The sequence below is a fragment of the Triticum dicoccoides genome, chromosome 4A (genome assembly GCF_002162155.2).
Source record: "Triticum dicoccoides isolate Atlit2015 ecotype Zavitan chromosome 4A, WEW_v2.0, whole genome shotgun sequence".
Lineage (NCBI taxonomy): Eukaryota > Viridiplantae > Streptophyta > Magnoliopsida > Poales > Poaceae > Triticum > Triticum dicoccoides.
The window spans coordinates 38255707-38327795 of NC_041386.1; the positions used below are offsets into that span (position 1 = coordinate 38255707).

Below are 72089 nucleotides of genomic sequence, written 5' to 3' on the forward strand. Positions count from 1 at the left end.
GGGAGGCGGCGGCGGAGGACACATGGCGGGCGGCGGTTGGCTGGGGCGCGGCGGCGGACGCGTCCGGCCTGAATCGGACACGTCTGGCGGCGAGGAGAGCGGTTTTTAGGGTTTGAGGACGAGGGGGATCCGGAATTTCGGAGGAGGGGCTAGTTTTATATGTAGAGGGAGCTAGGAGAGTCCAAATGAGGTGCGGTTTTCGGCCACGCGATCGTGATCGAACGCTCTAGATGATGGAGCAGAGTTAGGTGGGTTTTGGGCAAATTGGAGGGGTGTTGGGCTGCAACACACATGAGGCCTTTTCGGTCCCTCGGTTAACCATTGGAGTATCAAACGAAGTCCAAATGATACGAAACTTGACAGGCGGTCTACCGGTAGCAAACCAAGGGCGCTTGGCAAGTCTCGGTCCAATCCGGAAATGTTTAATCCCCACACACAAAAGAAAGCTAGAAATGACCACCGGAGGAGAACGAAGCGCCGGAATGCAAAACGGACAACGGGGAAAATGCTCGAATGCATGAGACGAACACGTATGCAGATGCAATGCACATGATGACATGATATGAGATGCATGACAATGACAACAACACACGGAGACCAAACCCGAACCCGAGGAAATAAATATAACTTAACGCCGGAAACGGCAAGAGTTGGAGTACAAATTGAAAAGTTACATCCGGGGTGTTACAGTTGACTACGATGAGACTTTCTCACCGGTAGCGAAGCTGAAGTCCGTCCGAATCATGTTAGCAATTGCCGCATTCTATGATTATGAGATATGGCAAATGGACGTCAAAACGACATTCCTTAATGGTTTCCTTAAGGAAGAATTGTATATGATGCAGCCGGAAGGTTTTGTCGATCCTAAGAATGCTGACAAGGTGTGCAAGCTCCAACGCTCGATTTATGGGCTGGTGCAAGCATCTCGGAGTTGGAACATTCGCTTTGATGAGATGATCAAAGCGTTTGGGTTTATGCATACTTATGGAGAAGCCTGCGTTTACAAGAAAGTGAGTGGGAGCTCTGTAGCATTTCTCATATTATATGTAGATGACATACTTTTGATGGGAAATGATATAGAGCTTTTGGACAACATTAAGGCCTACTTGAATAAGAGTTTTTCAATGAAGGACCTTGGAGAAGCTGCTTATATATTAGGCATCAAGATCTATAGAGATAGATCAAGATGCCTCATAGGTCTTTCACAAAGCACATACCTTGATAAGATATTGAAGAAGTTCAATATGGATCAGTCTAAGAAGGGGTTCTTGCCTGTGTTGCAAGGTGTGAAATTGAGCTCAGCTCAATGTCCGACCACGGCAGAAGATATAGAAGAGATGAGTGTCATCCCCTATGCCTCAGCCACAAGTTCTATTATGTATGCCATGCTGTGTACCAGACCTGATGTAAACCTTGACGTAAGTTTGGTAGGTAGGTACCAAAGTAATCCCGGCAAGGAACACTGGACAACGGTCAAGAATATCCTGAAGTACCTGAAAAGGACTAAGGAAATGTTTCTCGTTTATGGAGGTGACGAAGAGCTCGTCGTAAAGGGTTACGTCGACGCTAGCTTTGACACAGATCTGGATGACTCTAAGTCACAAACCGGATATGTGTATATTTTGAATGGTGGGGCAGTAAGCTGGTGCAGTTGCAAGCAGAGCGTCGTGGCGGGATCTACATGTGAAGCGGAGTACATGGCAGCCTCGGAGGCAGCACATGAAGCAATTTGGGTGAAGGAGTTCATCACCGACCTAGGAGTCATACCCAATGCGTCAGGGCCGATCAAACTCTTCTGTGACAACACTGGAGCTATTGCACTTGCCAAGGAGCCCAGGTTTCACAAGAAGACCAGGCACATCAAGCATCGCTTCAACTCCATTCGTGAAAATGTTCAAGATGGAGACATAGATATTTGTAAAGTACATACGGACCTGAATGTAGCAGATTCGTGGACTAAACCTCTCCCTAGAGCAAAACATGATCAACACCAGAATTCCATGGGTGTTCGATTCATCACAATGTAACTAGATTATTGACTCTAGTGCAAGTGGGAGACTGTTGGAAATATGCCCTCGAGGCAATAATAAAAGGATTATTATTATATTTCCTTGTTCATGATAATTGTCTTTTATTCATGCTATAATTGTGTTATCCGGAAATCGTAATACATGTGTGAATACATAGACACCAACATGTCCCTAGTAAGCCTCTAGTTGACTAGCTCATTGATCAACAGATAGTCATGGTTTCCTGACTATGGACATTGGATGTCATTGATAACGAGATCACATCATTAGGAGAATGATGTGATGGACAAGACCCAATCCTAAACATAGCACAAAATCGTATAGTTCGTTTGCTAGAGTTTTTCCAATGTCAAGTATCTTTTCCTTAGACCATGAGATCGTGTAACTCCCGGATACCGTAGGAGTGCTTTGGGTGTACCAAACGTCACAACGTAACTGGGTGACTATAAAGGTATACTACGGGTATCTCCAAAAGTGTCTGTTGGGTTGACACGGATCAAGACTGGGATTTGTCACTCCGTATGACGGAGAGGTATCTCTGGGCCCACTCGGTAATGCATCATCATAATGAGCTCAAAGTGACCAAGTGTCTGGTCACGGGATCATGCATTACGGTACGAGTAAAGTGACTTGCCGGTAATGAGATTGAACGAGGTATTGGGATACCGACGATCGAATCTCGGGCAAGTAATGTACCGATTGACAAAGGGAATTGTATACGGGGTTGCTTGAATCCTCGACATCGTGGTTCATCCAATGAGATCATCGAGGAGCATGCGGGAGCCAACATGGGTATCCAGATCCTGCTGTTGGTTATTGACCGGAGAGCCATCTCGGTCATGTCAACATGTCTCCCGAACCCGTAGGGTCTACACACTTAAGGTTCGGTGACGCTAGGGTTGTAGAGATATGAATATGCAGTAACCCGAAAGTTGTCCGAAGTCCCGAATGAGATTCTGGACGTCATGAGGAGTTCCGGAATGGTCCGGAGGTGAAGAATTATATATAAGAAGTGCAGTTTCGGCCATCGGGAGAGTTTCGGGGGTCACCGGTATTGTACCGGGACCACCGGAAGGGTCCCGGGGGTCCACCGGGTGGGGCCACCCATCCCGGAGGGCCCCATGGGCTAAGTGGGGAGGGGAACCAGCCCATAGTGGGATGGTGCGCCCCCCTTGGCCCACCCCATGCGCCTAGGGTTGGGAACCCTAGGGTGGGGGGCGCCCCACCTGGCTTGGGGGGCACTCCACCCCTTGGCCGCCCCCCCCTAGAAGATCCCATCTCCTAGGGCCGGCGCACCCCCTAGGGGTCCTATATAAAGGGGGGAGGGAGGGGCAGCCGCACCCTTGAGTCTTGGCGCCTCCCTCTCGTCTGTTACACCTCTCCCTCTCGCAGTAGAACGGCGAAGCCCTGCTGCGGTGACCCCTGCATCCACCACCACGCCGTCGTGCTGCTGGATCTTCATCAACCTCTCCTTCCCCTTGCTAGATTAAGAAGGAGGAGACGTCACGCTGACCGTACGTGTGTTGAACGCAGAGGTGCCGTCCGTTCGGCGCTAGGATCTCCGGTGATTTTGATCACGTCGAGTACGACTTCCTCATTCCCGTTCTTTGAACGCTTCCGCGCATGATCTACAAAGTTATGTAGATGCAATCCGATCACTCGTTGCTAGATGAACTCATAGATGGATCTTGGTGAAACCGTAGGAAAATTTTTGTTTTCTGCAACGTTCCCCAACATGAGAAGGCAAGTATTATAGATTTTTTTGTGCAGGCAAATGTTCAAGAGCTCAGAAGATAGAACAATGTTAGCACTCAAAAGCTCAGAGATATGAAATATTAGAACATAAGCATTCAAAGAAAGTGGCTCACCTGGCATAAAATTCACAAACATCTGCTATGAAGCCTGCATATTGTACCTACTTCCTGTGTAGAAGAAATAGAATAGTTTGATATGAGGGAAACTTTCTATGAAAATATTCACATGATATGTTTACAAAAATCACGTGGCCACAATAAATCTCAGCTTTCTTACATGACCAAGAATAGTGTTAAATCAATGCTTCAGTAGTAATTCACTGAAAAATAACATATCAAGAAATAACATGAGGGAGAGGAGTTTATCCTTCACTACGTCATATAGATCACCTTGATTCACCTCACCTGCAACCTGCTTGGATTTCATATCAAACACCCTTGTCAACATGACACATAAAAGATCTTCAGAAACAACATGAGAGAGAGAGAGGTGGTTAAGTTAGCAAATGGTAATAAGAAGGGTAAATCATGAACCAAAAATCAATGTAGAAAAAAAAACTGCAGCAACACCAATCGTTTAGTCAACTTTGTATCCAATTAGGAGCCATACTAAACAATAGAATAAACAAAAAAGGAACTCAGGAATCCTATTTACCTCCATATTGGGAGAGTTGAGGGTGAAGCATGAGGGGGAGACCCTGTGATGGCGAGTGGCGGGGCAGCGAGGAGGCGAACGGGGCAGAGGGATCGTCACGTCGACGCAGCTCTCGCCGCGGTCGTCGCGAAGACGCTCACCGGCAGCCATCGGGTAGGCTAGCGAGACGATGAGCGCGTGAGGGCGGATGTCTTCCGGGTCGTTCCGCGTCCCCTGCCGGCTGCCTTCTGCCGCCCCTCCCAAAGAATCCTCGGCCGTCAGTGCCTTTGGGAGGAGGCCATCGACGGACGGCGACAGAGTGGACCAGCGGGCGGAGGATCAGCGGCGACAAAGGCCGAGTTGTGCGGCGGCAGCGGCGGAGGCCAAGCGGAGCGGGCGGTGGTGGGCTATTGGTCCGGCGGGGGAGTGGAGGAGCGTGCGTGCGGGGGTTGGTTGACTGGGGGCGTGCGTAGGCGAGCGGGCGATTTTTTGGGATCGATCACGGCAGGCGTGGGAGGAAAGGCTTAGGAAGCGTGTGGTGGGGATTGTGTGATTATAGTGATAGTAGATTAACTCAATGGTATGATGGGTAATTAAAGCATAAAACATGTTTAGTAGGCTGGAGGGATGTAGACTAGTAGATAGATAGACGAAAAAGACCAGCACCACAGGCCCAACACACGGGGCCGTGGCAGAGCCGGAACTGGGCGGGAGAGAGCCCCATCAAGCAACCAGGAGGGGCCGCGCAAAAGGTCATCCCAGGATGCCGGCTTTGAAGATGGAGATGATACAGATGCTGATGTTACTAGCCCTCTGAAACCCACAACTGGCCTTAGCTCGTCTGAGGAGCCAGCGGCACGGCGTAACTTGAATGTTGTTCTTAACGCTAGTAGCAACATGCCTGAAGTTTCAAGCACTACGGGGACAAACGCAAACATCACTGATCAAAACCAAGCGCTAGGGCTGACACAGAAGGGAGCTGCAAGTGTTGTACATGCTAGTACGTCTGATACACCACCGCCTCCACTGGTGTATGTGTCCCCAAGGGAGTCAAAGAAAGCTAAGAAAGGTTCCTCACCGAAGAAGGATAATAAGATGGCGTTATTGGCGGGCTCCGAGCCGGGGCGCCGCCAGGCCCAATGAAAATATTATGCTGGAACTGTCGCGGGATTGGCGACCCTGCGACGGTCAGAGAACTCCGCGATCTCGTGGAGAGGAGTTCGCCGATGATTCTTTGCTTAGTTGAAACTCAACTGCCGAAGAATCGTGTTGAAGGTCTTCGTTTTTCGTTAGGTTTTGATTTCAGTTTTGGAGTTGGTAGTTCAGGCCGCAGTGGCGGCATATGTATCCTTTGGAAAAATTCTCTGGATGTTTCAATAAAAAACTTTTCTCGGTATCATGTGGATGCATGGGTTAAGGAACCATTGAAGGAACAATGGCGGCTCTCGTGTTTTTATGGGGAAGCAAATAGAAGCCTACGCTATAAGACGTGGGATATGATGACGCGTTTGCGAGGCGAAAGCACTCTGCCGTGGCTGTGTATAGGGGACTTCAATGAAATTCTCAGGAAAGAAGAGCAGATGGGAGTACATGAGAGAGATAGTGCGCAGATGGAGGCTTTCCGCGAGGCAACTGATTTATGTGCCCTTGCGGACTTGGGCTATAAGGGCCTGGACTGGACATGGGAGAAGAAAGTTTCTGGTGGTCATTACTGTAGAGTTCGTCTCGACAGGGCACTTGCGTCTGCTTCTTGGTCCACCCTTTTCCCTCTTGCCAGTGTAGAGCATCTTACGGCGGCCAAGTCCGACCACTCCCCAATCCTGTTGGCGACTGATCTAGTCAGTGAGAGTGTCCGGGCAGCCCAGCGGCCCTTCCGGTATGAATGCATGTGGGAACGAGATGGTCAGTTCGGGTCTGTTTTGGAGAATGCATGGAAATCCAAAGCCGTGGCTCAGTCAGTTTTTGATTTTTCAGAGAAGCTAGCCAATTTAGCGACAGATCTACAACAGTGGGGGCGCCACACTTTTGGTTCAGTTCGACATGAACTCAGACAACTACGCAAGAAACTTGAGGAATTGCGAGCGGCACCCATGCGCGTCGGACCAAGTACGGAAGAGGAGGAAGTTGAAGCTCGCATGGTCGAGCTGTGTTGTCGGGAAGAGATCATGTGGCGTCAAAGGGCCCGCATACAATGGCTCGCTGAAGGGGACAGCAATACGAAATTTTTTCACAAAAAGCTAGTGCAAGGAAAGCCAAAAATCACATTATGGAGCTTCAGAGAGCTGATGGATCAATGACGTCCGATCAGGAGGAGATGGCAGCAATGGCAACTAGCTTTTACGAGAACTTATATGCTTCGCAAAATACCATTGGATTGGAAGAGGTTCTCTCTCACATACCGGTTAAAGTAAATGGCCAAATGAACACTATGTTGAACGCCCCTTATACCAAGGAAGAGGTGAAGTCTGCACTCTTCCAAATGTTCCCGACAAAGGCCCCCGGGCCCGATGGTTTTCCCGCTCACTTTTTCCAACGTCACTGGGATTTATGTGGTGAGGAGGTAACCGATATGGTGCTGCGTGTTCTGAGTGGTGATGATTCACCGGAGGAGATAAACAAAACTTTCATCGTTCTTATTCCCAAGATTGCTAGTCCAAAAAATTTAGCACAGTTCCGACCGATAAGCCTATGCAATGTGATCTTCAAGATTGCTTCCAAGGTATTGGCTAACCGGCTCAAACTCATTCTCCCCGAAATCATTTCAGAGGAACAATCTGCATTTGTACCTGGTCGTCTAATCACCGACAATTTCATCTCTGCTTATGAGTGTCTACACTATATGAAAACAAGGAAGTTGAAGGGAAACAGATTCTGTGCTCTAAAACTCGATATGATGAAGGCCTATGACAGAATCGAGTGGGCATATTTGAAGGCAGTAATGTTGAAACTAGGTTTCAGCCCTCGGTTCACCGAAACTATCATGAGGTGTGTTACTTCTGTTTCTTTTTCAGTTATGTTTAATGGAGGCAAGTTAGAGGAATTCAAGCCAACCCGAGGCTTACGACAGGGGGACCCCAATTCGCCCTATCTGTTTCTGTTGGCGGCAGAAGGCCTCTCATCTTTGTTGAAATCTTCGGTACCAGGGGAGAGTATCCATGGCATCCAGGTAGCTCCCGATGCTCCAATTGTTAATCACCTCCTCTTTGCTGATGACAGCTTGCTCTTTTTTGACGCTACACCCGAGATGGCAACACGGGTCAATGTTTTACTCCAGAGATATTGTGATGCGTTGGGACAACGGATTAACAAAGATAAGTCATCAATCTTTTTCAGTAAGGGGTGCTCTGGGGACTTGAGGAAAGATGTTATGCGAGTCCTGGATGTCAATAATGAACAATTATCAGAGAAATACTTAGGGCTCCCCTCGGATGTTGGTAGAGCTAAAGAGGGATCCTTTAAGTACCTAAAGGACAGGATTTGGAAGCATGTCCAAGGGTGGATGGAAAAGGCCCTTTCGGTGGGGGGCAAAGAAGTTCTCATAAAATCTGTGGCGCAAGCGATTCCCACATATTCAATGGCGTGCTTCAAACTACCGAGGGGCCTATGCCTTCATATTAACGGCATGCTTCGGAAGTTTTGGTGGGGATCTAAGAAGGGAGAAAGGAAAACTGCATGGGTCTCGTGGGAAGTCATGACGCAACCGAAGTTTATGGGAGGCATGGGCTTTCGCGACATCGAGCTTTTTAACTTAGCCTTGCTTGCCCGTCAAGCCTGGCGCCTACTGCAAGAGCCTGATTCGCTAAGTGCGCGCATATTAAAGGCTGTATATTATCCTAACTGCACCGTTCTGGAAGCTGGGCTGGGAAGTAATCCGTCTCAAGTGTGGTGCTCCATTCATGAGGGGTGTGACACCCTGAAATTGGGAATCATCAAAAGGATCGGCACCGGAAGTGAGACGAGCATTTGGCAGGACAACTGGATACCGCGAGATCACAAGCTACGGCCAGTGTGCCCAAAGACCCCAAACCCACCGCAACTTGTGTCAGAGCTGCTTGACCATACTACTGCGGATTGGAATATTGATGTCCTCGATGAGCACTTTTATGCAATGGACAAGGAAGCGATCCTGAATATACCTTTGAGTACACGAGTACAATCTGACTTTTGGGCCTGGCATTATGACAGAAGAGGCACTTTTTCGGTAAGGTCTGCCTACCGTTTATTGGCGACTACAAAGCAACAGAGAACGGAATGGCTGGAGCATGTTCCAGGGCATTCAGATACGGATGCAGATAAGAAGTCTTGGGGCAAACTTTGGAATTTGAGCATCCCACCCAAAATCAAAATTTTTGCTTGGCGGCTAGCCAAGACATCGATCCCCACAGGCGAGGTGAGGAAGGAGAGGAAGATGACGGACTCGGCGGCTTGCCCACTTTGCCAAGCGACAGTGGATACGTGGAGACACTCTCTGTTTGATTGCCATATGTCACGTTGTGTCTGGGCTCTGGCTGATGAGGAACTGATAGAAGTAATGATCTCAAACCAAATAGAGGATGCTCGTTTGTGGATGTTCTGGCTACTGGATACTCTAAAAGAGCAAGAAGTTGTTCAGATTTTGATCACAATGTGGGCCATATGGTGGGCGCGGCGCCGTGCTATCCATGATGAGCAGTACCAAAGCCCCTTGAGCACTTCGGTTTTCATCAACAAATTTCTGTCCGATCTTGATTGCATGGCTGTGCACAAGACACGCATGAGGGACTTGCATGCAAAGCCAAAGGACCTGCATGTAACAGCGGGAAACTCGAGGACCAGAGCGACATCACCTGGTTGGCTTCCTCCAACCGATGCAGAAGCGAAGCTAAACATTGATGGAGGCGTGTCCAGATCAGGTAGAAGGGGTGCAGCAGCTGTGGTCTGTCGTGACAGGGCGGGAGCTTTTCTTGGAGCCTCAGCCAGAGTTTTTGAGGGTCTCACGGATCCGCCCTCGTTGGAAGCACAATCATGCAATGAAGCCCTTGCTTTGGCGATGGATCTCAACCTCAACTCTATATGCGTGGCCTCGGATTGTGCTGTTGTTATTTCCATGATAGGCTCAGATGTCCCCTGCCAGTTTGCCTCAGTTTTGAGTGAGATAAACCATAGGGCTAGTTTTTTTCCTACTATCCATTTTATTCATGAGAATAGGAAGCATAATTCGAAGCGCACGCTCTTGCAAAAGCTGCGGCTTCTTTGTCTCCCGGGCGCCACCTGTGGCTTCTAAATACGCCCGACATCATCTGTATCCCTATGAACATCCAGATTTAATAAAGGTTACAGATGCTCAAAAAAAAAGGCCCAGCACACGGGTGGCGGAATGGGACGCTATGAACCTGTGCCAAAAGGAAAATTAAAAGATCTTCACAGATAGACAGGGCCCACAGAGCAGAGAGTCTTAGCGGCGATGGAGCGGCCAGGCGGTCCCACCTGTCGGCTACACGCGTAATTTTTACTAGGAAACCCGGCCTCCTTCAAAGTTGAAGACTGAAGGGTCGGGGGGCGGCGGCGGCGTGATCGCAAGAGGTTCCGCCCGCTTCCACAACTACGCAAGAGAAGAGGGTGGTTCGTCGGGACCCCAGGCCGAGAAAGAAGATGAGCTCCCACATGGAGAAATCCAAGAACAAAAGGGCCATGGCGGCCGTTCCGGAGGAAGTCGAGGCGAAGAAGAGGAATCCGGGGATGGAGGAAGAAGAGAAGAAGGACTCGCCTGCACTAGCACTACTTCCCATGCCCGGAGGGAGGCGTGGCTGCTTCATCGATCCCAGGTGGCTCACTGCCAAGATTGCAAAGGAGAAACTGGATGCCGCAAAATCAGGTCCGAATGGTTCCCCTCCCCATCCTCAGAATCCAATCAATTGCTAATTGTGTGTGATCGTCTGATAGATGCATATCATGTTCTTGTAGCAGCTCCCCCTCCCCCGGTGAAGATTCCTACGCTTGAGCACTTTAAACCCCCGACCAGGTTTCACACCCAAGCGCTTCTCCCCTTGCGTGAATCTGGAAGCAAGGCGGCGCTCTCCGCCGCTAAATCTCTTGTGGGATTTCATCATCTCTTGGTATGTATATGCTGCCCTCTGGGTTCAAGATTAGCTAGCTGGCTGACCAAATGCGTGGATAGTTTTACTACTGTATATAGCATTATAGCACTACCTCTGACTGTGAACACGTATCTTCAAAGAAATCGTGTGATGTTGTTTGATACTGTTGGGAACATGTGAGTGAATTGCAAGAAACCACCACATTTGGGGCTTATCTTGCAGAAAACAACGTGGTCGCTAATCATTTGCAAAAGCCACCGCGGATTCAGTAACAGTTTTGCAGATTGCACTGAACATGTCATTTGGCTCGGTTGAGGGCGTTTCCGACATGTGGGGCCCAATATGCGTGACATGGCGTAACGGACACGCTGACGGTGCCGTTTGAGCGTACATCTTGTCGAGCCGGACCGACCGACCGACGGCGCCCGACCAGACCAGATCTGCTCCGTCCTCTCCCTCCAGCTCCAATCCATGGCGACGACGAAACCTAGTGGCGTGGATGGCGGTGGGGGAGTTGCTGCCGGTGGGGATGCTCCGGGATCCACCGGAGTTCTGCGGGAGCTCCAATCCGTCGAGCGCGCTGCCTCTTCCCCAACCGCCGTCGCCGCCGAAGTCGTTGGAATACGCGGCGGCTACTGCGTTCGCCCAGGCGGTGAAGGCCAATCCGACGGGCAGCCACCATTTTGCCTCCTCCTTCGGCGGTGTGGAGTAAGTCATCCTCCTCCTCCTTTGTCATTTCCCTGATTGGTATTCTAGGGTTAGGGTTGTAGTGTTAGGGTTCTATGGTTGGTGTTCTTGGGTAGTTGTAGTACGGCTAAGGTTGTAGTGTTAGGGTTCTAGCATTAAGGTTAGTGTTAGCTGTTAACTGAATTTTCAGTAAACTGTTAACTGTCTACTGAATTTATTGAACACTGTATATTGTTAACTGAATTTTATGAAGACTGTTAAGTGGATTTTAACACTGTTAACTGAATTTTTGTTGCCAACAATTTTAACTCTGTTAACTGAATATTGTGAACACTGTTAACTGTTAACTGAATTTATTGATAATTGTATGCTGTTAACTGAATTTTGTTTACACTGTTAACTGGATTTTAACACTCTAAACTGAATTTCCGTTGTCACCAATGAGACCTCTTAACAATAATTGTGAACATTGTTAAATGCATTTTATCTGAATTTGTAGCTTGGATGATGAAGAATGGGAAGTGAGGTTCCATTTCCTAGACAGAGATAACTTAGAAAGAACAATCTGTTTATCAGACATAACCTTCTGGAATCTCATTGCCCTAATAGAGGTAGAAGGCTATAGTTCAAGGGATTTTATATATTATGTTAGAGATCCAGGAGCTGGGGTGTCAGGAATGGAAGAATTAACTGATGATGACAAGGTGGAAGAAATGTTGGATCACATAGCTAGTAAAGGAAAGAATGTTGTTAACATTACAGTTATGAGAAGTGATGCACCTAGACCAGTTGATTTGAACATTGGTCATGCTTATGAAGAGCAAGTTCCTTTGTCAGAAATAGGTGTACCAGTTGTCTATGAGGTAGACAATTCAGGAGTTCTTTTCCCCAGTCCAGTGAAACCCCAACCACAGCCAGTCCAAGTAATGAACACACAGGAGAGCTCTTGTTTGTTGAAGCAAAAGGGCCCAAGTGAACCTGAGTTTGCTTTGGACAATGGTAATGAGAGGCATGAGTATTTCATGGAGACAGACCAAGAGCAAGAGCACATTGAGCAGATGATGGAGCAGAAAAGAAATGAAGAAATTTAGAGGTATAGGAGTAATATGATACAAAGAGAGAAGTACAAGGCAGCAAAAAGAAAACTCCCACAGCTGCTTACTGAGGAGTTCACTGATAGTGAAAGTGAGGATGAAGATCTTGAAGATGAGGACATATTGGCTAGGTTGGAGGCAATGAAGAGGCATAGGGATGATCCACTACATCACTTTGAAGGAGACACTGATGTAGAAGAGCTATATGGGCCAGATGAGGAGGAGGAGAATGAAGGAAGAGATGAAGAGGAAGGACAAGAGGAGCCACTAGATGAGGGCTTGAGAGGAGGAAGCAGTGTAGGAGGAAGCAGCAGCACATGAGGAAGTAAGAGGAGGGGGAAGGGGCCAACAACAAGATCCCATGCAAGTTTGGATCAAATCATATAGCAATACTAGGCACCTTCACCTGATGAGGAGAGCAACCCAGGTGACTTAAGTCAGGAAGAGAATGATTGTGCTCAGCTTCCACCATTTAAGCTACCAAATGGTAGGAAGAGCAGGGCCAAAAAGAATAAAGTTAGGGTTTGGTATGATGAGGAGAGGGAAAACCCACAAGAACAATTTGTCAAGCAACTTTGTTTCCTAGATGTCCAGCAGTTCAGGAGGGCACTCCTTACATTTCACATCTCACAAAACAGGAACTACTCATTTCATAGGAATTTCTCAGATAAAGTTATTGTAGTTTGCAGTACAGATGACTGTCCTTTTTTCATTGCTGCTTCCAAAATTGCACATGAGAAGACATTTTGCATGAAGAAAATGAACTTGTACCACAACTATCCTGCTGTTGGAGAGAGCACCAAAGTCACTGCAAGATGGTTGGCACATGAGTGTGAGCAACAGTTAAGGTCTGACAACACACCAGTCCAGGCAATAATTGACAATTTGAAGAAAAAACATGGAATTGAAGTGTCCATTCACATGGCCTACAGGGCAAGGAAAGCAGCTAAGGAAGTTGTCCAAGGAGATCAGAGGGCACAATACACTAGGATAAGGGATTACCTCCAAGCTGTGCTGGATACCAATCCTGGAAGTAGATGCATTGTGACAACAAAGCATTTAAAGCTTCATCCTAGCAAAAACCCTAGATTTCATGGCTTGTTCATGTGCCTCAATGCTTGCAAAGAGGGCTTCCTAAATGGTTGCAGACCCTTCATAGGTACTTGCATAATTATTTTCCCAACATATTTGCCATTGCTTTTGTTTATGTTTGGTGCTAATGTGTTATGTTTGGTTGTAGGTGTTGATGGTTGCTTTGTTAAGTTGACAACAGGGCAACAAATATTGGCTGCAACTGGAAGAGCTCGCCGGCAACAACCGCAAGCTGCGCGCGCAGTACAGGGAGATCGCGCGCTGGTTCCCCAGCGCGGCGATGCTGAGGAACCATGCCCGCGGCCTGGTGAAGGTGATGACACCTGCCGAAAGGCAGCGTGCATTCCCTGCCGGCTGCACCGTCCCGCCGGCGACCATTCTCCTGTGGGCGATGCGCGAGGTGCAGCGCTCCCCCGACCCTAGGCAGCGCGCCCGTTGGTGGATGTACCGCTCATCCACCACGCCGCCGACCGCCGCGGATGACATCACCGATGCCGTCCTCGCTCTCCCAGCCCCCATCAACAACGCCTACTGGGAAAGGCGCAATCCATGGGTGCTCGGGCCAGACGACGACTCTGACGCCGAGTCGGAGTCCTCTGACGACTACGACTCTGACGAATCTGACGGCTACTCCTCTGACGACGAGGTGGACGAGGTCGTCGTACTCTCCTCCGACTCCTTTGACGACGAGCCTGATGTGCAGCTCCTGGCGCCCGTCCTCCACGCCGTCGAGGGGCAGAAGAATAGCCCAATTGATGTGGATAAGCCGCCGGAGGTCGCCGACAACCCAGAGCTCATCGTCGTGAAGCAAGAAGAGGAGGGCGGCGGTGAAGATGTGGTGGAGCCAGCGCCGGCCAAGAAGAAGAGGGCGGCGGTGAACAACAATGACGTGCGGCGCTCCCTACGCCTGAAGATGCTGAAGAAGGAGGAGTGACATGCTGTCTTCAGTTTCGTCAGAAGAAGAAAAAGTTCAGTTTCGTCAGTATGTTAGTTTGCCAGTTCTATCTATGTCAGTTGTATCTATGCAGCTACTATCTAATTAGTATGCCACTATCTATGTAAGACTATCTATGCAGCTACTATCTATGTTAGTATGCCACTATCTATGTCAGACTATCTATGCAGCTATTATCTATGTTAGTATGCCACTATCTATGTCAGACTATCTATGCACTATGAATTTGCTATCTATGTTCACTATCTACTTGCTATAATCCAAGCTATTAATTCATCACAAACTGAACTTAATAAAAGCTGATAATTCATCACAAACATAGTACACTCACAAACAACATACAATCCAAGGTTCATTGCTACAGACATAATAGAGTTCACCACAATAAAGCTTAACACATTACAAGCTTTCCTCCATAGCTACTACAAAAGACATCATTGACACACATGGTCAGACAGCAACACAAATTAGTCCTCATCACAAATAGCCTTAATCTGGTGAAGCTTCCTCTTGTTGCTATCACCTGCTGTCTTGAGCTCAACAATGCAGGAAGCAAGAGTACTCTTCTCCATGGTCAACTTCTCCTTCACTTTCATCAGCTCAGCAATGCAACAATCCAGCTTATCCTTCTCTTTCTTTAGGTCATCCTTCTCTTTCTTCAGGTCAGCATAGCAAATCTCCAAAGTCCTCTTATCAGAGCTCAACTTTTCCTTCTCCTTAAGATGGTTGAACTTCAAATTCCTAATGACAGTGGCTTGAGCTACATGAATTTGCTTTAACTGGTCAACAACAGCCTTTAATTTTTTTATCTCAGCATCCTTTGTCATGCTGCTTTCCACACTAACTGAAATGTTGTCAGCATCATTCTTCTGGTTTACCTCAGGCTGGCTATTCTTATAATCCAAGAGGTTGTTCACATCTTCAACAAGCTTCTCATATGTCTCCTGCAACTCTTTTTTCTGCTGTGTGAGATTGTGTACAGTGCTTGCATGCTCCATACATGTCATCCTGTTTTCATGCTGGCTATGCTCATACATAAGCCAGAGCTTATGAATAGCATTCTGCAGATGCTCTGGCCAATGCTCATCTACCCACTACACTAATCCACAATTTGCAACACCCTACAATAGAAAAAATCAGTTCAAAAATACAGATATTACTTACAGATTCAGTTAAATAGCTGATTCTGTTAATGTACCAGAATCACATTCATTTAATGATGAATAATTATGAAAACTACAACTAAGAACACTACCTATGAATCCTAGAACTAAATTCAGTAACTATAAACCCTAGAACATGAGCAGTAACTATGAACCCTAGAACATGAACAGTAACTATGAACCCTAGAACAGGAACATTTACTACAAACCCTAGAACAAGAATTGGAATGCTGCAAACACAACTTAAAACTTACTTCAGTGGCACAAGCAATGAACCTCCTACCAGTGCTTATCCCCTCAAATGCAACATACTTCCTCCCTGGATTCCCATGCTCATAAATCACATTCAAGTCGTCAGCAAGACCCTCGAACGACGGCTCATCAATTGTAGCTGGGATCTGAGAAATCCAACAAAAACGTGTTCAAATCGAGCAAATGTTCAACCCTACAAACCCTAGAACAGAAATGAGGAATAGAATGTTCTGACGTTGACAGGGGAGTCGTCGGAGGAGATGTACTGCGCGGCAGAGCCGTCTGTGCTCTCACTGTCGGTCCAGGACACCATGGCGGACGGCGGCCGGCGGTGACCGGAGAGGAGAGGAGCAAATGGGAGGGGAGCGAGCGAGCGTGAGAGCAGAGAAATCGAGCGAGATGTAGTCGGGCGCGGGCGGTCTGTCTCTGGCGACCCGACCGCGTCTGTCTTAAGCAAACGGCGCCGTCAGCGCGTCCGTTACGCCATGTCACGCATATTGGGCCCCACATGTCGGAAACGCCCTCAACCGAGCCAAATGACATGTTCAGTGCAATCTGCAAAACTGTTACTGAATCCGCGGTGGCTTTTGCAAATGATTAGCGACCACGTTGTTTTCTGCAAGATAAGTCCCAAATGTGGTGGTTTCTTGCAATTCACTCGGAACATGTTGACGATTCTGATTAGCAGAGCCAGGCAAAAGAGATTGTCAAACCAAAATAAAATAAAAATATGAAGATAGGCGTAATGTTCTTTTTTATAAATATTTTTACCAACATATAATATGAAAATCCAACTTGTTTGGGACTGATAGTCGTCGTCGTTGTTGTATATACATACATGTGAAAATCAAACATCTGTTGGAGGCCATGCAAATGTCCAAAACAATATGCATTTATAAATGGGGTGACTATTAGTTTTTTTGCTTACCCCGTGTGCAACTGTTGTCCATTTAATTTACCGCTACATTAACAGTGTTATGTCAATTGAATAGAACATAAAATAAACACTAGGTCTTAAGAAAAGATTATTATGACGTATTAAAGTTTCCGCAAGTCCTTCGGCATTCCATCTTCTGACCAATATCCTTTTTTCAGAGATGATTTGCCAACTGGTACTAAAATGTGAACATCGATGGGTCAGGCATAAACCTTGTGTTCTCTATTTGTGTTCCATGATCGGCCACATTATGGTTGTACGGCAACTGTATTTTTCGTTAGTGCCATATCATGAGTCTAGTTCCTTCCACACGCTCATCTAAGTATAGTTATCTTTCGTTGAAAGATGCTAAAACTAAAACATCATTTGACCATTCTACTTTCTATTTCCTCCTGTTTTTAACTTCTTATCAAACATGAAGTGGTTTGCTAATTTAATTAAATATAGTTTTATTCCACATCTCTTTTTTGTTGCATTTCATATATAAATCCGACCGTCTTTTATAAGTTGATTCCGAAAGTTAGTATTGTAATAAATTTTGTGTGGAGTATGTATGAAAAATCAAATTTGCTGATTTTCTTATGCCTCTTATTCCAATTTGTTTCATGTCAAGGACCTCGGTGCCCAAGACAGCAGGACCTCGACTACGTAGTTCGTAGTCTCGGTTGATAGGAGCGCTAGGGTTTTTGCCTAACTGCTCAATGGTGCAGGAGAATAGATTAGGAGTAGAGGAGGAGGTAGGAGATAATGATTTATTGCCTGCGTCCAAGGGTGCAGATTACAGGATATATAAAGGCCTTATGGGCTTCTAACAAACTAGGAAACTAACTACTCCTCGACTCCTAACAAACTAGGAAACTAACTATTCCTGGACTCTAGGAACCAACGTAGGATCAGGACTCCTTGTCCCGATCATGCCTCGCCAGCTGTGGCCGTCGGCTGCTGCCCCTGGGCGCGCGACCCGCGCCTGTCCGCAGCGCCCCACATGACATCTCTCCCCCCCTCGACGAGCAGCTCGTCCTCGAGCTGAAAAGCGGGGTAGCGCTCGACAAAACTGTGAAGATCCTCCCATGTAGCTGATGATGCTGCTTCACCCTTCCAGTGGACGAGCAGCTGGCGAACGCCGCGTGCTAGTCGTGCACGAGTCACGCGCTCCGGTTCTGGAACAGCCGCCCCGTTGTGGATCGGAGGCAATCCCGGTGGTGCAGTTGGAGGCGTGCCGAAGAACTTCTTGAGGAGGCCCACGTGGAACACGTCATGGAGGCGCGAGCGTGCCGGAAGCTCAAGGCGGTAGGCCACGTCGTTGACGACCTCTGAAATGCGGTACGACCCATAGAAGCGTGGCTTGAGCTTGCCCCTGGTTGGCAGGTTGGGAGAGGACGCGGCACGCTGGCGAAGACGAAGCCAGACCCAATCGCCCACGTCATGCCGAATGTCCCGATGGCGTCTGTCGTAGTAGGACTTGTAGACCGCTTGTGCCTGCTGTAGACGATAGCGGACGTCTGCGAGTAACTCGTCGCGCTCCGCCATGCTCCTGGCCACTGCGGCCACCCGTGTATCGCCCGGCTCGTAAGAGCGAATAGTGGGAGGGTCACGGCCATACACAAGCTTGAACGGAGTTTCTTGGGTTGATGTCTGGTAGGCGGTGTTGTATATGTACTTGGCCCAGGGAAGCCATCGGAGCCCCCGTGTATCGCCCGGCCGTGTGAAATCGGGCAATGCGAGCACGGGAGCCGTGGTGACCGCCGTCTTGAGGGCGGTAAAAGCTGTTGCCGCCTCCGGCGACCATGAGAAGCCGTCCTTGCGAAACAGGGCCGTCAGGGGCGCGGCGACCACGCCAAACTCCTTGACAAACTTGCGGTAGTACCCTGCAAGACCGAGAAACCCCCGGACCGCGCGCGCCGAGCGAGGCTGCGGCCAGTCGGCCACGGCCTGCACTTTTTCCGGATCCATGGCCACTCCGGCCGCGGAGATGGTGTGACCCAGGTAGGAGATCGACTCGACGGCGAACGAGCATTTGGACCTCTTGACGAAGAGCCGGTGCTGGCGCAGTACGGTAAAGATGGTGCGCACATGGCGAAGATGATCGGCCCACGACTCGCTGAATATGAGGATGTCGTCGAAGAAGACGAGAACGAAACGATGCAGGTACGGCCGCAGCAGATCGTTCATGAGTGCCTGGAACGTCGCCGGCGCGTTGCAGAGGCCGAACGACATCACCAGGAACTCGTAGAGGCCGTCGTGGGTACGGAAGGCAGTCTTTGGGATGTCCTCCGCACGCATCCGCACCTGGTGGTAGCCGGAGCGTAAGTCGAGCTTGGTGAAGAAACGAGCGTGCCAGAGCTCGTCGAGGAGTTCGTCCACCACCGGAATTGGAAACGCATCCTTGATGGTGATGGCGTTCAGGGCGCGGTAGTCGATGCAGAAGCGCCAGGACCCGTCGGGCTTGCGGACCAGCAGTACCGGCGATGAGAATGCGGAACGACTTGCTCGGATGATGCCCTGGGCGAGCATGGCGGCGCACTGACGCTCCAGCTCGTCCTTGTGCGCGGCCGGGTAGCGATACGGACGGACGGCCACCGGGGCGGAGCCTGGCAGCAGGGTGATGCCGTGGTCGCGGCTGCGGAGTGGTGGTACGCCGGAGGGTTGGGCGAAGATGCCGTCAAACTCGGTGAGGATGGCGTCGAGGAAATCGCGGCCATTGCATGATTGCAGGGCTGGCCCGTCCGGTCCGGCAAGGCCGCGCCAGCAGACCCGATGGCCCCTCCGCCAGAACGTCATGGAGAGGGCGCGGAAATCCCACAGGATCGGTCCAAGCGTCGCCAGCCATTGCGTGCCCAAGATGACGTCGTAGCCTGCGAGCGGCAAGGCGAGAAAATCCTCCGAGAACGCCTCCTGGTCGATGCGGAAGGAGACGGCGCGGTATGCGCCCTGGCACGGAACACGCTCGCCGTTGGCCACCGTGACACGCATCTTCTCGGTGGTGGGGGATGGCAGTGTAGCACGAGCGGCCGCCTCCTCAGCGATGAAGTTGTGGGTGGAGCCTGAGTCGATCAGGGCGAGGAGGGAGACACCCCCGAGGGTGACATGCATCTGCATGGTCTCGCTCGTGCGCACGCCGGAGATCGCGTGGAGCGAGATCCGAGGGTCGGCCGGCGAGGCATCAGCGGCGGCGGAGGCCGTGTCATCGTCGTCGTCGTCCGGCGCCAGGTCGAGGAGGAAGATGCGCTGGCAGACGCGGTTGTGGCCCCTGCCAAACTTCTCATTACAATTGAAGCATAGGCCCAGGCGACGGCGTTCCTCCATCTCTGTCTGTGACAGGCGTTTGATTGGGCGCCCTTCCGGCAGACTAGGTGCAGGGGGTGCGGCTGGTAGAGCCGGTACGGGGGGCGCGAGGCGTGGTACGGGCGCCGGCAGGATGCCCTTCTGCTGAAAACGCACCGGTGGTGCGGAGGTGAGCGCGCACTGGTCGCGCAGCTCCAACTTGCGGGCGAGGCTCATGGCGACGGCGAGGGACTGCGGGTTGTGGATTTCCACGTCGAGGCTGAGGGGTGGCTGGAGTCCCGCGGTGAAGATCTGAACCTTCTGTGTCTCTGATAAGATGCCTGCCCGGGGGAGGAGCGCCTCAAACCGCTCCTGGAAGTCGACTACGGACGTTGTGCGCTTGCACGCCATTAGTTCGCCCAGCGGGTTAGCGCGTAGAGGTGGCCCGAAGCGGAGGTTGAGCAGCTCGGAGAAGCGGCGCCACGGCGGAGTGCCCTCGTCACGCTGGACCTGCATGTACCACAGCTGGGCAGAACCCTCAAGGTTGTAGGACGCCATCCAGACTTTTTCCTCCTCGGCGATCCGTTGTTGATGGAAGAAGGACTCGCATCTGTTGAGGAAAGCGAGCGGATCTGACTTGCCGTCGAACTTGGGGAAGTCCATCTTCTGAAACCGGGGCGGGCGATCATTGTGGTGCTGCCCATCGTGGGCGCCGGCAGTGCTCGACGAGGAGGTAGACTTGTCCTTCTGGAGCGCGGCGACGGACGTCTGCAGGGACGCCACCGTTGCAGTCAAGGCCTCGATCATCGTGGCCAGATCAGCGGTGGTTGGTTCTGCCATGCCGGAAGTGACCGAGGCGGCGGCGGATGGTGGCGATGGAGGTGTGCTTGGCGCGGACGCAGGGGTGGCGGCGGGCTGCGGATGGAGCGCGGACGGGGAAGAGGATCGCCTGGAACCTGATACCAAGTTGTCAAGGACCTCGGTGCCCAAGACAGCAGGACCTCGACTACGTAGTTCGTAGTCTCGGTTGATAGGAGCGCTAGGGTTTTTGCCTAACTGCTCAATGGTGCAGGAGAATAGATTAGGAGTAGAGGAGGAGGTAGGAGATAATGATTTATTGCCTGCGTCCAAGGGTGCAGATTACAGGATATATAAAGGCCTTATGGGCTTCTAACAAACTAGGAAACTAACTACTCCTGGACTCCTAACAAACTAGGAAACTTACTATTCCTGGACTCTAGGAACCAACGTAGGATCAGGACTCCTTGTCCCGATCATGCCTCGCCAGCTGTGGCCGTCGGCTGTTGCCCCTGGGCGCGCGACCCGCGCCTGTCCGCAGCGCCCCACATGACATTTCACCTTATAAGAAATACATTTTTTGAAGGAAAACTATAAGAGAGACTCTACTCTATAAATAGAACCTAAATTTGCATGCATGAGGAGTTAAACTATGGTGGTGGGCTTGTTCATCCATTCAACCAGCCAACTGAGCTAGCTTCTATTGCATTGATTGCCGGTGTGGAATTTATGTGACTATCTCTTTTTTTGTGGGCATTTTTTTTTGTAAATCTCTGACAGGTGGCTTTATATGCGTACATATGTATTTGTTATTTTGAAAGTTTAGATTGTTTTTTATAAACTTGGTCAAACTTTATAAAATTTGACTTAGGTAAAAGCTAATATGCGGAGTAAATAAAAATATAGGGAGTACAAAATATGTATGTATATACCCTGTTGCGAGTAAATTTCTTTTTCTTACTATTCTTATCCCTATCTTATATACTATTATTGCATTTGCTTTAGAACTCTACTTACTCCCTCCATCCGAAAAAGCTTGTCACAAGCTTGTCCTTCAAATGGATGTATCTAGCACTAACTTGGTGTTAGGTACATTTATTTGAGGGAGAAGTTTTTACGGACGGAGGGAGCATTTATTTACCTGTGCAAGTTCATCTCCTTCTGTAATTGGCTACTTGTAGTTGCCTAGATGTGTACATGTTGAATCCGTATCGGTCTAAATATATTGTTTGAATGTCTCTTTCTTTTCTTACTATATATATGACGCTATTAACCCTGTTTAATTTATTTTGTCATGTATGTCTAATTAGTTAACACTAGCCATTGCTTTTCTACTACTTTAACAATAATATAACTGATAGATTGATTGATCGTCCCACAAATTGATGTATATACTATTAATCCCTGTTGTTATTTTTCTGATGTGTATGTCTAGTTAACCATGGCCATTCATTTTCTACTACTTCAGTAATATAATAGATAGATAGATTGTCCTGCAACTTGATGTATATTTTGCATTCATCTGGATAGATATAGGTAGCAAGCCTCTAAAGCGGTGCTCTGGTTTATTGATTGATTGGGATGAGGAGCAAAACCTGTGTTGTTTTGACAACTGCACATCTGATTCGCACAAAGGATTCTCCTGTCAATGTGTGGTTAGGCGGAGAAGAGTATACTTCCAATGCTGATGTGAGCCAATGTTCTCTCTTTTAACTTCTATGAGTATTTTTTTCATTTTAGTTGATTCCAAATCACATTAATAATTACTTGATGTAAGATAGTTAGTGTGAAATTGCATTTCTTTTGCTATTGGACTTCTCTAGTAACACAAAGAAGCAACAAATATGTTTGATTAAAAACATTTATGTACATCTAGATTTTTTTTGTAGGCATTACTCAGAATGTAATCTGATTCTTTCTCCAACGTTTTTAGGTCACTGTTCATTTACTAGATGGCACTAGTGAAAAGGGTCAGCTGCTGTACTACCAGACACACTATGATCTTGCTTTTGTGCGGGTTAAAGTGGACCAGCCTATCCAGTTGCCGTCTTTCAGTGAAGAAGTGACATTTGCTGAAGAAGTTCTTTGGCTAGGAAGAGACAATATGTTAGATCTACGGATAACTTATGGTAGAGCTGCATATCAGAATCCAGATATTGATGAGCGGTATCATTACATGTACTTTGATTGTGCAGATGATGATAACGACGACGATGAGGTAATATTTATTGTCACGAGATTGCATAATTGTTTAATGTTGTATATTGCAATATGTTATGACTATTTTTCTATGTTGTAGTATGACAGCGGAGGGCTAGTCATTAGCTTGGATGGAAAAATTGTTGGAATGTTCAACATTAGCTCGAGGGGGTCTTTCAAACCTTCTTCTATTTTGCTCAGTTGTGTGGATTTGTGGAAGAAATATGGGTGCGCTTCTCTCTATTTTCTCTCTCATGCAATTTAATCTACTACCCCTATAAAAGCACGAAAGGGCGGAGAACCCATTCATCCTATCCATCAAATCGTGTGATCTGACGGTCTACATTGCTCCAACGTACTAAACGTGTTTTATGCTTTAATTATCCACCATGCGATTAGCCTGTCCACTATCCTCTACTGCCTCTTTCAAAGGAAAACACAAAAAACAAAACCGATGCCTCCCGCTAACTAGCCACTAATCCAATGCACGCACGCATCACGCACGTTCTCCCCCGAAAACTAATCCCACTCAAATCACGTCCCCTCGATCTCGATACAATCAGTCTTGGCAAAACGCCTCCACCGCTAGGACGTCCTGCCGGGTCGGCGGCCGCTTCACACCGGAGGGCGCCGTTGGGGCATGTAGCGCCGCCCGCCGGGAGATGCCGTGGCCGTGTATGAGGACCAGCTGCCCCCGGGAGTGGTCGTGTCCGCTGGCAGCCACGCCGGAGGGCGTCATTCGTCGCATCGCCTCCTTGATGCCGGCCAAGAGAGCTCAGGCGCCGCTTGCCGCTGTGGCGACGGAGGTCCTTCCGGTCTCCATGGTGCGCGCATGGCGTCCTCCGCAAGGCGGGAGCAAACGCCATCACAAGGGCCTCTGGAACAGCACCGGTACACGTATATATCAAGACATTGAATTCTTCAGTGAGCAAGTGAAGCTCTGATCCCTCTGCTGGAGTCCATGGAGATGAATGTGTAAGCGCAGTACAGGGTCAACCCTGACAGGGAGGTGCTGGAGATCTTACAAGCTGAATCCAAGGCCAAGCAGGTAATAGATCTACAGTAACATCATACATGTTAAATTAACCTACGTTTGATGGATCGTTGGTTCATATCTAGGGGATATCAGGATGGATTGGAGTGTTTGTCTCCATTGAATTTTCTGCTGTTTGTGTTGATTTGAGCCCTGAAATTGATGCATTTTGTTACCATTATGAAAATAGAAACCGAAGACTGGAGCACAAGCTAGCTAGCTTCTTCGTGCATGCTGCTACCTGCTAGCTAGCGACTACAGTTTGCAAATCATGGCCTTGCACTCTGTTTATGCGATGTCTGCATATGTACGAGATGCATGCACTTGCTTGCTGAGTTGCACTCGAGGCGTATTGATTATAGGTTACCTTGTGTGCAGGTACGGCCAACCACGAGCCCACACATACAGATTGAAGAATGAAGAACTGTATGAAATGTTACCGTCTGTTGGTGATAGTGCTTTGCATGATTTTAGGACTTAGTGGATACACGGATCTAAATTTGATAGATGTTTCTTATTTAGTTTTTGTTTCAAACGCATGCTTTAATTGATGAACACTGTTACTAAGGAAGGTCTTGTTCCAAATGCACATGCCTTCCATGTTTAACTCTGAACAGAATGAACTGCACTTGCTATAACCAGACTGAACTGAATGTATAGAAACATGTACAGGTTCCCCTATCCCGCTCGCCCCTCCGGCAATGGTCCGGCCACCCCAGCAATGGTCCGGCCACCCGAGCACGGATCCAACATCTAACACGTGAATCCTCGCCGTCCCCATCCTCAACGAAGCTACAGGGAGCAGATTTTGCGGAATCTATCATTTTGTGTTACATTTGTTGCCATCCAAATATTTTGCACAGACACCTTAAATTTTGCTGCGTGTGAGCTATGCTAATTTAAATTTACATGACATTTTAATTTCATATTTCGAATTAAGATGCCATCATCACTTTTGGTTGTGGTAGCTCTACTCCACTTTGTCATTTCTTGATGTTTGGATTGACCATATCTTAATGTCCATTATTGCTAGCATTAGGAATTATATGCACATGAAGCTGAATTACAACATAGAAGACTTTGATCAAGATATACATTTTATATTTAGAAAAGATATGTAATAAGTCTTTTTATGTTCCCTCAGTAGTTATTCAATGTACCAAATTTATGAAATTTCAATTGATCAAGGGAGCATTGGTCTAATTTAAAAGAAGATTAGTAGCTTATTTGGTTCACGTATATTTAGAAGGGGCGGAGAAAATTTCTTGCTGAGCTTTTATTGTGTGTTGCACGTGCAAACTTATGTAATTAAAACTGTTGTGTTTTTAGTTAGAAATAGATGTATCCCGTTGGCATGAAACTATTTTCGATCTTCAAAACGAGCATTAGTAAAAACGTGCGTTGCACGTGCAAGCTTACTAGTAATCATAAACTATGTTTGAGTAAATAGGTGCAGTAAGTCATGTATATATTGTTATGTTTGAACAAATAGCTACAAGTAATAATTTATCAATGATGGTCTAGCTGGGCATGTTGAGACTTCAAAACAATTCATTATGCCAACCACTTGTTGGAAAGAAGATGATTACCTTACCATATACTCTACATGTCTTTACTATCCACTACTAGGGAAAAACTTATAGACAGACGCTTACTAGTAGCGTGGGTTTATACCCCTCGCTGCTGCTACTTACTAGTAGTGCGGGTTTATAGCCCTCGCTACTACTAAGTTGATAGTAGTAGCGGGGGTTTATAACCCTCGCTACTACTAAGTGGTCTCTGCTGTGCCCCCCCCGAAACATGCCATAGTAGCAGCGAGGGGTATAAACCCACGCTACTACTAAGTTGATAGTAGTAGCGTGGGTTTATAACCCTCGCTACTACTAAGTGGTCTCTACTGTGCCCACCCGGGACATGCCATAGTAGTAGCGAGGGCTATAAAACCGCGCTACTACCATCGACAGACATATGTACACATAGCGTGCGGAGGCCCAAATCCAAACCCACACTCTTCTGATTCCCCTTCTCCTCCCACTCGCCATTCCCTTCCTCGCCCACCACCACTGCCGGCCTCGCACCTCGGCGCCACTCCAAATCTGGCGACCTCCTCTCGCAGACCCCTCCCCTACCCCTCCATCCTCCTTCTCCGCTATTGGAAGGAGAGAGAAACCAGCAGAGCGTCATCCACATGGCGGCGGCCAGATCCGCCATGGATGCAACCACTTGCACCTCCTCACCGGGTCAAGGGTCCCACGACAAGCAGCGGCAGGTCACCGAGATTCATCTAGGGTTTCAGGCGTCGGCACCAACTCCGGCGGCCACCGGTGAGTTCCTCCTCCTACTGCTCTCTATCTCTCTCTTCCTCTTTCTAATAAATTTCTCTTCTTTTGTAGCAGCAGTAGACGAGAGCTGCGGGCACAAGTTGGGTGGGGAAGCACCATCACCATGAACAACTTCATCCCCACCAGGACCAGTAGCAGCCATGAATGGAGAGGACGATGACGCCGAGCAGAAGCAGCCGCCATGGCTGCAATTAATTTTTTTAATTCTGAATTAGTTAGTAGTAGCGCGGGGCTCTGACCCGCGCTACAACTAAGTAGTAGTAGCGCGGGTGGCAACCGCGCTATTACTACTAGAAGTAGCAGTAGCGCGGGTACCACCAGCGCTACTGCTAAAAGTTATCTGTAGTGCCCTAGCAGTAGCGCAGCCCCCCGCGCTACTGCTAGCAATTACCCCGCGCTACTACTAGGGTTTTCCCTAGTAGTGATCGTTTACAGCTCAAGTGCAAACTGAATTTAATAGAGATCAATTGTGATAGGCGTCCAATTTATATCGAAATATGTTAAATTTTTTTAACATAACATCATGGAAGATCCTTTTTGAGTCTTTTTCAACTCTTACTAATGTATCATTCCCGTTGAACTCTATTCGAATTGACATATTGCTTACTATTGGGTTCTTTTGCAACATGCTAGAAAGAAGTTGGATTCCGCTGAAGATGGCTCATTCAGAAAGTATAACTTGCTTGTGTATACCATGTTATAAAGATTTTAATGATTATTTGGTTTGGTATAGGCGCATCCCCCGGCCCCAACTTGGAATGACGTTTGAGGCCATCAAGCTTCTAGAGCCTGCTCATGTTGACAAGATATGGCGCATGTGCCACATTGATGATGGTCTTGTTGTTCAAGAGGTATATAGAGTGCCTTCCTGAATGTACTTACTTTCTCATGTGTATAGTGGTTAATTATTGCCAATTGAACCTTAGGTCTTGAAAGGATCTCCTGCTGATAAATTTGGAATCGAAAGAGGTGATATTGTTGAGTGTTTCAATGGAGAGCCCATTTCTAATACTGTTGAGGTGAGTGCATTAGATATTTGTAGGTTTCTAATGAAGTGACAATAAGTTACATCTGCGTGACATTGGGTAACTTCATGCTCTTGATTCTGTGTTTTTTCTGCAATTGTCAGTTGGAGAATAGGTTGATGAACACATGCAAGGGCCTTTCAGACAATTATAATGACCTTATTGAAGTTCATATTTCTGTAAGTTCAGTTCTTGATTGATCCTAATCTTATTACTAAAATGCTAGCACTAACAAATGTGTTATGCTGACTCCATAGGTTGGGGTTTTTCACACGCTTAAAAAACAGCGAAGGATTGGAGAGTTGACTGTAAGTGTATCAGATCTTGGAGAAGTTATTGCAAGAGGTACACATCTCCTATTTTAACCTAGTCCCATCTAAAAATTATCTTGGGGGTTAATTTGATTTATTCCTCTCCGAATTTCTAGAGATAAAAAAATGCCACTGCAGAAAAACGATTATAAAAAATGCCACCGCAACTTCCCCTATACTTTGAAATATGTTGTTATGCCCGATTCCACACTAGTACCGGTGAATAGCCTCTCGTATTTCGCTTCGTATGCCTGTAGATAGGATCCTTACCTGTAGAGATCAAATTTGCCCCAGCCTCTTACCACACATCTAGCTATCTCAAATCCCTAGCAGAAAACCCCAATCCGCTTCTCCCCCACACAGTCTGCACCCAGCCTCCAACCGCCTCTGCCTGACTTCTTCTATCCCGGCGACTTGCCGCCACTACTTGTGCTATTTCCTCAGTTAGCTCCCCGCATCCTACAGTCCGCAGCGATGAACTGCACAGTTTCTCCCCTGCCTGCTGACTTGGACTCATGCTCATGACAGCCCATGGGCTCCAACTACCTTCGCTGCCTCCCAATGTTCGAGTCGTCACGGGGAGGAGCTGCAGTTGTGCCTCCCCATTCGCCTGTTCTAGTCACTGTGAACTGCAGGTTGCTCCGCCCAGTCCTGTTCCATGTCTGCAATGTATATGCTGCAGCTTGCACAATTTGCTGCAATGCGGTGTTTTTCTATTTCAGGTAGCTAAGTCTGTTACCAAAAACTTGAGCATGATGACCATGATGTTGACATGTCCAGAAAGGATCAGTTTTTACCAAAAACTTGAGCATGATGACCATCATGTTGACATGTCCAGAAAGGATCAGTTTTTACCAAAAACTTGAGCATGACATCTACACATTTTACCAAAAAATTGAGCATGACTTTAGGTTGGAACAACTAGAAATCTACGAGTTCACACAATATAAAGCATCAGATTGGCAATAAAAGTTCCATGTTGTGTTGAGCATCTGGTTCACCAAATATTTCAATGTTCAAACATGCAACTTGAAGTTGACAATAAAAGCTCCATAATTCTTCACACACAAGTTCACAAAATACAAGTTCTCAGCACAAAATACAGTTGACAAGTTCTTGTGCAACGATCCATAAGATAAAACATAGTACCGAGTAAGAAGCAATGATATGTAAAACAAATTAACACGAGGGAAAACATTAGTTTGATGTTGGGTCTTCACCAACATCAGATAAGATCATAAGAGTTCCTGTTCGGGTTCGGGCTCATTGCATGTTTTCTTTGTATGGCCCACTCCTTTACATATTTTGCACTGACCACCTTTCTACCAGGTTCAAGAAAAATCTCCTAATTCTCTGCTTCTTAGGTCCGTCTAGAGTCCTTGGAGAAGGTGAGTGTACTTTGCAACCCAAGTCGACTTTCACTCAATTGTGTCTTATTTGTGAATCTGTCATGGATGGTGCTGACCCAGCATATGTTGCCCTAAACTTCTCAATGCTGTAAAAATTATCCACATGTGCTTGGATCTCAGCTCCCCTGATTGAGCAGATGAAGGCCAATTCATGAAGGCATGGCTTCCCAGAAACTTGACACACTCTGCATGAACATGTGCTATCTTTTATGTTCATGACGCGTCTCCTCACATTAAACTTACCCATAATGAGCTCTCTAATACAGCCCCTTGAAGTCCTTAATTTGACCGTTAAAACTTTTTTCAAACCATGCAAGAGGGCTGCATGTATTTCAGTATAAGAAATAAAAGAGGTTCTGGTAAATGGCTGGTGGCCAGCAAAAGTTAATTGTTGAGAACAGAGTTCATCCATGCTTTCTTTACCAAAGCATCCATGTTAGGTTGTGTGTAGTCTTGTAAATTTTAGGATTATTTTGGGCTAAGAGATCCATGTTTGTGCTTGTAGGTTTGCCAACCCATAGGATTCTGGGCATGAATTTTGTGTTGTGTGACATGTTGCAAAGAATGTGGATTAAATACTGCTTGCATTTTGCTCCCTCAGTTATATGGATACAAAACATTGGCCTCGATAGAGGCGTCATTATTTGGCACTCATGTTGATGTTATTCTTTGTACAGATCCTACTGTCTCATGAACTTGCTGCCAGAAAAGGGATGCCAGGCTACTAGATGTTTTTGTGTTGGGCGTACTGTGATGGATACTTGACCTGTGACCATAGCTAGTACTCTAGATATTAGAAATGACTTTATAATTTGTATATATGAGTACACTGCACAATCCGCCGGAAAAGCTTTTTGGGTGTGTCGAATAGCGAGTGGAGCTCCGAGTGCATTCTTCCTTTGTGGTGTCTCTGGTGGGATGAACTTGACCGACAACACATTTGGCAGCTTGAACTTCGTCCGCCACACATTTTTCTTCTTTTTTGGTGTCGGCGGTGGGATACTCTTGGCCCTGTGCATTCTTCCTCTTTTTTTGGTGTCACCGGGGGTGGTCTTGGTCCGCCACAGATTCTTCTTTGGTATTTCCGGTGGAGTGATCTTGATCCGTGACACATTCTTTCTTGGCAACGCTACCGTGCCAATTCAGGCAAGAGCCACGGTAGTTGTAGTGACAAGTTAAAATCATTATTATTGAACATTCTTTCCTTTTGAAATAAATTCTTGAAATCATATTTTGCCAATGTCACGCACATTGTTTCTTTCTGAAACCATTTCTTGACATAATAAAGAAGTGTTAAAATCACCTTTTGAACTTTTATTTTTTAATCTTTGAATTAATTTTTATTCTATGATAATATGCGAACTTGGTTAAATAATTATCTTGAAGCCAGCCAACTCATGACCTAAACAGTGAACAACGTGTGTGTTTTGAGAGGGACCAATCATGTGGATAGACTCCAGAGGTGTGTACAATACGATAATTTTGCATATTCTATATTCTTAAAAAGTCTATCCCAATTCTTTCAACATGCAAAGTGTTCACTTCAACGTTCACACTAAGTCATGCATTTATGTCTTCTCTCACACTAAGCCATGCATTTTAAGTCGGCCACATAAGCAAGCCATGCATTTAACCTATAAATTACAATTATTTTTTGCATTAGTCTATGCATGTAATGCTCCATATTATACATGCATGTTAGTCATACTTCATAGTTTGTTCAAAATGGCATTTTAACTATGATTCAAAAGTTTTTCCCCCTATTTTAGACACATTTTTTATTGATTTTCAAGAGCTTATATTTTTATTATATTTAATTATTTTTAGCAACTATTTATGCCTTTTTTCATAAAATTATGGCTGTGGGGCATCATCTAGTTGACAAAAAAATGCTTCGGGCCTACGCTGCTTCTGCAAGCAGCATGGGTGCAACCCTAGCCTCGTCCCCCACTAGCATTTTCCTTCCTCCCCGATGTCGTCAGCGGTCATCGTCGAGCGAAGCCCGCGTGATACTGGCGGCTGCAGGGCCTATCCTCCCCTCTTGCTTGGCTCGAGGGGTGCCGCGGGCGGCCCTCCGTGGCAAGGGTGCATGATTCCTGGTGGCTTTTGGCGGTGGGGGGTTACGAATGAAAGGGTAACAACATGGGTTTGGCAATAGTATGGTTTTGGTAGTTGAGAAAAGTATTTAAGTTGTGATTTAAGATGAATTATTAGGCCATGTTGGATTATGATAACTTTAATATAAGGCCAATGTATGGAAAGGAGTGATAGAAGATGGTATTGGTTACGACAATAGATAAGGCCATATGAGTTGTGGCCATATGAGTTGAGTTATGACCACCTGGATTGAGTTGACTTTAATTTAGTAATGGACAAGTTTGGGAAAGGCACAATGTTGTTCAGACTGCACACGATAAGTTTATTTGTATTCTTGCTTGGATAGTATTGTTGTTGTTGCTTTGTTACTGGTTTGTTTGATTGCTATATATTCAGATGTCTTACAAGTTCATTCAAAGTACTTACCTGTCATTGTATGTGGCTAGATTTTGAAGAAGATGAATAAGCTAAATGGTCGCCTCAGCCAGTACTATGAGCTGTGAAGCCCATCCAAGCCGCCAATGTAGTCTTCCGCTGCCAGGCAGCTCTATCGTAGAGATTTACACCACATACTCTTGTAATCGTGTTGTAAAGTCCGTTATATTAATAAAGTCATGTTTGGAGCATTGTGTCATGAGTCTGGCGCATGCCGGGAAGTTATCCTGGGCCGGCATGTGCAGGGGCCTGTTTGAGTCAGATCGCGGTGCCACGGCCACCTTGCCTAAGAGTGGTCGTCTGCTCGGTTCCTCTCCACGCAATGCTTGCATTCGATCTCCCCATGAAGACCATCGCGGCCATGAACAAGATAATAACGGGTTTTCTGTGGTGTGGCAAGACCGAAGCCAATGGTGGGAACTGCTCCGTCGCTTGGGACGACGTGTGCATGCTAAAATGGGCAGGAGGTCTAGGCATTCCGAGCCTTAAATGGCTAAACATAGCAATGTAGACCCATTGGGCTTGGTTGCAAAGGGTGGATCACAAAAGACCTTGGAGAGAGTTCGCCATCGCCACCCCAAAGGATTCCTTGGCGCTATTCAGCGCTGTGACCATGGCAACTGTTGGGAATGGGAAGGAAACACTGTTTTGGGAGGATCGATGGTTGGATGGGACACAAATTGAGGAGCTAGCCCCGGCGCTCTACGCTTGCATCTCGTATCGAGCCAAGGCCACTCGAACAGCACACGCGACACTGACACAAGGGACATGGGTGGAGGATGTTAGCCCGGACTTGGGTTTGGCAGTGCTTATGGACTAAATGGCAGTTTGTTAATGGGTGGGAGCAGTTGAGTTGGAAGGAGTCAAAGACACCATTGTTTGGTCTTGGGAGGGGGATGGACAGTTCTCGGTAAGATCCGTTTACGCTACCAAGTTCGTAGAAAGAGAGGTGGTGTCAACCGCGGATTCCACATGGAGATCACAGGCCCCACTACAATGTCAGTTGTTCATGTGGCTTGCAATGAGGAACCGATGTTGGACCTCAGATAGCCTCGCTAGACGAGGCTTACCACATCAGGACGTCTGCCCTTTCTGCGAGCAAGAGGAGGGAACTATCAACCACATCCCGTTGACATGTGTGTTCGCCAGGACCATATGGAGGGCGTTGTGCTCGGCTCTCGGCAAACAAGAATGGACATCAACGACACAAAACACTCTGAGGGCCTTGTGGGTGGAAACAACAACCGCGGTACAAGCTAAATGAGCTTCCGGCATTTTTCACCCTAGTATTTTGGAAGCTTTTGAAGCATATGAATGCGATTGTCTTTGACCGCGCATCTTCTTCTTTTGAGGCGGTGGCCATGAGATTAGCGACCGAAGGAAGAGCATGGCAACAAGCCCATTTTATCAAAGGAGACCTCGATAACTTTTTCAAAATGTTGCTAGGGTGGGCGAGGCGAGAGTGATACATCCTACGTAGATTAGCGGTAGATTGCCAGGTTGTTGTCGGTGTGGTAGTTTTACCTTGTACTCCCTCCTGTCCTTTTTATTCCACGTATTAGATTATTATCATGTCAAGCTTTGCAAAGTTTGACCAAATTTATATTTAAAAAATATCAACATCTACGTCAAATATATACACTATGATACTACATTTCACAATGAATCTAACAACATTGATTTGGCATTGTGAATGTTGACATTTTTTCTATAAGTTTGGTCAAAATAGAGATATTTTGACTCCGGACAAAACTTATATGCAGACTAAAAAGAACCGGACAAAGTAACATCGACGGTGGTTTGGGTTCTTTATACCCCCCCCCCTCCCCTCTCTCTATAAAGTATGATGTGCGTATGGGAGAAAGAAAAAAAAGCTCAAGCCAGAATGAAAAAGTATGCAAATAAAAAGAGAAATGACATCAACTACGAAGTGAGACATATGGTTTGGTATTGTGAATGTTGATTTTTTTTTTCTATAAGTTTGGTTAAAATAGAGATATTTGGACTTCGGACAAAACTTATACGTAGACTAAAAAGGACCGGCCGGAGTAACATGACGGTGGTTTGGGTTCTTTATACTCCCCTCCCCTCTCTCTATAAACTATGATGTGCGTATTCGAGAAAAACAAAGCTCAAGCCAGAATGAAAAGTATGCAAATAAAAAGAGAAATGACATCAACTATGAAGTGAGACATATGGTTTACTTAAAAATTGCAACCATGACAGCTTTTGACATCCGTATAGGACTCAAACTGGCTACTAAATTCTATTGACCATTTCTGGTTCCGAAGAAAATTGGTGGAGGTGCATACGAACTTGAGCTTCTGAACACAACACAAATACATGAAGTTTTTCACATCAGTCAAAGAAACACTTCAGTCCATTAGCTGTTCCTGCTCCAGATTAGGGGTGGACTAACGAGCAGCTCGGCTCGTTAAGCTCGTTAAGATTAACGAGCAGAAAACTCTGCTCGGCTCGGCTCGTTTGAAGCTCGTTAAGCTCGTGAGCGCTCGCGGGCGCTCGTTAACAGACTATAATGTGTTATGATGTACATGATGAATGTGGAGGTATGGTTTTTAAGATGAAATATGATGACAAAAAGAAATGAAGTAGTTTGTTGCCTCATATGTCGATTAGATTAAATAGATGGGCTGAGGTGCTACAAAAAAAATTTGTCACGTAAGATGAAAATATGCGTTGTGCTGTTACTAACGAGCTTAACGAGCTACTCGTGAAACTCGTTAGCTCGCTCGTTAAGCTCGTTAAGCTTAACGAGCTAAAATCAATGATTGGCTCTGTTCATTAAGAAGCGAGCTACGAGCTTAACGAGCCGAACTATCGAGCGCTCATTAAGCTCGCGAGCTACGAGCTTTTGGTCCAGCCCTACTCCAGATCCTCATGGCAAAACAAGGTCGCTCCTAATTCGAGCAGTACCTCGTCCTCCTAATTCGTAACATAGTTAACATGTCACCAGGAAGATGCCAACTTCATCAAGTTCACGTTTCCAGAATTCTTCAATCAGACAATCCCATCTTGGTTCCCTCAAAATGATCCTAGTGGGCAAGGATCGTCTTCAGGAACGGGCAATTGTCGGTACCTGAACTATCTGAACCTAAACATTTCTGAAGAATTGGACAGTGACACTGACGAAATCGACAGCTTGTCGAAGCGGTACACCGACTGGTTTGATTTCCGGCACGGCTACGTGCTCCGCTGATGCTTGCTTCACAACTGTGGTTAACTCCGGTAAGTCCTGTCAGCCGGCCTCGCGCCGGAGCTCCCTAGTGGCGTCGGCGGGGTCCTCGGTGAGGCGGAGGAACTTGATCGCGGAGGTGGCGCGGTGGCACACCTTGACGACGATGCCGGAGCCGCCATTGCCGATGCCGCGCGTCTCCTCGCAGTCCTCGGTGCTTCTCATCCGGATCCGGACGCGCATCCTCTTGCGGCAGCCGGTCGTTTCTGGTCGCCGCGTGGCCGGTGTCGAGGACGGCATCACGCCTCTTGCAGACGGCGCTCGATCGACGGCTTGGTTGGTGCGGAGAGGGGATCGAGATGGAGGAGACGATCCATGGATTGGAGGCGGGAAGGGGCGAGCTTTCCGTGTGGATCGTCTCGTCAGCATATATTGAAACCGAATCCGGAACGAAGGCGGGAAGGGAAATGAAGAACCTGAATTCGACTCGGAAACGAACGAACCTGAATCCGCCGTCGGTCAAACGAAAACGCAGGCAGCAAGGCAAAGAAGCTGTCTGCCACCGTAATTCGGACTGAGCTGAATTCCATGGCGAGTCGGTGAGGCAACCTGTGGAAACAAATAGCCAACGCAGCGTGTAGATCCATACGGAAGTTCCTCCCTCCCCCTTCTCCATCATCAATCTCTGCCGCCGCCCTCTCCACCAACCAAAGCAGTTCGTTCGTCGAGCTAGCGCCATGGCCGCCCGCAAGCGACCTGCTGCCGTCCTCGACGCCGACCACGGCCACGCGACGGCTCAACATCAACAATCGCCGACGTGCTGCAAGAGGAGCCGCGCCTCCATCGGGAGCACCGACGACTACGAGAAGGTGGCCTGCCTAGGCGAGGGTGGCTTCGGCGTCGTCCACAGGATGCGCCACCGCGTCACCAAAAAGGACGTGGCCGTCAAGTTCCTCTCCTCGCCGGACGACACCGAGGAGCCCCCCGACGTCCAAGATCTTGAGCGGGAGGCACGATTCCTCGAGGCCTGCAACGGAAACCCTTACGTCGTCGGCTTCGAGGGCATGGTGTGCGACCCGGCCACCGGCGACACCGCCGGCCTCGTCATGGAGTACGTCGCGGCGTCGAGCCTCCTGTCTTTATTGTGGGACAGGCGCGGCGACCCGCCGCTCCCGGAATCCACGGTGCGCGACTTCATGCGGAAGCTCCTGACCGGCGCCGAAAAGATGCACGAGCACGAGCGCCACATCGTCCACCGTGACATCAAGCCAGCCAATATCCTCGTCGGGAAGAACGGGGAGCTCCTCAAGATTTGCGACCTCGGGCTGGCCATGTCCATGTGCGACTGGCCGCCGTACAACCAGGTCGGCACGGCGCCCTACATGGCGCCGGAGATGATCCTGGGCAAGCAGGACTACGACGCGCTCGTGGACACGTGGTCCATCGGCTGCGTCTTTGCCGAGCTGCTCACCGGCACGACGCTGTTCACGGTCGACCCCGAAGACGAGGAGGAAGACGAGACAAAGAATAACGTAAAGCAGCTGTGGAGCATCTTCCGGGTGCTCGGGGTGCCGGACGAGAGGACGTGGCCAGGCTTCACGTCGCTGCCGCTGGCTAAGAAGGCGCCGCAGCTGCTACAGGCGGGGCACAACAAGCACCGGCTGCGGGATTTGTTCCCTGAAGAGAAGCTGTCCGACGAAGGATTCCAGGTGTTGCAAGGGCTCCTCACGTGCAACCCCGACGAGCGACTGACGGCAGCCGCCGCGCTGAAGCACCCATGGTTCGCAGCTCCTCGTTCCGCCGCCGACGCCGTTGAGAAGGTCGATGCTCTGTCATTTCCGAAAAGGAAGACACCAAGGATCAAGTTCATCCCGCCGGCCATGCCCCAGAAGAATCTACTCAAAATCCCACTGGCCGTGTGGAACGCAGCGCAACGAGTGTAATGAAACTCTCTACTATAGATGTGACTGTGCTTTGATGAGCCATCTGTGTAAATGCTAGCATAAACTCTCTTGATGTGATTGTGCTTGGATGAGCCATCAACAATCATGAGTCATTAGTGCTGATCCATCAAGTAGAAGTTGATCCTTGGCACATGTTCAGAGAATCAGAGATGTGTTAGCCTGCTTTTCTGAATTCTATGTGTCATTGTGCACATGTTCAGAGAATCAGAGATGTGTAATTGCGAGGTTGTGTTCAGAGATTCATTACAGTGCTGACATATGTTGTTTACATGGTCAGTTGTTATTGAGTTATACTGCACAATTTGTGTTGTTTTTCAGAAATCATGAGCTGATGATAAAAATGTGCAGTTCAAATCTATAGAGTGATGGATGAATTGATATTAAAAATGTCTTGCTGGTGCAGATTTCATGAGAACTTATATATTTAGCAATGGTACTAGTACAGCAACTGGACATACTTTCTTCAACCTAGTATGGCACCTAGGGGAGAATGAGTGCCTGGTGTGGCACCTGTCGGATCTTCAACACATGGAGCTGTGGAAGATGTCCTGCAGGGGAGAATGAACCAAATTCAAGAGCTTATTGGACCATCGCAATCCGGCGGTACCCTTGCACTAAAACTGAAACTATGGCGTGGATCAGCTCTGTTCAAGCATCTAGCTCTGAAGCAGGAAGCAGAGACTTGAGTCTGCAAGGCAGGAGAAGGGCAGGATATGTATAAGAAGGTAAGTTTCAATACCAACACAAGAAGAATCGGAGTGGCGCAGCGGAAACCTTGTGGCCCATAACCCACAGGTCCCAGGATCGAAACCTGGCTCTGATACATTTTTTCCACTTTTATTTTCTTTTTTTCCTTCATTTTTTTTGCTGCCTTTCTATGAGTTTCCGCTTCAAGATTCGTGCCACGCCTTCGACGCCATGTGCGAACCGCAGCACAGGTGTACCAAAACGAAACGCTCCCGCAAAAGCAAAACCCAGAACCCTAGCCTCCCTCCCTCCCTCCCTCCGCCCCCCTTCGCGCTCCCATGGCCATGGCCACGGACTCGGCGGCCGCCTCCAGTTCCCGCGGCGCGTCGAGGAAGCGCCCGCGGAGCCAGTCGCCGCCCCCCGCAGGAGAGGGCCCGAGCGAGCCCGCGCTCTCCCGGCCCCGCTTCGCGGAAAACCTCGACCTCGTCCTCTCCCTCCAGGGCAAGGGGCTCTCCCTCCAAAGGTCATCCCCTCGCTGCCCCCCGCTTGCGGTTCGATGCAGCTTAGCACCCCTGTGTGCCCAATCTCCGAGTAGGATCGAAGCAATTTTTCTGTAGTAATTCGCGTGCTTCTAGTCTGGCTGCGGCTACGTGGATTTGGGGATGCGCTGCTCTAGGTAGCTACATGAGGAGATTCGTCTGATTCAGCCAGCTAGTATATTTGGAAATGTAGTTTCGTTGTAGTTGTGTGATTCAAAGGGAGATGATGTGGGCATGTGGCCAGAAGTTTACACCTGCACTGGTTGGATCATTGTTGACTTAGGATAATAACAACAATAATAATTACTCTGTAAAAACAGTTGCATTAATTAAGGTCAGATTTTAGCTTAATTGTTCTGTGGAGGCGAAAATATGCTTATGATTATACAGTATCTTTTTATGACCTCCGATTCTCAATAGCATCTGTTTGGTGATACTTGGATATTGCAACACATAGTCCAGTGTTTCTTAGTTGGGGAATAATTCCTGGATGAACCTTATTATGCTCTTGCTGTTTGTGATTCTAACTTTTGTATGCTAAATCATGCAGAAAGGTTGAACTGGCATTCAATTTTATAAAGGCCGAGTCAAATCGTTCAACCCATGGCCATAGAGCGGACAATATCCAGCTATTGCGAATGGTTTCATTTATTGGAAACTGGGTGCAATCTATCCTACTTCCGTCTAAGAAAGTTCCAGAGCCTTTTGATCCTGTTTTAGATTATAGATGCTGGGAAATTCTGAGATTTTGCATTGAAAAGAAGCCGTCAGTCTCAATTTCTCTGAAGCTACTTCAACCACTTGGTTGCATTGCAAAGGATGGTTTGAGCAGAGTTCAAATCGGCGCTCCATGTGATGACCATGAATCCTTTTTGCTCTTTGAACGAGTTTTCGACTGCGTGTCCTTTCTTTTCTCCTCCAATACAAGAGCTTTCTTCAACGCACCCGTGGATTTGTGGACCTCTTGTGTCACCGAGGCTATTAATCTTGTCCAGAAGGTTTCAACTAATGAGAAAAAGGGTTGTACCATTCTTCAGAATCTTGGAAATTGTCTGCTTGAGCAATTTTCAAGCTTTCTCAGATTCCATGCAAATCCTAAGAATATTTTCCGTCCTTTTGTTGACAAGATTCTTGATCCGCTGTTGGAATTGTTGGTTTTACTTAATTCACAAGCAAATTCTATCAAGCACAAGCACGCAGGATCCACGTTGAAGATTGCTGAAGAAATTTTGTCAAATGGACTGTTTCATCCACAACATCTTAGTGGATATTTTGGGCTCAAGAATTTGAATAAAGGTATTGTCAAGGATGTCAAAGGAAGCTACCATAGGCATCTGTTTGAGCGATTCAAGGGAATAAAAGCAGAAAGCAAGGCTGTATTGCTTGCTGGGTTCGGTTACTTGCTTCAATTGTTTGTTACCAGGGCTAGAAATCAAAGAACATCTTTAGCACCAAGGGGTACATCCTTCAAAAGCCCACAAAAAACCAGTGAGGGTTCTGAAGAACCCCAGCAACAAGGAGAATCCATTTTTGAAGTGTTCATGCAATTTATGGAACCTTTGGTGTTAGAATGCAAATCATATTCGCAAAAGGACTTCTCTGATTTAGGAGTCACAAAGCTAGTAGAAGTTCATTGCATGCTGAAGTCCATCAATGAGATGCTAGCAACAGTTACTGAAGAGAAAATTTATGTCCCTACAGAGGACACATCGGAAGGATCTTATCTCCAGTTCTTGCAAGAAATTTACAGGGTCTTAATCTTGATGGCTGAAAAAATGTACGACTTCTGGGTGTCAGCTCTGCATTTAGAAGATACAAACGTTAAGAAGATGCTGCCTTTAATGTTTGTGGAGATTGTTGTTGCAGTTGGTCATTTTCTAGAAATTGAATACAAGGTCATGGGGAGTGACCTTGTAAAATTATGGTCAATGATTTTTGCTTTGTCTGCTATCAATGCATCTTCCAAGGACATCAAACCATGCTTACTACTAACCTCAAAGATTTCAAGCCTTTCGTCCCAAGTGATTCGTACATTTAGTGAGCTTCGTCAGGTCAGTTATGTTCTTTTTCAGCGATCACTTTTAGCAATGCCCTCTAAAAAACAATTGTTATCTTTTTTCTTTATTTTTTATATGCTTCTTACTTTCTGCTTTTGTGTTCTTTCGTTGCCTATGCCAATGGTTATATTTCTGCAATGGGATGTATATTTTACGAACTACTCACTCCGTCACATAATATAAGATGTTTTTGCAGGCTAAGATAGCTCGCAAAAACGTCTTATATTGTGGGGCGGAGTAGTACTGAATAGATTTTTATTTTGAATCTGATGCTTCTCTCTCTTTTCCAAATTGTAGGTTGCGCACTCCATTTGTACGCTGTGCAATACTGTGAGAACATTCAGAACTGTTGCTGGTCCTGATGCAGTACCAGGACCGTTTTCTGTGGCTTCTTTATCCTCACATAAATGTTTTGAATCACTGGCAACATTGCTGAGCTCCCAAACATTGAGGGATGCTATCTGTACTTCAATTAACTCAATGCCAGAAGGACAGTCTAGTCGATGCATAGAGGAGCTGACAGTAGATCTTACAGAAACATTGAAATGGATGAAAAGTTGCGACGAGTTTGTAGATTTGGAAACACAGGGAGAGCCCCGCTTGATGTCCAGGAAGTCAGTTTTTCATCAGAGAGCTGAACTTTTTGGAAGGTACTTATCTGAACTATACACAAGCGTGCTTGACTCAATAACTGTGACCGCTTCAAATACTACACTGGTTGCAAAATCTGTTGAAAGGTTGGTCAACACAATACGTCCCAACTTGAGTCAGTTGATGAGAAATGAATCAATTAATCCAAGTGAGTTCATTTCTTCAGTTGTAGGAAAGAACCTATCTAACAAGCAATGTGCCAACTGGCAAAAGATTCCAAGTTTGTCTTGGTTTTTTGCCTTCTTCTTTCGCATATATACATCATGTAGGAGTCTGTATCTGCAATCTGTTGGCCTCATGCCTCCAAATTTAGCAATAGAAGCAACAGAATTAGTGGGGAATTCATTCATTGTATGCTGCGGAAAGGAATGGACCAATACATCCAATATTATCGCTGAAGGCTACTTTGCTTGGATTGTTGAAAGTGCTGGCTCCCTTTGGGAAGTCATCGAAATTTTATCACAGTCCCTTCCAAGAAACCATTCTGGTTTTACTACGCTTTTTTACACCCTTCATGTGATGGCTCTGCAAAGACTCGAAGATCTTAACAGGCAGATTAATGCATTTGACTTTTTGCTTGAAGACGGCACACAGCAGTTTGATACTGAGGATAGGGGAAAAACTGAGTTATTAAAGGATCCTTGCTGTCTTGAGGCTGCTCGACTAACCGGTTTTATGATGAACTATGTGAGAACATTATCTTCAGGAGGAACTGACAGGACTTCTTCCTGGGATATGAGTATATGCTCTTTAGATGAAGATTCTTTTCACATAGCAACTTGGCGGCTTCTGTGTGAAAACATTGATATTTGGAGTTCTCATGCATCGAAGAAGGACCTAAAGAACTTCTTTTCGAACCTGATAAAGTTTTCTTTTGTTCAAAAGAGGTCATGCAGAGATGAGGAGAGTAGTGACTGTCAGGATTCATGCAGAGAAATAACCTTGCATACTATTTCGGTGGAGCTTCTTTGTGATACTATCATTTATGACCAAAAGGTTTTGTTGTCCTACTCCTTCCATCCAAAGAAAACTTTGTTAAAGAATTTACCGTGTATGCTGATAGTATTAATTCTGTTTCGATGACGATGATCTGTTTGTTTTGCAGTTTTAAGTTTGAGTAGTTTCTTCCGTTTGTTCTTTCCTATTTGGTCTAATTTGGAACGAATGTACTATTTCACAGGTGCTATTAAAGAATTTGGTATCATGTTTTTGCGGTGCTCTCAAGAAATCAACATCTTCTTTTATCACCAGAGCTGATGAAGATAATGCCTTATTGAACATCTCGCCTGATTTGATGGAGATATTAAATAAACTGAATAATGAGAAGTTGTTCCGTACATATCCTGATTCTACACATGCACACGGTGTAGATAAATACCGGATCTGTGAGAATTTACTAAATTTTTGTAGCACAGTTCCCGGATTTCATTCCAACTCCAAGTCATTCTTGCAACTTATAACTTACATTCTCCATCTTGAAAGGCAAGTGCACTATTTTTACATTTATCCATTTATTTGTATGGATGATGACGGCTATCCTTTCTGCCATTGCACTAGAGTATCTCTGTATGCTCCCAGTTTGAACTTTTGATCTAAAAAAGTGTTCACAAATACTTGCCCCTAGGCATTTTCCCACTTTATGGTCATTAATTCTACTTATCTCCTCGGCTTTTCCTCGTTTTTTAGTCTTGTGAGATTAACTGGAGGGTAGGAAGGTGTGGGAATGCCAAATCTCGTGAGGATAAAAGGTCCATTATTTTTATGGATCCTGGTGATGCTGATAATTTATCTTTCATGTCACCACAAAAACTAGTCAGTGTAGTTGCTAATCTGTACAACTTAAGAATTTGTCACTTTAATTTTAATGGTTATTTCTAGTCTACGTTTAATCTTTCTGTGGATTTGATGACTTATCATATGATGACGTGTGTCTGTCAACTATCAACTAATGTGCCACCTAGTTAACGCTACAGCCTTCTTGGGTAATCTGGGTTATCCGCAATTTCGGGGAATATAGACCAAACATGCTCATTTCTTATCTGCAAGTCTGTGCTCTGATTAGCTTGCTGACAAATTCTTTCTTTCCTTTCAGACTTCTGCTGTTGACATTGCTAAGTCGCCATTATGAATCATGTAATCCAATTGAGCTAATCCGTCTGTTTATATGTTGTCGAAGGGCAATGCAAAATCTTGTTTTGAAATTTGGCAAAGAGTACCCAGAGTCAAAGCAATACTCCACGTCTTCTGAACTTCTAGGTAACTCATATTCTCTGATTTGGCTTTTGAGATCTGTCCAGGAGATTATTGGATTGTCACACGAAATATTTGGTGAGCACACTGATCAGAAGAAAAATACCTTGTTCTCCTTGGTAGACAAGACATCAGAAATATTTTCTACACTAGCGAACATGAATTCGAAATTTTGCTTGCTGGGTCCCAAGAAACAAATTGGATCTTCCCTGAAGCATACTGCTAGTGAAAGCGACACTTCTGAACATGATGGTCAGGCATTTGATACTCTAGAAAATTTAGCTTTGGAGCATGTCAAAACTATGGCTGAACAGTTAGAGAAGACTACAGCTGGCATACCTGTAACCACAAAGGATTGCAAGTGTGTTATAAAAATAGAGAACTCTTATGACAATGTGTGCTGGGATAAACTATTATGCACCATGTCTTGCATAGGTGGATTCTTGTGGGGTCTTGTTTCAGCATTTGAAAGCACAATCAAAGACTATCCAACTGCAAGCTCAGAGGAAAGAAAACTGATGCTTCACTATGCCTCCAATTTCAGCAGATCTATTGCTAAATTTGAGACCTTTGTAGATATCTGTCTGCATGTCTTGTTTATGGAGAACAAGGATTTTGGGTCTGTTGATTTGATCTCTTGTCGTCTACCACAAGAGCTGCTTTGTGAGAATGGTTTTCTGAATATTGAAGTAGTCATGGATGTTTGGACTATGCATCAGCTAAAGGATAACAAATTACAGTCAGATGGTCCACCCGGTATGAAAAGATCTCTTTTGGAAAGTCTGTTAAATGGTGAAGGTCCATTTGTAGCATTTACTTTGAGAGAGCTCTACAGTGTATCTGCTGCTATTGTTAAGTTGAAGGGCCTCATATCCTTTTCAGGCGATGTCTGTAGGAAGGCATGCAATCCTTTCCAACACCTGTCGCTAAATCCAATGGTTGGGACAGCTTGCATTGCCCTACAGAAAATTGCAGACATGTCTGATTGGCCAGATATGTTTTCTCTTGTATGGATTGATGGAATATTAAGATATCTTGAAGTTTTAGGAACATTTCCTGAACTCAAGTTGTCAAAAGAACTGTATGCTCAGATAGTAAATGCACATGTGAGTGCTATTGGAAAATGCATTTTACTTCAAGGAAAGAGTGCGACTCTACCTACCCATGAGATTGGATCAAGCACAAAAACACTTCAGTTGCAGAATACGTCTGGCTATGTAGTTACAAAGAATATTATCGATAGGCAGAATAGGTTAAATTCATTGATATCAAGACTTAGACTGTCGATGAGAAATTTTGTTAGTGTTGCATCAAACATGCATCTAAGTGCAACTTTACAAGTCATTGAGAGAGCCTTGGTCGGAGTGAATCAATATAGCCACTCAATATATGAAGTGGAGACTGGAACATCTGATGGTGGGACAGTTTCTTCTGACGTTGCTGCTGGAATTGACTGCCTTTATCTTGTTCTTGGATCTGTGCCAGGTTAGCAGCCAAAATTTTCTATCTGATATTCTCTGGAATGCAATCCTATTATTCATGTAATGGAATGTGTTTCCGTCTACTTGCTTCTGGGATATGTTAAATTAGCTTCTCCAAATAAATCAGTAATCTACTAAATCTGTAATGTCATGATATGCATTCGAACTAGATTACTTGCCTTAACAATAGTGATTGATTGTACCTGACAATAGCATTAGTCTCAAATTTTCATTGCTCATTAATGTATATTCCACTGTCCACTACTGAATATATGAAGAGTAAGCATCAAATTGTTCTTCAATGATAAAGAATGTTGATCAGTCATAGGTGGTTCTGAACGTAATAAAGTTCTATTTTAAATAAATATGTAAAATTTTATCTTGGAGTGCTTGATCCAGACTTCCATATTTTGGTTTCTCTTTAGGTAACAGGTAGTTGGTTAATGCTTCCACGAATAGCTGTAAATGATTTGATAATACATCATAACCAGAACATCTGTGATTCTACTCTGGATCTTTTGATCTGAATAATTCCCAATGATGAGTACTGTAAGGCGTTGGCTCGTGTAGCGTGGTGGTTGAAAATGTTGGTTGTTGCGTGAAAGGTTACAGTTTGAAGCCCTGATATGTGCTCCTAAAACTATAAAACGTGCAGCTCTTGCTTATTCTCAAAACAGCTTATACTCTGTAAAGAAATATAAGAGCCTTTAGATCATTAAAGTAGTGATCTAAACACTCTTATATATCTTTACAGAGGGGGTACTATATAAAGGTGTGGAGTTCATATTTTTGCAGGCATCATTTCAGACTACAGGGCTGGTCATCAGCATTCAGCAGTTTGCACCTTGTTTAATGGCAGGGAGCAAGTATTTTGGACTGATTTTGTACTCATATTGCAGGAAATAAGCGTGTTTTTCAGAGAACTGTCCCAAGCCTAGTTGGTGCTTTATTCAACATTGTTTTACACCTTCAAAGTCCACTCATTTTCTATATAGAGAAGCTACCTCCTCTTTGCCCTGATTTGCATCCAGATGCTGGAGCGATTGTTCTAATGTGTGTTGAGGTTATCACATCATTTGTGGGGAGGCATACTTTTCAAATCGATGCGTGCCATGTGTCCCAGTGCCTGCATCTTCCTGTGATGCTTTTCAAGGGCTTCAAACATCTTCTTGCTGATCGGAGTGTATCCTGTTCATCAGAAAACATTCGTGAGCAAATTGCAGGACAACCTCTAGCTAGTAAAGAATACTTACTTGACAGGCAATTTTCTGTTGACATGTATGCTGCATGTTGCAAATTGTTATGCACTGTTCTTCGGCACCAACAAAGGTAAAGATTTGGGTTATTTTCTTTTTGTGCTTTTATGTTCTTTATTAAGACAAGCCTTTATATTGTTTTTTTCCCTCTGGCCAGTGAGGTTGGACAATGTGTGGCTGTCCTGGAAGACTCAGTAAACATACTACTTAGTTGCTTGGAGTCTGCAGATTCCAAGATGGTTAGCATGGCAGGATGTTTCACTTGGAACAAGGAGGAGGCACTAAAATGTGCTTCCTTTTTCAGAAGGATTTATGAAGAGGTTTGTGATGCTTTTGTTCTGTGATTTAAAATGATACTTATCTTGCTTTAGTAGTAATGCCATGCCTGGACAGATGGTTGGGACGTTTTATTTGCTGGTTGTAGTTCACATTTGCACTGGGCTTAACTGGGTATCCTTTTAAAAGCAGCTTCATAATTAGGCCATCTACAATGCAAAGTGCTTTAAGAGGTGCTTATACAAAATAAACCAGTTCTTTTAAGCACCAGTGGTTATTTCTGTAGCAGAGGTGCTCAAATAAGCACCTACGCTCTACAAATAAGCACAGTGCTTAAGCGGTTTATTTTTCAAAGCACTTCTCTAAGCACCTTGCATTGTAGGATGGCCTTAGGAACCCGTTTGCTGCAGCACAGACTTTGTATTTTGCTTTCACAGAATCAGGAACGTAAATGGCACAGTATATAGATGTCATGCCATTCAGCCACATGTTTTATAGTTCTTATGTGAACAAATCATATGTACTGATTCTCCTTTTGTGTGGATAATACAGATGCGTCAGCAAAAAACCATCATGGAACATCACTCGATGCACTTTCTTGCTGGTTATATTTCCATGTTTTCTGGACTGGGTCCATTTCAGACAGGCATAACGCGGTATGTTCTCCCCTAATGAAGACCTTCTGTTTAATTATTTATGTTTTTGTCTCAGCACTCGCACCCTTGTCCATGATAGGGAAATTGACGAGGCCTTGCGACCTGGGGTGTATTCTCTAATTGATATCTGCCAGGAAAGCGATTTTCAACAGCTTCACACATACCTTGGTGGTTCGTAAATTCTTCCTGTTCTATTTATGAATAACCTTTACTGCTATATACTCCTTCCGTTCCTCAATATAAGACCTTTTAGCTATTTCAAAATATTGACTACATACATGCTAAAATGAGTGAAAATACGTACTTAAATGTGTCTACATACATACGAATCAAGAAAAAACCAGAAGGTCTTATATTAGGGAACAGAGGGAGTAAATACTAATCCGACACCCAAGATAATCCTTTCCTTGTTTGGCTTTGCAGAGGGCCCATGCCGAACCACTCTTGCTAACCTAGTGCATGACTATAAATTGCACTTCCAGTATCAGGGCAAAATCTAGTCCCAAGTTGCTTAAGAATTTTGGAATACTTGGTTATTTGTCCCGCTTAAGCTGGATATGAAATCTACGGTGTCACCTTTTGCATGATGTTGGGTTCCTGGAGTTCGATGGATATGCATCAAACTTTGGGGAGGAACCAATGGAACTTTGGTTAGTGCATTATTAAACCAGCCTGCTGGTATGTGTGGCAGATGAAGTGAAACCAAATCCTTTGCTGTAATTCGCAGTAATCTCGAGCAGATGTTGGCGTTCATATTTTGGGGCAATACATAACACGCTCGTACTAGACTAAACGAGTAGGAGTATATTATTCAGGCCATACTCTGTGTCACTAACTCACTATGATTGATGTTTCTTTTCACTTACGTTTCTATAAGTGTAAAAAGGTTGAAGGGGCGTTTCTATAAGTGTAAAAAGGTTGAAGGGGCACCCGATTAATCTATTGTTGAAAAATTCTGAAAAGAAAAACTCTCAGGCGCACATGTGTCCAAAACATGTGAACTCGCAAATCTCTTGCTGCCCCATAGACAACATAACTGATGGCACAAAAGAGTGCAATTTCTGCTCCCTATCCTTCTCGTGGGTAGTGAAGTTTGTAGCGTTTTTAAAAATTCGTTATATTGCAGCATCAAGTTTTCATGATAAAGAATCAGAAAATATTCTTCTGAAATATTGCAGCATCAAGTTTTCTGCTGATAAATTCAGGCCCCTATGCCTTCACGTAACTCGGTAGTGAAGTTTGTAGATTTTTTATTTTTTAAAATTGTATCTTGTTATTCTTCAGAAAATATCAGCAGCGTTTTTGCAGCATCAAGTTTTCATGATATCTGTCTTAACATCAGGGTAGTATCTCGCCTTCTTCTCTTTCACCTTTTACCTGTTACAGTTTATCTCTAAACCACCAACACTTGTGCTGCTTTTTTTTTTTTTGGCAAAGCACTTGTGCTGCTATGGCCTAGCATCTCTACATTGTCGCCACCTAGGGCCACTTCATTGTGATGGCTAACCGTGGAAGCCACGGAGGATAAAATAAATTTGTTTTGATTAACATTAGTTTCGCAGTTCCAGCCATGCCTCCTTAGAGATTAGGATCACTGTAAGTGTATCAGGGCTAGGTGGGTGCAAGTGTATGATGCAGTCGCTAAGGATCAGTGTGGAGATTACCAAGAACGTGTAGCTGAATCCCAGACCACTCGAGGAAGGTGCCACATAGTTGACTCGCACGGCCAAGGGTGCCTCCGTCTGTACATTTCGTCGGGGTCTGTTTAGTGAGGGGCTTTGGATTAGCAACAAGTCGTCGTGGTCACCATCAGTCGAGAGGGCCACGAGAGAGAGAGAATATGTGAGGTGATAGATAGGTGTGCTGCGCGCGGTACAAGCAAGATCAACATGGTGGGGCACGCCACGGAATGGAATTAGGTGGATGCGGCAACAAGATAGCCGATCGGGGCCGAGAGGGACCAAAGCCAAAAGCTACCCGCACGCACGCACACCGCGGTGGCCACTATCATTGGATTGGATAAAAAGTCTCTCTGGACTAGGCCACAGGGCTGAATCAGATTCCCACGATCGCGTGTTATCCATCCGTCACCTCACGTCGCCTCGCCTCTCCGCCCATGACTCGACGCGACGCTCCAAGCCTCATCCACATCCCGTCTCCGTGTGCAGTGTGCGTGCACCACGCCGTGCCTCCCCTCGCCCGCCGGTTCTGCCTGCCCTCAAGGTTCGTTTGACGGTAAATCTTTCCGGTGCTGTTTTTGATGTGAACACATGCTTTCCACCTCTTCGCAATGGGGACGTGAGAGGTTGCACGTACTATGCATTAGCATGGGATCATTTGCCAACTTCTCTTGGTTGATTGATTGCTTGATTTATTGCCCTCCAAACTCTACCTGATGTCCTCATCACCCATCACCCCGATGCGTGTGTACCGTGCATGATAATAGTTTGATTTGAATTGTACCGCTGCCAAGGACCCAGTTGTGTTACAACGCCTCTATGCACACGACACCGTGCGAACGTGCACCACAGCCCGTATCAGTCCGTTCATGTATTTCATAAGGCGCATGCATACGATTGGATTGGCCATCGTGCATCTGTCGTGCATGTATGTGTCGTCCCCGTAGCAGTTTTGGTTCTGTTAACTGTTGTGGGCGTTCCCCTAAAAAAACTGTTGTGGGTGTTGGCTGCCTGGTGCTGCGAGGGTTGCGGTTAGGGATCATCTATTTTTGGAACAACTTTTGTGGTTTGCGGGGCGGTCATCTCGTGTAGCAAGGGCTATAAGGCACTGGAGTCGTGCGGCGTTGCGGCTTGCGAGCGAGAGAGAGGGGGGGATGTCGGTCTGGCGGCGCCGAAGTTGGGGGTATGTGTTTTTTGCGATTATGCTCTAGGGTCGTGTGGTCGACGAGGTCTCGTTGCTTGTGTGGGTTTTGGGCTTTGTTTTCCTCATGAAAGGTTAGGTTTTTGATCTGCTATAAACGGGATCAATTATCTTCTTCCTGATGCATTGCCAGAGCTCCTAGCACTCTTAATAACGAGGTTTCGTGAAAGTGCATTGTCGGTTCATAGAAGTAGAAGTTTGAAGGCAGAATTTTAACATTCTCCTTTTCATTTTGTAGATTATTATTACTAAAAGAACACATCTATCTATGCATAGGATAATGCATGGTGGAAGTCTCTCATCCAGCGAATGAACACTATAGGCCAACAGGTTGCAGGGAAATAGAAACCACCTGGGGCAATGAAAGTGCATGGTTTCTCCACTAAAAAAAGAGAGGAGATTAGTTGTCAACCCTGAACCCACCAAGTCGACTCAAGTATTTCCACGGACCTCCCCATCCCAATCTCTCAGCATTCCCATCCCCATCGAGCCTGATTTTCGCTTTTCTACATCAAGATATGGTGTTTGATTTGTGAGTTCGAGGTTTGTCTTCGGGCCATCATGAGGCTTAGCTCCAATCAACATCCTTGATATACCACATGCGATGGGATTGGGTTGCGTGCAGTGGTACTACTACAAAAAAGGAGGGCTAGGGCCTCCTCTTCTTGGCTTATCCCTCCTTTGGTTGCCTTGCTGCTGACTTTTTTGGCACCTCCAGCCAAGCCACCAGCACAGCACTACGAGTCGCAAAGCAAAGCAGCGGTTTGCCTCCAGTTAGCATTGGACCACGTGTGCCAAAGATTATTGTCACTCTGACTCAGCACCCTTCGCCCACCCACAAACCAACCAGAGGAGTCCAGCGCAAAGGAGATAAAAGCTGCCCGGCAGTATAGCGTGTTGCATGCACGATCCGTTCCGTCGAGTGCGTCCGGTTCACGATGCTACTACTCCTCCAGTTGCATTGCATGGCATTGCTGGGATCAACCGACGTCACCGATTTGCCTCTTATTTCGTCATCGAACGCCTCAGCTACAGTTCGATTTTACACGCGATATAAACTGGTTGGAGATTTTCTTCCATCTTTTAGTCTGGAGGAAACCAATGATACCGGTATGTCAGTCAGGTCTCTTGACTCTTGTCGACCCAAGCGCCAGTGTAGTACCATCGATCGGCGAGGGAGGAAACGTGTGGTACAGCGCTAGTCGCACGAATGACAACGTGCTGCCATTGCCCACTAGCCAACGTGTGTGTCAATCTCCCAGGCCACTTATAATTGGCGCCGTAGCCGGCCATCCTTATCCCATCGATTCTCCTTGTCCTGGGGCGGGCAGTTCGGAATTCGCGATCCGCCCGATCTGAGTGCAGGGGGTGGCGCGCACCCAGACGACCCACGTAGGTACGAGTACCATCGAGGTCCCCCTCTCTATCGCCGCCGGGGACCGACCTCGCCTTGGCGCTTATTGGCAGCACGGGCACGGTGGAGGACATGGTAAACTGACATAGAACGTGAATAGTCAATTCTGAGCTCGTACTCATCTACACCCAGTGAATAAGAAAATAGTTTTGCTAAAGCACATCTATAGGTGCTTTAAGTATTGCATATCTAAATTGTATGTCATTGATTACGTTAAGGTTCATGTAAGCATTTTCTTTTGTTTTTTTTTCATGTAATTTGACAAGTCACTTAGATGTGTAATAGCTACAAAACATTTAGATGTGCCTAGGCAGACCTAAAAAATATTTTTAAAAAATCATAAAACAATGCTATTGCCTATCATTAGGGCATCTCCAACGCAGACGCTTAAACTGTCCGCAACCGTCCGGACCGCGCGGTCCTGTATCGGTCCACTCGATGGTTCGGACGCAACTTTTCCGACAAACCGGAAACAAAATGGGGGAGCTTTGCGGGCGTCTGAACCACTGCTTTGCCCGCGCTTGACTAACCTGACCCACCCGAAATCCTCCTACCTCGCCGCATGCTTTCTCGCCCGGCGCCATCTACTCGCGTTCATGTCGCTGTAGAGCGGCCGCTCTGCATTGACTCCTTCTTAGAACGGACACGACCTCTCATAGGCTTTGGCATTGAAGCGGCGCGTCGGTCAAGAACGCCACCGGTGCCGCGCCCCTGTTGTCCGCGCCTATTCAATGCCGAAGAGACGTTTACTGGATGGGACGGAACGGATATCTACCACCTCGTTCAATGCCCACCCGTCCGTATGCCGCCATTAAGAAAGCTCGTCGGTCGAGGAACCAACTCCGGCGCCACACATTGACGCACCCGGACGCTTGACCTCACCAGAATCTGCTATTTAAAGGCTGACATACCTGGCTAACTCCACACCACAACACATCCGCTCCACATCCTTCTCCCGTGCACCACATCCGCCATGACTACAAGCTCTAGCACTGTGTGGGAAAGCCTCTCCTCGGAGCAAAAGCACGAGGTGGCCGCCCTTCCAGCCGACTGGCAGACCTGCCGCGCCAGGCGGATCGAGCACGACATGCTGGCCAGCTTGCCCGAGGACTTCAACGACGACCCTACGATGGCGACGGGCTCCGACGATGACTCCGTGTGGACCCTGCACCTGTGCATGCCTACTTGACCATGGAGCAGGCGCAGACGCACTTCGACGCCGCCATGCAGGAGGAGGAGCAGCCTGTGTCGGTGCCTACTGAAAGGATCGAGATAGACCTAGAGGGGGGTGAATAGGTATAAATTACAAATTTTAATTGTTACTTAGCAATTTTAGGCTATAGTGCGAAATATGAAAGTGAGCCTAACAATTGCAAGTGTGATGCTAAGAGCTAAGCAAGATAAACAAGTAACACAAGTATGAAGTAATCAAGCACAATATGAAATAAGTAAGTGCTAAGAGACAAGTAACCACAAGTAGAGAGTTAGGGTTAGGAATAACCGCAACTCCGGGAGACGAGGATGTATGCCGATGTTCACTTCCTTGGAGGGAAGCTACGTCACGATTAGAGAGGTGGATGTTACCACGAAGGCACACCAACGCCACGAAGGCTCGCCTTATTCTCCCTTTGAGACAACACCACAGAGGCGTTTCTCAACCACTAGTGGTAGACCTTGGGGTGGTCTCCAAACCCTCACAAACTTTCTGGGGGTAATCACAATGGTCGATTCCTCTCCGAAAGACTCCTACCGCCTAGGAGTCTCCAACCTCCAAAAGTAATAAGAACGTTGGGAAATGCTAGAGAACTTGCTCAAATCACGAATTCCTTTGGTGAGAAGAAGGGGAAGGAGTGGATCTATCACTTGATTGGAGAACTTCTCTCAAATGTTCACAAATCCCTTGGGGATCTAGGATTTGGTGTAGGGAATCAAGAGAGGGAGTGTGATGTGTTCTTAAAAAGCTCAAAGTGAATGGTCGCCCCTCTCCCATGAGGGAGATGTTGGAAATATGCCCTAGAGGCAATAATAAATTGGTTATTATTATATTTCCTTGTTCATGATAATCGTTTATTATCCATGCTAGAATTGTATTGATAGGAAACTCAGATACATGTGTGGATACATAGACAACACCATGCCCCTAGTAAGCCTCTAGTTGACTAGCTCGTTGATCAATAGATGGTTACGGTTTCCTGACCATGGACATTGGATGTCGTTGATAACGGGATCACATCATTAGGAGAATGATTTGATGGACAAGACCCAATCCTAAGCCTAGCACAAGATCGTGTAGTTCATTTGCTAAAGCTTTTCTAATGTCAAGTATCATTTCCTTAGACCATGAGATTGTGCAACTCCCGGATACCGTAGGAGTGCTTTGGGTGTGCCAAACGTCACAACGTAACTGGGTGGCTATAAAGGTACACTACAGGTATCTTCGAAAGTGTCTGTTGGGTTGGTACGAATCGAGACTGGGATTTGTCACTCCGTGTAAACGGAGAGGTATCTCTGGGCCCACTCGGTAGGACATCATCATAATGTGCACAATGTGACCAAGGAGTTGATCATGGGATGATGTGTTACGGAACAAGTAAAGAGACTTGCCGGTAACTGATAGAGGCTAAGGTGTCCCGATGTTTCGATGAGATGGTGGCTATCGTTTTCTGTGGGAGTCGACCTTGACGATCCAACTACGAACGTGCGAGACGTCGCGCCTTAGCAATCGCTAAACCAACTTCCGAGGGTTATTGACCACGCCGGAGCATGATCAACCTGACCACGAGGGTCTGTTTCCTGCGATCAAACAAAGAACAAGCAAGAAACTGAGATTGCAATCGGGATATTGCGAATATAAGATGAAAGCTTTATTGATCAAGGTGGGGTTCTGTGACGTCTTGGTCTGGTCGTTGGACACAAACGAAGTACGCGAAGTTGCAGCTATGGCGAACTTTTAATCTAAACAAAACCCAAAGTCTAAACGATGCCCTAAGGGCTGCATATATGGAGGAAGAGGTGGGAATTTCGTGGCCCTTGAGGGTGGGGTCCGAAACCAACCCTAACTCTTGTTTCCCCACACATACGGACTCTAAAAATAGCCTATACTTAAGTATTTCGAAATTACATGGGCCTGGCCCATTAATAAGGTGACGCAGCACCTAGAATAGCCTATGGACGAATATTATGAAGTGGCATCTTCTATATTTCGTCCAAGGCTTCATGCACTCCTTATGGCGGCTTCAAAGTCCTGAAATCATCACTTGTAACTCCGTTCTTGATCCCCTTGCGCATGCCATCAACTCCATGCGTGTTCTTGCTCCAATGTTCATCCTTCTCCAAGCTAGGCCCTTCATTTGTAAGCAAAACAAATGTATCCAATTTAGGCAGCATCATAATCTCATGAACATTAGAATCATTACCAAGAAACGAAAGTACCTGGTAATTTAATTGGCGTGCGCGAGCTCTAGTAATTGGTCCAGTATATGTAACAGTAGGGGCTGTGGGTGTAACAATGGTATTGATGTCCTCATCATCCTCCCCTTCTTGAAATGAAGTCGTCCTCGACGGAAGCGCATCTTCCTCACCAAAATAAGGCTTCAAATCTGCAATGCTAAAAGTGGGACTAACTCCAAAATCTACAGGTAGCTCAAGTTTATATGCATTATCATTTATTTTCTCTAACACCTTAAAAGGACCATCAGCACGTGGCATTAGCTTTGATTTGCGCAGATTAGGAAATCTATCTTTACGCAAATGTAACCAAACAAGATCTCCAGGCGCAAACACAACATGTTTTCTACCCTTATCTCCAGCAAGTTTATATTTAGCATTCATACGCTCAATGTTTTCCTTAGTTAACTTATGCATTTTTAAAATCAATTTAGAACGTTCTTTAGCATCAAAATTAACCTTCTCTGAAGATGGAAGAGGCAACAAATCAATAGGTGCATGAGGTAGGAAAGCATACACAATTTCAAAAGGGCACATCTTAGTAGTAGAATGCAATGAACGATTATAAGCAAATTCGATATGAGGCAAGCATTCTTCCCACATTTTCTTGTTATTCTTCAAAATAGCCCTAAGCATAGTAGACAATGTTCTATTGACTACTTCAGTTTGTCCATCAGTTTGGGGGTGACAAGTAGTACTAAAAAGCAGCTTAGTCCCCAACTTAGCCCATAAACATCTTCAAAAGTGGCTAAGAAATTTAGTATCACGATCTGAAACAATAGTATTTGGCACACCATGTAAGCGAATAATTTCACGAAAGAACAAATCAGCAACATTAACAGCATCATCACTTTTATGACATGGTATAAAGTGTGCCATTTTCGAGAACCTATCCATGACAACAAATATGCTATCCCTCCCCTTCTTTGTTCGAGGTAAACCTAAAACAAAGTCCATAGATATATCCTCCCAAGGAACACTAGGTACAGGTAAAGGCATATATAAACCATGAGGATTGAGTCGTGACTTAGCTCTTTGACATGTAGTGCAGCGAGCAACAAAACGCTCAACATCCCGTCTCATCTTTGGCCAAAAGAAATGTGTAGCAAGTATATCCTCCGTCTTCTTGACGCCAAAGTGTCCCATTAACCCTCCTCCATGCGCCTCCCGCAACAACAAAAGACGAACGGAGCTAGCTGGAATGCATAGCTTGTTAGCACGAAACACAAATCCATCGTTAAGAACGAACTTGTTCCAAGTTCTCCCTTCCTTACAATTCTGCAATACATCTTTAAATTCAGCATCATGAACATATTGATCTTTGATGGTCTCCAAACCAAATATTTTAAAGTCAAGTTGTGAAAGCATAGTATAACGACGAGACAAGGCATCAGCAATAACATTTTCTTTACCCTTCTTGTGTTTAATGACATAAGGGAAAGTCTCAATGAATTCAACCCATTTAGCATGTCTACGGTTCAGTTTTGCTTGACTTTTAATGTGTTTCAAAGATTCATGATCAGAATGTATAACAAATTCCTTGGGCCATAAATAATGTTGCCATGTTTCTAAGGTCCGAACAAGAGCATATAATTCTTTATCATAAGTAGAATAGTTCAGACTAGGCCCACTCAATTTTTTAGAAAAGTATGCAACAGGTTTTCCATCTTGTAATAACACACCTCCTAATCCAATTCCACTAGCATCACATTCAAGCTCAAAAGTCTTATGGAAATTAGGAAGTTGGAGTAAAGGAGCATGTGTCAACTTATCTTTCAATACCTTGAAGGCTTCTTCTTGTGCGGTACCCCAAACAAAAGGCACATCCTTCTTTGTAAGCTCATTGAGAGGTGCAGCAATGGTGTTGAAATCTCTCACAAAACGTCTATAGAAACCAGCGAGGCCAAGGAAACTCCTCACTTGTGTGACCGTTTTGGGCTGCGGCCAACTCTCAATAGCTTCAATCTTGGCTTTATCAACTTCAATTCCCTGTGGAGTAACAACATAGCCAAGAAAAGATACTCGGTCGGTGCAAAAGGTGCACTTTCCAAGGTTTCCAAACAAACGTGCATCACGTAGAGCAATAAAAACAGCACGTAAATGTTCCAAATGTTCCTCCAAAGATTTGCTATAAATCAATATGTCATCAAAGTAAACTACCACAAATCGTCCAATGAAAGCACGTAAAACTTCGTTCATTAACCTCATGAAAGTACTAGGTGCATTAGTTAACCCAAAAGGCATGACTAACCACTCATATAATCCAAACTTAGTTTTAAATGCTGTTTTCCATTCATCTCCCAATTTCATACGAATTTGATGGTATCCACTACGCAAATCAACTTTGGAGAATATTGTAGAGCCACTCAATTCATCAAGCATATCATATAACCTAGGAATAGGATGACGATAACGAATAGTAATATTATTAATGCCTCTACAATCAACGCACATACGCGACGTACCATCCTTTTTCGGCACTAAAATGATAGGAACAGCACAAGGACTAAGGGATTCGCGTATATAACCTTTGTCGAGCAGTACTTGTACTTGACGCATAATCTCCTTCGTCTCCTCTGGATTGGTACGGTATGGTGCACGGTTGGGTAGCGAAGCACCGGGAATTAAGTCAATTTGATGCTCAATCCCTCGAATAGGTGGTAATCCCGGTGGCACGTCTTGTGGAAAGACGTCAGCGAACTCCTGCAAAATGTTAGTGACAGCAGGGGGCAAAGAGGAAGGCACGTCCTCGAATGAAAATAATGCCTCTTTGCACACAAAAGCATAGCAAACAGATTTGCTAAAATCTAGCTCATCAATATCAGATTTGGTGGCAAGTAAACATGCACTTTTCAATTTAATTTCAGAAACAACAGTAGATGGTTTATTATTAGGCTTCATTTGGTGCTCAAATTCTTTTGCCACAATCTGATTTTCACTCTTATTTGTCTCCTGTTTTGCTTTATTAGCTCTATTAATATCATCTTTCAAAATGGAATCAGGAGTCATAGGAAGCAAAGTAATATTTTTATCGTTATGAACAAGAGTATACTGATTGTTTCTACCATGGTGTACAGAATTTTTATCAAATTGCCATGGTCTACCAAGTAATAAGGAACATACTTGCATAGGTACCACATCACAATCAACATAATCAGCATATGTAGAGATACTAAAATGCACACGAACAGTACATGTTACCTTAATCTTGCCGCTGTTGTTGAACCATTGGATGTAGTAAGGATGTGGATGTGGTCTTGTGGTGAGAGATAGCTTCTCCACCATCTCCATGCTAGCCAAGTTATTGCAGCTCCCTCCATCTATGATCACGCGAACAGAACGTTCCTTCACAACTCCCTTTGTATGGAACAAATTATGCCTCTGATTTTGCTCAGCTTGTGTAACCTGCACACTCAAAACATGTTGAGCAACTAAACATTCACACCTGTCAGCATCTTCAGGAGCCATGTATTGCGTCTCATGATCAGAATCGTCTCCACCGTGTTCGTCACGTGTAATAAGAGCCAAAGTCTCCTCATCATAGTCACTAACGGACTCATACCCACCATCCTCAGTAACAATCATCACACGCTTAGATGGGCATTCTCTCGCATAATGACCTCCACCCTTGCAATGTCGACAAATAATATCATGTGTTTGCCCTGTTGATGCCATGGATGAAGAAGAGCTCTTTGCAGGCCCAGAAGGTGTGCTCTTGGCAGATAGTGGTGATTGTGCCTGCTTTATTGTATCACGGTTGGAGGTGGCAGCAGACGGAGGCGCCGGTGTAGTAGAACGTGTGGAAGTAGATGATGCACGTGGTGTCCATGATGAAGGTCGACCTGTAGAAAAGTTAGTCCGCGCCAATGCCTGTCGATCCTGCACTTCACGTTCAGCTTTACAAGCAAGATGGAATAAACGAGTGATATTAGTATACTCCTTATACTCTAGAATTGTCTGAATCTCTCTATTTAATCCACCCATAAAACGTGCAAGCATAGCTTCATTCTCCTCAACAATACCACATCTAATCATGCCAGTTTGTAATTCCTGATGATATTCTTCTACAGAATTTTTTCCCTGTCTTAAGCGCTGCAATTTTTGAAGTAATTCACGTTGATAATATGGTGGAACCCAACGAGTACGCATAGCAGTTTTCAAAGCAGCCCAAGTAGCCGGAATAGGATATAATCTACAATGCTCAGACCACCAAACACATGCAAAACTAGTGAAAGCACAAACAGCAGCAGGAACATGTCTCTCCTCGGGATATTGTAAACATGTAAATCGTTGTTCAGTTTCTAACTCCCAAGTAATATATATATCAGGAACATATCTACCCTCAAATGGTGGAATATTCAATTTTAGTTTAGGGAGATGGTCATGATCTCGTACCTGAGGGTGAGCCCTACCATTGCCATTATTTGCATGTGGACGACCTGGTGGTTGCTGTGCTGGTGGTGGCACGTAGTTCTAATTTTGATCAACCTCATCCTCATAATCTCCCACATAATCATCCTCCTCCACATCAGCAGTAGGAGCCACAGAAGTATCAATAGCAGCACCAGCAGTTTGGCCTGACTGAAGAGGGACACGGCTCGCTCGGCGGAGGGCTGTTTCCCGACGTGGAGGTAGTCGGTGTTGTTGCTGTTGTTGCAGAGGTGCGGCAGGAGCAGCTGGTGGTGGTGGTGGAAAATGCGAAAGCAATTCAGCAAACTTGTTATCGAGCTTTTTTTCAAACATCTTCTCCATGCCATCTATCTTCTCCATGGCCTCTTCAAATCTGTTTATCACATCTTGCACCTGTCCACTCATCATTTGCTGAAACGTGTCATGAAGCTCCTTGTTCGTCAAGTTCTCCCAGTCAGTCTCGTCGGCTTGTGATCCTGGCATGGTTAGCAGCAATAGAAACACACAAGAATATGATCCTACAAACTACTAACAAGTGGTGGTGGTGGCGGGTGTCACAAATCCGTCAAGCAAATCTCAAATTCTTACCAGTTCTTACCCAGCAGCAAGCGGTGATTGGCAATCGTTGTAGTCAAAACTCTTAAAAGCTTGGATAGAGCGATTGCCAGGGAGAGTCAAACGCACGACGTAGATGTATGTGGAGCTGGGAAGGCTTATAGTATGGTAGCAAAAAGGGTCAGCAATAATCAATTCAGAGATGCAAAGTTGAATAAACGCTCAACGACGGTACTGTGCTGGTCCTAGGCTAGACCGTGCTAGAGACGCGCGCCTAGAACACTAACAAAATCACGGCGCTGCACGTAAATAAGGGAAAAGCACACTCTGGAACTCTCTTTTTTTTCGCTCTTTTTTTGCGCTCCTTTTTTTTGCGCTCCTCTTTTTTTTTGCGAAAAATCACTATAATGGCGAGTGTCTCAAAACTCTTCCCTCGTCAAACTGAGGATGGGCACGAAATTTTTTTTTCACTTTTTTTTTCAAAAATCAGGGCAGCGACGACGAAAAAGTGCGACAAAAAATCACTATGATGGCACGTGGCTCAAAAGACTCAGAAAAGCCTAAAAATAGGATAGGGAAAAAAAATTGCCTGTGAAAATTTTGGCCTAAAAACTACCCGGGGGTCTCCAGACTTCTTTTTTCGAGATCTACGCAGGCAAGGAAACACAAATTGGAATTTAGATTGATCTCAAGAACAAACCTAATATGAGAAGAACTCGGATTGGTGGTGGATATATGGTTGTGGTATATGGCAGCGGTGGTGGTATATGGTAGCGGTGGTGGTATATGGATATAGATTGGTGGTGGTATATGGATACGGATTGGTGGTGGTATATGGATATGGATTCAGAGCGGTGGCGGATAAGCAAAAGTGGTAGATGGGCGATGATGATGGTGCGGCGGCGGCGTGACAACTTATGACCAGAACTCGAAACTCTAAAAGACTAGACTCTAAGACCAGCAACTTGACAAGACGATGCAACTGCAAATTCAACAAAGCAAAAACCCTAAAAAGATTATGCAAAGGCTCAGATTGGTTCGGATATAATGAACTAACCCTAATTTTTTTGTGTGGCTTTTTCGTGGACTGTAGGTATGAAGAACAGACTCGATCTAATCTACGAAAAACTGTAAAATCTCACCGGGCAACCTGGAAATCTGATACCACTTGATAGAGGCTAAGGTGTCCCGATGTTTCGATGAGATGGTGGCTATCGTTTTCTGTGGGAGTCGACCTTGACGATCCGACTACGAACGTGCGAGACGTCGCGCCTTAGCAATCGCTAAACCAACTTCCGAGGGTTATTGACCACGCCGGAGCATGATCAACCTGACCACGAGGGTCTGTTTCCTGCGATCAAACAAAGAACAAGCAAGAAACTGAGATTGCAATCGGGATATTGCGAATATAAGATGAAAGCTTTATTGATCAAGGTGGGGTTCTGTGACGTCTTGGTCTGGTCGTTGGACACAAACGAAGTACGCGAAGTTGCAGCTATGGCGAACTTTTAATCTAAACAAAAGCCAAAGTCTAAACGATGCCCTAAGGGCTGCATATATGGAGGAAGAGGGGGGAATTTCGTGGCCCTTGAGGGTGGGGTCCGAAACCAACCCTAACTCTTGTTTCCCCACACATACGGACTCTAAAAATAGCCTATACTTAAGTATTTCGAAATTACATGGGCCTGGCCCATTAATAAGGTGACGCAGCACCTAGAATAGCCTATGGACGAATATTATGAAGTGGCATCTTGTATATTTCGTCCAAGGCTTCATGCACTCCTTATGGCGGCTTCAAAGTCCTGTAATCATCACTTGTAACTCCGTTCTTGATCCCCTTGCGCATGCCATCAACTCCATGCGTGTTCTTGCTCCAATGTTCATCCTTCTCCAAGCTAGGCCCTTCATTTGTAAGCAAAACAAATGTATCCAATTTAGGCAGCATCATAATCTCATGAACATTAGAATCATTACCAAGAAACGAAAGTACCTGGTAATTTAATTGGCGTGCGCGAGCTCTAGTAATTGGTCCAGTATATGTAACAGTAGGGGCTGTGGGTGTAACAATGGTATTGATATCCTCATCAGTAACGAGATTGAACAAGGTATCGGGATACCGACGATCGAATCTCGGGCAAGTACAATACCACTGGACAAAGGGAATTGTATACGGGATTGATTGAATCCTCGACATCGTGGTTCATCCGATGAGATCATCGTGGAACATGTGGGAGCCAACATGGGTATCCAGATCCCGCTGTTGGTTATTGGCTGGAGAGTTGTCTCGGTCATGTCTGCATGGTTCCCGAACCCGTAGGGTCTACACACTTAAGTTTCGGTGACGCTAGAGTTGTTATGGGAAATAGCATGTGGTTACTGAAGGTTGTTCGGAGTCCCGGATGAGATCCTGGACATGGCGAGGAGCTCCGGAATGGTCCGGAGGTGAAGATCGATATATTGGACGAAGGGTATTGGAGTCCGGAAGTGTTCCGGGGGTATCAGGCTATGGCCAGCATGACCGAAAGGTGTTTCGGGAGCCCCGGCAAGTGTGGGAGGGCCTCATGGGCCAAAGTGGAAGGGGCAAACCAGCCCACTAAGGGGTGGTGCGCCCTACACACCCTTTCCCACATTACTTGGGGATTGGGGAGCCTCCACCTGGCTTGGGAGGCAAGCCTCCACCTGCTTGGCTTGGGGGCAAGTCTCCCTAGGATTTTCCCTAGGGAGATCCAATCTGCCTAGCCGCCGCCCCCTAGGGGAAACCCTAGGGCGCCTCCCCCTCTCCCCTTGCCCCTATATATAGCGGAGGGGTGGGAGGGCAGCCGTGACCTCTTTCCTGGCGCAGCCCTCCCTCCTCCAACTCTTCCTCCTCCTCCGTAGAGCTTGGCGAAGCCCTACAGGAATACCACAAGCTCCACCACCACGCCGTCGTGATGCTGGAGTTCTCCCTCAACTTCTCCCCTCCCCTTGCTGGATCAAGAAGAAGGAGACGACCCCGGGCTGTACGTGTGTTGAACGCGGAGGCACCGTCCGTTCAGCGCTAGATCGGAATCAACCGCGATCTAAATCGCTGCGAGTACGACTCCTTCATCCGCATTCTTGCAACGCTTCCGCTTAGCGATCCTTAGCGATCCTTAAGGGGCTTCCGCTTAAGGGTATGTAGATGCACTCCCCTTCCCCTCGTTGCTAGATTAGTCCATAGATTGATCTTGGTGATGCGTAGAAAATTTTAAATTTCTGCTACGATCCCCAACAGTGGCATCATGAGCTAGGTCTATGCGTAGTTTCTGTGCACGAGTAGAACACAAAGCAGTTGTGGGCGTCGATTTTGTCAATTTACTTGCCGTTACTAGTCTTTTCTTGATTCGGCGGCATCGTGGGATGAAGCGGCCCGGACCGATCTTACACGTACTCTTACGTGAGACTGGTTCCACCGACTGACATGCACTAGTTGCATAAGGTGGCTAGCGGGTGTCTGTCTCTCCCACTTTAGTCGGATCGGATTCGATGAAAAGGGTCCTTATGAAGGGTAAATAGAAATTGGCATATCACGTTGGGGTTTTCGCGTAGGTAAGAAACGTTCTTGCTAGAAACCAATAGCAGCCACGTAAAAACTTGCAACAACAATTAGAGGACGTCTAACTTGTTTTTGCAGCATATGCCTTGTGATGTGATATGGCCAAAAGGATGTGATGAATGATATATGTGATGTATGAGATTGATCATGTTCTTGTAATAGGAATCATGACTTGCATGTCGATGAGACAACCGGCAGGAGCCATAGGAGTTGTCTTAATTTATTTATGACCTGCGTGTCAACGTAAACGTCATGTAATTACTTTACTTTATTGCTAAAGTGTTAGCCATAGTAGTAGAAGTAATAGATGACGAGACAACTTCAAGAAGACACGATGATGGAGATCATGGTGTCATGCCGGTGACAACGATGATCATGGAGCCCCGAAGATGGAGATCAAAAGGAGCAAAATGATATTGGTCATATCATGTCACTATTTGATTGCATGTGATGTTTATCATGTTTTACATCTTATTTGCTTAGAACGACGGTAGCTTAAATAAGATGATCCCTCGTAATAATTTCAAGAAAGTGTTCCCCCTAACTGTGCACCATTGCGAAGGTTCGTTGTTTTGAAGCACCACGTGATGATCGGGTGTGATAGATTCTAACGTTCGAATACAATGGGTGTAAGCCAGATTTACACACGCAATACACTTAGGTTGACTTGACAAGCCTAGCATCTACAGACATGGTCTCGGAACACGGAAGACCGAAAGGTCGAGCATGAGTCGTATAGAAGATACGATCAACATGAAGATGTTCACCGATGTTGACTAGTCCGTCTCACGTGATGATCGGACATGGCCTAGTTGACTCGGATCATGTTTCACTTAGATGACTAGAGGGATGTCTATCTGAGTGGGAGTTCACTAAATAATTTGATTAGATGAACTTAATTATCATGAACATAGTCTAAATTGTCTTTGCAAATATGTTGTAGATAAATAGCTCACGTTGTAGCTCCCTGTTTCAATATGTTCCTAGAGAAAGATTAAGTTGAAAGATATTGTAAGCAATGATGCGGACTGGGTCCGTAGTCCGAGGAGTGTCCTCACTGCTACACAGAAGGCTTACATCTTTGATGCACCGCTCGATGTGCAAACCCCTACAACGTCGTCTGTGGATGTTGTGAACACCTGACAGACACATCCTGATGACTACTTGATATTTAGTGCACCATACTTTACGGCTTAGAATCGGGATTCCAATGACGTTTTGAACGCCATAGAACATATGAGATGTTCCAAGAGCTGAAATTGGGATTTCAGGCTCATGCCCGTGTTGAGAGGTGTGAGACCTCTGACAAGTTCTTTGGCCAACAAGATGGAGGAGAATAGCTCAGCTAGTGAGCATGTGCTCTGAATGTCTGGGTGCTACAATCACTTAAATCAAGTGGGAGTTTAACTTCCAGATAAGATAGTGATTGATAGAGTTCTCTAGCCACTATCACTAAGCTACTAGATCTTCGTGATGAACTATGACATGCAAGGGATGGAGTTGATCCCGGAGCTGTTCGCGGTGCTTAAGACCACAAAAGGTAGAAATCAAGAAGGAGCATCAAGTGTTTAACAAGACCACTGGTTTCAAGAAGGGCAAGGGCTAGAAGGGAAACTTCATGGATGGCAAACTAGTTGCCGCTCCAGTGAAGGAACCCAAGGTTGAACCCAAACCCGAGACTAAGTGCTTCTGTTGTAAAGGGAACGGTCACTGGTAGCGGAATTACCCCAAATGCATGGTAGATAAGAAGGCTGGCAACTTCGAAAAAATTTATACGTGTTATTAATGTGTACCTCACTAGTACTCCTGGTAGCACCTGGGTATTGGATACCGGTTCAGTTACTATTATTGGTGACTTGAAGCAAAAGCTACAGACTAAACGGAGACTGGCTGAGGGCGAGGTGACGATTGTTGGGGAACGTAGCAGAAATTCAAAATTTTCCTACGTGTCACCAAGATCTATCTATGGAGAAACCAGCAACGAGAGGAAGGAGAGTGCATCTACATACCCTTGTAGATCGCTATGCGGAAGCGTTCAAGAGAACGGGGTTGACGGATTCGTACTCGTCATGATCCAAATCACCGGAGATCCTAGTGCCGAACGGACGGCACCTCCGCGTTCAACACACGTACAGCCCGGTGACGTCTCCCATGCCTTGATCCAGCAAGGAGAGAGGGAGAGGTTGAGGAAGACTCCATCCAGCAGAAGCACAATGGCGTGGTGGTGGTGGAGGAGCGTGGTACTCCAGCAGGGCTTCGCCAAGCATCGCAAGAGACGAGGAGGGAGAGGGGTAGGGCTGCGCCAAGAAGGAGAGGAACTCGTCTGTGTTGGGCAGCCCAAACCTCAAGTATATATAGGGGGAGGGGAGGGGCTGCGCCCCCAACTAGGTTTCCACCCCTAGGGGTGGCGGCCAGCCTAGATCCCATCTAAGGGGGGGGGCCAAGGGGGGAGATAGGGGAGGCGCACCTGGGGTGGGCCTTAGGGCCCATCTGCCCTAGGGTTTGCCCCCCTTCCCTCTCCCTTGCGCCTTGGGCCTTGGTGGGGGGGCGCACCAGCCCACCTGGGGCTGGTCCCCTCCCACACTTGTCCCATGCAGCCCTCCGGGGCTGGTGGCCCCACTTGGTGGACCCCCGGGACCCCCCCGGTGGTCCCGGTACGTTACCGATAAACCCCGAAACTTTTCCGGCGACCAAAACAGGACTTCCCATATATAAATCTTTACCTCCGGACCATTCCGGAACTCCTCATGACGTCCGAGATCTCATCTGGGACTCCGAACAACATTCGGTAACCACATACAAACTTCCTTTATAACCCTAGCGTCATCGAACCTTAAGTGTGTAGACCCTACGGGTTCGGGAACCATGCAGACATGACCGAGACGTTCTCCGGTCAATAACCAACAGCGGGATCTGGATACCCATGTTGGCTCCCACATGTTCCACGATGATCTCATCGGATAAACCACGATGTCGAGGATTCGATCAATCCCGTATTCAATTCCCTTTGTCTAGCGGTATTGTACTTGCCCGAGATTCGATCGTTGGTATCCCGATACCTTGTTCAATCTCGTTACTGGCAAGTCTCTTTACTTGTTCCGTAACACATCATCCCGTGATCAACTCCTTGATCACATTGTGCGCATTATGATGATGTCCTACCGAGTGGGCCCAGAGATACCTATCCGTTTACACGGAGTGACAAATCCCAGTCTCGATTCGTGCCAACCCAACAGACACTTTCGGAGATACCTATAGTGTACCTTTATAGCCACCCAGTTACGTTGTGAAGTTTGGCACACCCAAAGTATTCCTACGGTATCCGGGAGTTGAACAATCTCATGGTCTAAGGAAATGATACTTGACATTAGAAAAGCTTTAGCATACGAACTACACGATCTTTGTGCTAGGCTTAGGATTGGGTCTTGTCCATCACATCATTCTCCTAATGATGTGATCCCGTTATCAACGACATCCAATGTCCATGGTCAGGAAACCGTAACCATCTATTGATCAACGAGCTAGTCAACTAGAGGCTTTCTAGGGACATGGTGTTGTCTATGTATCCACACATGTATCTGAGTTTCCTATCAATACAATTCTAGCATGGATAATAAACGATCATCATGAACTAGGAAATATAATAATAACTAATTTATTATTGCCTCTAGGGCATATTTCCAACAGTCTCCCACTTGCACTAGAGTCAATAATCTAGTTCACATCGCCATGTGATTAACACTCACAGGTCACATCACCATGTGACCAACATCCAAAGAGTTTACTAGTGTCACTAAACTAGTTCACATCACCATGTGATTAAGACTCTATGAGTTCTGGGGTTTGATCATGTTTTGCTTGTGAGAGAGGTTTTAGTCAACGGGTCTGCAACAATCAGATCCGTATGGACTTTGCAAATCTCTAGGTCATATTATAAATGCTGCTTCCACAATCCACTTGGAGCTATTCCAAATGGTTGCTCCACTATACGTATCCGGTTTGCTACTCAGAGTCATTCGGATAGGTGTTAAAGCTTGCATCGATGTAACCCTTTACGCCGAACTCTTTATCACCTCCATAATTGAGAAACATGTCCTTATTACTCCAAGGATAATTTTGACCTCTATCTAGTGATCCACTCCTGGATCACCTTTGTACCCTCTTGCCAAATATGTGGCAAGGCACACATCAGGTGTGGTACTCAGCATGGCATACCGTATAGAGCCTATGACAAAAGCATAGGGGACGACATTCGTCCTTTCTCTTTCTTCTGCCGTGGTCGAGCTTTAAGTCTTAACTTCATACCTTACAACTCAGGCAAGAACTCCTTCTTTGGCTGATCCATCTTGAACACCTTCAAGATCATGTCAAGGTATGTGCTCATTTGAAAGTACCATTAAGCATTTTGATCTATCCTTATAGATCTTGATGCTCAATGTTCAAGTAGCTTAATCCAGGCTTTCCATTGAAAAACACTTTCCAAATAACCCTATATGCTTTCCAAAAATTCTACGTCATTTCTGATCAACAATATGTCAACAACATATACTCATCAGAAATTCTATAGTGCTCCCACTCACTTCTTTGGAAATACAAGTTTCTCATAAACTTTGTATTCACCCAAAATCTTTGACCATCTCATCAAAGCATACATTCCAACTCCGAGATGCTTACTCCAGTCCTTAGAAGGATCGCTGGAGTTTTGCATACTTATTAGCAACTTTCAGGATTGACAAAACCTTCCGGTTGTATCACATACAACCTTTCCTCAAGAAAATCATCGAGGAAACAATGTTTTGACATCCTATCTGCAAGATTTCATAAATAATGCAGTAATCGCTAATATAATTCCAACAGACTCTTAGCATCGCTACGAGTGAGAAAGTCTCATCATAGTCAACTCCTTGAACTTGTCGGAAAAAATCTTAACGACAAGTCGAGCTTTCTTAATTGTGATACTTACCATCATTGTCCGTCTTCCTTTTAAAATCCATCTGTACTCAATAGCCTTACGACCATCGAGCCGTTCTGCCAAAGTCTACACTTTGTTTTCATACATGGATCCTCTCTCGGATTATATGGCCTCGAGCCATTTTGGAATCCAGGCTCACCTTCGCTTCTCCATAGCTCGTAGGTTCATTGTTGTCTAGCAACATGACTTCCAAGATAGGATTACGTACCACTGAAGTAGTACGCATCCTTGTCATCCCACGAGGTTTGGTAGTGACTTGATCTGAAGTTTCATGATCACTATCATAAGCTTCCACTTCAATTGGTGTAGGTGCCACAGGAACAACTCCCTGTGCCCTGCCACACACTAGTTGAAGAGACGGTTCAATAACCTCATCAAGTCTCCACCATCCTCCCAGTCAATTCTTTCGAGAGAAACTTTTCCTCGAGAAAGGACCCGATTCTAGAAACAATCCCTTATTGCTTTCGGATCTGAGACAGGAGGTATACCCAACTGTTTTGGGTGTCCTATGAAGATGCATTTATCCACTTTGGGTTCGAGCTTATCAGCCTGAAACTTTTTTCACATAAGCATCGCAGCCCCAAACTTTTAAGAAATGATAGCTTAGGTTTCTCTAAACCATAGTTCATATGGTGTCATCTCATCGGAATTACGTGGTGCCCTATTTAAAGTGAATGTGGTTGTCTCTAATGCCTAACCCATAAACTATCGTGGTAATTCGATAAGAGAAATCATGGTATGCATCATATCCAATAGGGTGCAGTTATGATGTTCGGACACACCATCACACTATGGTGTTCCAGGCTGTATTAGTTATGAAACAATTTCCATGATGTCTTAATTCTGTGCCAAACTCGTAATTCAGATATTCATCTCTATGATCATATCATAGATATTTTATCCTCTTGTCACGACGATCTTTCAACTTCACCCTGAAATTACTTGGACCTTTCAATAATTCAGACTCGTGATTTATCAAGTAAATGTACTCAACATCTACTCAAATCATCTGTGAAGTAAGAACATAACGATATCCACTACACGCCCCAGCACTCATTGGACTGCACACATCAAAATGTATTACTTCCAACAAGTTGCTTTCTAGTTCCATTTTACTGAAAACGAGGCTTTCAGTCATCTTGCCCATGTGGTATGATTTGCATGTCTCAAGTGATTCAAAATCAAGTGAGTCCAAACGGTCCATTTGCATGGAGTTTCTTCATGCATATACACCAATAGACATGGTTCACATGTCTCAAACTTTTCAAAAAACGAGTGAGTCCAAAGATCCATCAACATGGAGCTTCTTCATGCGTTTTATACAGATATGACTTACGTGGCAGTGCCACAAGTAGGTGGTACTATCATTACTATCTTATATCTTTTGGCATGAACATGTGTATCACTACGATCGAGATTCAATAAACCATTCATTTTAGGTGCAAGACCATTGAAGGTATTATTCAAATAAACAGAGTAACCATTATTCTCCTTAAATGAATAACCGTATTGCGATAGACATAATCCAATCATATCTATGCTCAACGCAAACACCAATCTTGATGGTAGAGGGAGCGTACGATATTTGATCAACCTTGGAAATACTTCCAACACATATCGTCATCTCACCTTTAGCTAGTCTCCGTTTATTCCGTAGCTTTTATTTCGAGTTACTAACACTTAGCAACCGAACCGGTATCTAATACCCTGGTGCTACTAGGAGTACTAGTAAAGTACACATTAACATAATGTATATCCAATATAATTCTATCGACAGCCTTCTCATCTACCAAGTATCTAGGGTAATTCTGCTCCAGTGGCTGTTCCCCTTATTACAGAAGCACTTAGTCTCGGGTTTGGGTTCAACCTTGGGTTTCTTCACTAGAGCAGCAGCTGATTTGCCGTTTCATGAAGTATCCCTTCTTGCCCTTGCCCTTCTTGAAACTAGTGGTTTCACCAACCATCAACAATTGATGCTCCTTCTTGATTTCTACTTTTGTGGTGTCAAACATCGCGAATATCTCAAGGATCATCATATATGTCCCTCATACATTATAGTTCATCACGAAGCTCTAGCAGCTTGGTGGTAATGACTTCGGAGAAACATATATATCTCATCTGGAAGATCAACTCCCACTCGATTCAAATGATTGTTGTACTCAGACAATCTGAGCACAAGCTCAACAATTGAGCTTTTCTCCTTAGTTTGTAGGCTAAGAAAATCGTCGGAGGTCTTATACCTCTTGACGTGGGCACGAGCCTGAAATCCCAATTTCAGCCCTCGAAACATCTCATATGTTCCGCGACGTTTCGAAAAACGTCTTTGGTGCCTCAACTCTAAACCGTTTAACTGAACTATCATGTAGTTATCTAAACGTGTATGTCCGATGTTCGTAACATCCACAAACGACATTTGGGGTTCAGCACACTGAGCGGTGCATTAAGGACATAAGCTTTCTACTGTCCGCATAATTGCTACTGTCAACTTTCAACTATATTTTCTCTAGGAACATATCTAAACAGTAGAACTAAAGCGCGAGCTTACGACATAATTTGCAAAGATCTTTTTGACTATGTTCAGGATAATTAAGTTCATCTTATGAACTCCCACTCAAATAGACATCCCTCTAGTCATCTAAGTGATTACATGATCCGAGTCAACTAGGTCGTGTCCGATCATCACGTGAGACGGACTAGTCATCATCGGTGAACATCTTCATGTTGATCGTATCTACCATACGACTCATGCTCGACCTTTCGGTCTCTTGTGTTCCGAGGCCATGTCTGTACATGCTAGGCTCGTCAAGTCAACCTAAGTGTTTCGCGTGTGTAAATCTGTCTTACACCCGTTGTATGTGAATGTTAAAATCTATCACACCCGATCATCACGTGGTGCTTCGAAACAACGAACTGTCGCAATGGTGCACAGTTAGGGGGAACACTTTTCTTGAAATTTTAATGAGGGATCATCTTATTTACTACTGTTGTTCTAAGCAAATAAGATGCATAAACATGATAAACATCACATGCAATCAAATAATAGTGACATGATATGGCCAATATCATATAGCTCCTTTGATCTCCAGCTTGGGGCTCCATGATCATCTTGTCACCGGCATGACACCATGATCTCCATCATCATGATCTCCATCATCGTGTCTCCATGAAGTTGCTCGCCAACTATTACTTCTACTACTATGGCTACCGGTTAGCAATAAAGTAAAGTAATTACATGGCATTGTTCAATGACACGCAGGTCATACAAAAAATAAAGACAACTCCTATGGCTCCTGCCGGTTGTCATACTCATCGACATGCAAGTCGTGATTCCTATTACAAGAACATGATCAATCTCATACATCACATATCATTCATCACATTCTTCTTGGCCATATCACATCACATAGCATACCCTGCAAAAACAAGTTAGACGTCCTCTAATTGTTGTTTGCATGTTTTACGTGGCTGCTATGGGTTTCTAGCAAGAACGTTTCTTACCTACGCAAAAACCACAACGTGATATGCCAATTGCTATTTACCCTTCATAAGGACCCTTTTCATCGAATCCGATCCGACTAAAGTGGGAGAGACAGACACCCGCTAGCCACCTTATGCAACTAGTGCATGTCAGTCGGTGGAACCAGTCTCACGTAAGAGTACGTGTAAGGTCGGTCCGGGCCGCTTCATCCCACAATGCCGCCGAATCAAGATTGGACTAGTAACGGTAAGCATATTGAACAAAATCAACGCCCACAACTACTTTGTGTTCTACTCGTGCATAGAATCTACGCAATAGACCTAGCTCATGATGCCACTGTTGGGGAACGTAGCAGAAATTCAAAATTTTCCTACGTGTCACCAAGATCTATCTATGGAGAAACCAGCAATGAGGGGAAGGAGAGTGCATCTACATACCCTTGTAGATCGCTATGCGGAAGCGTTCAAGAGAACGGGGTTGAAGGAGTCGTACTCGTCGTGTCCAAATCACCGGAGATCCTAGTGCCGAACGGACGGCACCTCCGCGTTCAACACACGTACAACCCGGTGACGTCTCCCATGCCTTGATCCAGCAAGGAGAGAGGGAGAGGTTGAGGAAGACTCCATCCAGCAGCAGCACAACGGCGTGGTGGTGGTGGAGGAGCGTGGTACTCCAGCAGGGCTTCGCCAAGCATCGCAAGAGACGAGGAGGGAGAGGGGTAGGGCTGCGCCAAGAAGGAGAGGAACTCGTCTGTGTTGGGC

The 72089-nt window shown here is 45.7% G+C and overlaps 3 protein-coding genes across 3 annotated transcripts; 2 read left to right on the plus strand and 1 right to left on the minus strand.

Moving 5' to 3' along the window:
* Window positions 1–17587: 17587 nt before the first annotated feature.
* Window positions 17588–21009, minus strand: LOC119283390. The gene has a single exon (XM_037562954.1). It carries the CDS (start codon window positions 20777–20779, stop codon window positions 17588–17590), a length of 3192 nt encoding a protein of 1063 aa, XP_037418851.1. The 5' UTR covers window positions 20780–21009.
* Window positions 21010–35518: 14509 nt separating this feature from the next.
* LOC119288634 (putative cyclin-dependent kinase F-2) lies at window positions 35519–36724 on the plus strand. Its single transcript, XM_037568214.1, has one exon. It carries the CDS (start codon window positions 35519–35521, stop codon window positions 36722–36724), a length of 1206 nt encoding a protein of 401 aa, XP_037424111.1.
* A 1033-nt stretch (window positions 36725–37757) lies between these two features.
* LOC119284833 lies at window positions 37758–47534 on the plus strand. The gene is made up of 10 exons (XM_037564001.1): window positions 37758–37955; window positions 38522–40022; window positions 40326–41675; window positions 41860–42161; window positions 42772–44414; window positions 45310–45739; window positions 45824–45986; window positions 46495–46598; window positions 46678–46769; window positions 47022–47534. Exons 1-10 carry the CDS (start codon window positions 37771–37773, stop codon window positions 47096–47098), a joined length of 5847 nt encoding a protein of 1948 aa, XP_037419898.1. The 5' UTR covers window positions 37758–37770; the 3' UTR covers window positions 47099–47534.
* The last annotated feature ends 24555 nt before the right edge of the window (window positions 47535–72089 follow it).

What these genes read in the sequence shown, in the direction of transcription:
- LOC119283390 (XM_037562954.1), bottom strand. Translation starts at nt 20,779, where the DNA reads ATGGCAGAACCAACCACCGCTGATCTGGCCACGATGATCGAGGCCTTG.
- LOC119288634 (XM_037568214.1), top strand. Translation starts at nt 35,519, where the DNA reads ATGGCCGCCCGCAAGCGACCTGCTGCCGTCCTCGACGCCGACCACGGC.
- LOC119284833 (XM_037564001.1), top strand. Translation starts at nt 37,771, where the DNA reads ATGGCCATGGCCACGGACTCGGCGGCCGCCTCCAGTTCCCGCGGCGCG. An exon ending in TCAGAAGGATTTATGAAGAG is followed by an intron (nt 45,987 to 46,494) that starts GTTTGTGATGCT and finishes TGGATAATACAG; the next exon opens with ATGCGTCAGCAAAAAACCAT. An exon ending in TTTCAGACAGGCATAACGCG is followed by an intron (nt 46,599 to 46,677) that starts GTATGTTCTCCC and finishes TGTCCATGATAG; the next exon opens with GGAAATTGACGAGGCCTTGC.